The following is a 72,089-nucleotide window of genomic DNA, read 5'->3' on the forward strand; positions in this document are numbered from 1 at the left end:
GCTGGATTTGTTCGGCAGTGATAAGGGCCCCATTCCATGCAGTGCCTTAAACACGACACAGAGGGAGCCAATGAAGCTCCGCCAGGGCCTGGGAAGCAGAGGACTGGCGGGGTCTCATCAAGGCCAGCTTTGCTGCTGCATTCTGGATTCTTTGTAATCTCTAACCCTGGGCGTAGTTCGCGAAGTCTTTGATTTCACTTAGACTTCCAATAGGAGACAAGCTCTACATCAAGCCCTTGGGGATACTAAAGATGCAGAAAGCACAGTCTAGTCCTTTCCCTGCCCAAGACAGAAGCAGCAACTGCAGGCCAACCCAGCAAAGCACACAGAAAAGTAGTCTCTCCTCACAGCTTTTCCAGCTCTTTTACCTGGCAGGCTCCTTAGTCCAGCAGTAATCAAATGTTCTGAGTTCAGGGCCCCATTTTCTTTTGAAGTTGATACAAACAAAGTTCCTCTGGCATACATGAACCAGTTCAGCCTGGCTCAGGCCCGGATCACCACAGGAGATGGAGCCAGCTTTGTGAGAGGCAGCCACAATCCATTAAGGTGCCAGCAACACCTCATACCACTACTAAATGCAGCCAGGTCTATACCCTGTCTCTACGCACCCAGGAAAGGCAGGACACAACTCAACCCTCCCCCCTTGTGTCTGTCTAGTGTTAATGCACATCCCCTGCTCCTGCCACTCTAAACCCAGTCAGGGAATACACAAAAGGCAGAGGCAAAAAGGATGGTTAAGAAAATGCCCACTTTCTAAAAGTGGCATTTTCAAACACATAATATATAAATCATCTTTATTAAAATATGTATATTTAAATCCTGAGTTCAAGAAGCCTAAAATCCATTTCTCAATCTTGTCCCAATGAAAAGGTATGCTTGTAAGATGTCACAAAGCATCTCACATGTAAGCCTATGGGACAGATAGCCTTGCAATAGTGAAAAACGAAATACAAAGTCTTTCACTATCAGATCAGTAAAAGACCCCAGTACATGTCCTACCTTTCACATGCACTGCCCCCTGCTCATAGGAGATCCTTGAGTCTATCTGAGAAGTGCTGTTTATGTAAGAAAAGGGAAGGATTGAACCTGGGGGAACTAGGTAGCACATGAGCGGAATGGCCGACCTAACGTGAGGCTCCCGCCGCCTGGTGACGAAATGCTGCCCATGATCCTGCCCAGATGGCCACAAATGTGAAAAAACGGCCGATTTGAGATATCTGAGTACTGAGAAACAAGCCAGGCCAGTCTGCAGACAATCTGTCACTTTTTGGCGCTGCAATCGGCAGGTGCTAAATTTACCGCTGTGAGGCCCTGAGTGGCCTGGAACAGCTGCGCGGCACGGACTGTTAGGCAAGAGCCGTAGTTCTCACGTGGCATGTAGGCCGCCGGGCTGCTACTGCGATGAACACTGAGGAGCGGTGAGTGCTGTATTGCCGCAACGCTGCATGCCGCATATGGAGAATATCTGAAGCCGGGGGAGGCGGCTGTTTTATCCCCCAGAGGCAGCCACTCGGATAAGCTCCTTAGAAGTGATGCCACAACAGACAAGCAACACCGCGCGGGTGGCGGATCAGCCATAAGAGGGGATGCCCTCAATGCAAAGCCTGCGAGTTTGAATGTACATAACACACTGTAGATACAATGCTTATCAATGGGCCATCCTCACGTAAAATCAGCCAAGATCTAAGCACCGCAAAATGATTGCTCCCATCTGTAGCACCTGATGCGCATGCCGCCGGGAATAATCTACGCTATCAGGCTCCAAGAGTCAGTGGATACAAGGCCTCTAAAAATACTCAGGACGCACAGGAGTACGAGGGACTTCTACTATTAAAAATGAGAGTTCATTCATTGACAAAAAGTGCATGTAGGCACAAGCAGATCTCAGTGGGCAGTATCAGGAACTGAACTTGCAGCATCATTAAGGTGCACAATAATTGCTTCTGAGTTAAGTGCACTGCCATAACACAGTTTTTAAAAAGCTCTGGCAAAGACTGGCACGGAGAGGCGGACAACCAATAATGAGTTTAACGGTTACAAGCGCTTGAATACCCCCATATCAGAGTCCAGTGTCATGCACAAGTTGGCTTCAATAATGGGGAAACCAGAAGCGCGGCAGCCATGACTCAATTTTGATGCTATAAAAAAACGCTCATCTGCATCAGTCAGAAGTCGAAAGTGGTGCTGAAATGACAATGCAAGAACCCGTACTGTCACAGGGTGAGGACATGAAAGCAATTTTGCTTGAGGTCAGGTAGGGCCTCGCTGCCATCGCTGACAAAATGGACGCCATGAATACACGGATGGACACTATTGTCCACAAAATAGATGGCCACGAAGAGGGCTTAAAGGAGACTGAGTGCTGCATCTTGGATGCGGAAGATGCAACCTCACATATACAAAGCTCTGTAATGCAAATGGACAAGCTACTGAAAATCATTGCTGCACAGAATGAGGATATTGAAGCGAGAAGCTGCAGGAACAAAATTTGAGTACTAGGTATACCAGAAAGTACAAACACAGGCAAAATTGAGGACTATATAGAAAAATACTACTGACAGCATTGGGGGCAAAATCTCTCTCCCCTCACTTCATAGTCAAATTGGCTCATTGTTCCTTGGGCCTGAGACCTCCACCTGGAAGCACGCCTCATCCCATTATCGCACGCCACCTAAATTACAGGGACTGAGATGTCGCCCTTAGAGTGGAAAGGGAGAACAAACAACTGCATTCACCATATTTCCCGACTTCACGGCAACCATGCAAGAAGAGAGGCATATATTCCTTCCTGTTAAACTGAAGTTACGACAAGCCCAAATAGATTATGCCCTATTGTACCCAGCTCGCCTCCGAGTTACCTATCAAGGTAAACAGACATTTTATACGAAACCCCAACAAGTCGAAGAGTTTCAGAAACACCTTAAGCAACAGAAAGCTGCTACACATGCTCCAGAGGACTCGTCGAGACTGGTATCACCAAACTCGGACTGGCTGACTACACAAGAAGAGGCCATAAGTTCAACACGTGGGGACCAGAGTCGCTCCCTGATGGGAAGCAACGGACTCAAACCACACTCCTTTGTGAGACTAGACGTCTTCAGTTTTTTGATCCAATAATTTATAAGTAATCTAAATAAACAATTCAATACGATGTTTCACTTGATATCTCTTCTTTTTAATTTCAACATAATTATTTCATTTCTGTTGTTGCATCACATTTATAAACTGTTTCGATCGTTTTCGATCGAATAACACAGAGTGCCACACAGAAACAATTCATTGAAGCAACGGACTCAAACATACTTTGATCTCATTACCGTGAGACATCTGTACACTTCAGCAAGTTGAGCCACATGATGGGTAATATGAGACAAATGTCACCAGGCACCCTCATACCGTGACGGGAGTCGGAACATCTATATCGTTACCCCAGAAGGGCGAGGGTTACCTGTGCACTGGCCAGTAGAGTTGCCCTTACGGGAAATCCCCCTTGCAATTTTCTACACTTTGTATGACTTGAAAAGTAGAGCATTGTCTGATATTGTGGTTTAAGTTTGAGGGACTAGGGAGGGGGGAGGGACAGCAAATATCTGGCATGATTGGGATGCTTCGGTGGATGGGGGAAGTTGGTAGGCGTTTGTTACTGATTCTATCAATATGTGTACTTTACAACAAAACAGACAGAATTTTGATAATCTTCTTGTTCTCAATGTGACGAGCACTGGCATACGATGTAAATGTTATGGCACACATGGGGAGTACGGCTGATCCACCGATCAAATAACATCTGCGGATACTATCTTGGAACGTCCGGGGGTTGGGTGACCCGCGAAAGCGTAGACAGATACTAGCATACCTGGACCGTCACCAAATAAAGATCGCCATGCTCCAAGAAACCCACATTAATCCACAACATCCAACCATATTTGCCAGCAAATGGGTAGATCATAAGATATTCTCTTCATATTCCTCATATGCGAGAGGCACCGCAATTCTAATTAAAAAGCAGACACCTTTCACACCAGCTGGTACGATTATAGACCAACAGGGGAGATACACAATTGCAGGGTGGCTTGGCATGGATTTGGTCACATGAGTATGTTGCTATGGCACTAATATTGATACTCCTAACTTCTCTCTCAACCTTTGGGGAAAGATTGTGGGCATAGGTTCTACCCATGTAATTTGGGGGGAAGATTTTAATGTAGCCCGTAATCCAGCATCAGATAGATCCAATACCACACCACATCATTATAATAAAGCTCAGGCAATCATGCAGGGGATGTTAGAGGAAGGGGGTTTAATTGATAGTTGGCTCCATACCCACCCTACTGCACGAGAAGGTACACACTTCACAACACAGGCTGCAACATGGGCTCGGAGGACTATTGCCTACTCTCGCCGGGCCTAGGACAATCCATAAAGGACGTTACACATCTAGCTAGGACCTTCTCTAATCATTCACCTGTGAAACTCACACTTACACCACCAGGATATGACGTGCCCAGATGCAGTTGGAGACTGCAGCCTACGGCATTCTTAGATGCTGCATTTCATAGCGAGCTAGGTGAGGAAATCCAAGATTTCTTTCAGAGAAATAAGGGATCCGTGCATAATGTGTAAACAATCTGGGAGGCCTTTAAGGTCACGGTTAGAGGGTTTTGCATCTCCAAAAGCTTTGGGGTACTCAGAGATATACAGGGCACCTAGAAGAAATTGGAGAAAGACCGTATAAAGCTAGAGACACACATTGCCACAGGGGAAGTGGGACGGACGCAAACTGAATTTCGAGAAAAGCTGTTGGAGTATGTTGTGACTGCAGCACGAGAGACAAAATTCAGGGGGAAATATTGGGTGGCCCATAAATATGGAGAGGGCAAACGGCCAAGAAAAACTTTAGCTTAGGTGATAAGGCGGCCTCGGTTCTCCAACTATGTATTACAAATTACAGGGCCTGGGGTGGTGATATATCGAGATACAGCTGACATACTAGAAACATTCACCACACATTACTCCACGCTATATACCTCACAATGACAAGATAATTTTGAGCTAGACAGCTTCCTTGGGGATGTAGTGCTCAGATGGTTAGGAGACACACAGATGGAGTTTTTATGTGCTCCTTTTGAACTTGACAAAATTCGTGAGGCGGTAATGCAGCTGAAGTCTGGCAAGGCACCTGGTCTAGATGGCCTTCCAGCTGAAGTTTATAAAACATATATAGACATTATGGCCCCAATTCTGAAGGAGCTATATGAAGAATCCCTGGAACCTGGCATGCTTCCCTATCGATGAGAGAGGCACTGATCACTTCCCTACTGAAGCCTGGTAAATCTCCAGTCTCATGCGATTCATATAGATCGCTATCGCTCATAAATTGTGACACAAAAATGTTAGCCAAGGTCACCGCTAATCGCTTAGCGCTTTTAATGGACAAACTTGTACTCCCTGACCAGTCAGGCTTCGTCCCCGGTCAAGCCACCACACACAACCTTCGCACACTATTCTCAATTCTTCAAAACGTAGCTCCAGAATTGCCACTAGCCGCAGTGTTTTTAGATGCCACTAAGGCATTCAATTCAGTGGAATGGGACTACCTCCTTGGAGTAACACAACGCATGGGTATTCCCCCTCTTTTCACATCCTGGATACGGCTGCTGAATCAATGCACCATGGCTAAGGTGCTAATAAATGTCCATTTATTGGCTGCATTCCCCATCTCGAGAGGCACCCGGCAAGGATGCTGCAATCCCCCCTATTATTTGCCCTCGCGATCAAACCCTTGGCGTACAAACTGCGCCAACATCACCATGACAAGGTGCTTCAATGTAATCTATGCCAAATTCTGATTTCTCTTAATACAGATGATATTACCCTTTATCTAAGAGACCCTCAGAAAAATATCAATCCTCTGATGCGGGAATTCATTGCTTTTGGAAAACTTTCCGGAGTACATATTAACTCGGGGAAGTCACAAATATTCCCCTTAACTCCCGCGGTCACCAGATTTCCCCTGGACTACCCATTGGAATGATGATATACTGACCTGCGCTATCTAGAGATCCAAATCTCTGGTGACAGGGAAGAATTGATACGCCTCAATTACGGCATGACTATAGATCGCCTCACCAGCAATGTCACCCACTGGATCTCCCTACCTTTCTCGCTCACCGGTAGAGCTTCTTTGATAAAAATGGTGGTGCTCCCACAGGTTTTGTGTTTATTCATGAATATACCTTATAATCCGGTACGCTATATTTTCAAGGCACTCCGCACAGAAATGATGAGACTGTTCTGGAGTGGCAAACTGCCGCGAATACAATGGTCGACACTATTGCGCAGGGGGATTCAACATCCCAGATTTTGAACTATATTTCACATGCGCACAGGCTCACTATGCCTACTATTGGGTTAACGCCCCAAGATACATGTCACAGGTGGCGGATTAACACTGGCTAGTGGACCCTATCCCTCTGGATGAGATGATACACGCACCCCTTCGCACACACGACAAAGCACCCACTACTATCATGGGCACGGTTGATGCATTGCATTGCATTTTAGGTCTTCTTGAAGCCCCAATATTTTACTCACCGCTGCTGCCCCTGTCCTATCATCCCCATATGCCCTTACTTCAGGAAAAGGGCTTTCTCAAAGTTTGCGAACGCACCAACAATACTAAAAGGGGGGATCTCTTTCATAATGGCACATTTCGCTCCACTGACCAACTTTTCCATGAGACACAGCCCACTCCCCTTGGTCTCGTTTTATATGTACGGCTACGACAGGGAATGCGATCCATTGTACTGGACTTCCCTAAGGAGTCCACAAACCTTGCACCGCTACACAAGATGCTAAGTGCCACAAGCCCGGGGCATCTGGTATCTTCACTGTATAATAATATATGCATACAACAACCAGAGTCCCCTAACACATCTCACACACACTGTAAGGCGGAATTGGGGAAAGAAGTAACAGATGATCAGTGGAAATACTCCTGCCTACGCACTTCACATATCTCTGCAAGCTGTAGACTACGTATTATACATTATAAGTTCTTACAGCGCTTATACTACACCCCTTCCAAAATGGTTTGGTTTAAATTGAAGGAAACAGATCACTGTGAGATCTGTAATAGCAGAGGAACTGGGTTTCTGCACTTAGCCTGGGAATGTCCCAGGCTATTGGGTACAGTTCTTTGAAGCCCTAGAGAAGATGACATCTGTTTCACTGGAGTGGACTCCCCTAGGGCGCTCTTAGGTTATACCGAACAGGTCCCCAAGCCATATCGACAATAAATGACTATATTGCTGATGATAGCGAAGCGTAGAGTAGCTTGTAGGTGGGGTCGGTGATGTGCCCCAAAATTCAAGGAATGGCTTGATGACCTAACATACTGCCAGGAACTGCTGACTATTTATGCTGAAACGCTTGCACACGCGTCTAGGCCCAAGGATATATGGGACCCCCTCCAGAGTTTTCTCTTGGCGCGAGCTGTGGAGACTGCATCTGACACACTCTCGGATGCGGAATCTTAATGCTGACATTGTCTCCGCTTCCCCTCATCTTCCATAACAAATTTAGCACTACTGAGATGAAAATGCTCTGAAATTATGATGTAAGATTCTCTGATATCCCTCTTGTAAATACTACTGGTCTTTTCTACAATATACTTGGGGATGGATGCTATGTATAATATACTGCAGCCTATTATTTACTCGAAAATCAAATGTAATGCTTCATATGTTATGTGACTGTACTAAGAAGGAAATGATTTTTATAAACAGATATTGCAGTATCAATAATTCAATCCATACCTCTGCACCTGCTGCACATATGAGACAAGAATGATGAATATATAATTTTTTAATCATGTCTGTAACCATGAACCTTGAAGTCTGAAATGTACGATATATTGGATGAAAATCAATAAATAATGTTTAAAATTAAAAGGGTGTCATTTTAAGCAAGGCATACCAACTGACTTTGTCAAAGGGTCGAACAATTAAATATAAAAAGTGGGCCTATTGGCTTTATTATGTGGCCTATTGGCTTAATTATCATATCAACATTTATGAAAGATATCCATTCTCTTTGTCAAAAAGTTATTAATAATTAAAATCAAATGTAAATTCTATGAATTGACACATTGGAATGTTTAATAAAAGTGAATATTACATTTTTAAAAGACACCTTATTTAAAAATAAATCAATGTCTTAGTCTGCCGTTACAGGCACTATCATGATCCTAAAATATAAACAAAAAGTTCTTGCTGGGCATAAAGTGGTGCTCCTTATCTGGAGCTGTGAATATCAAATGATTGGCTCCTGCCACTCATTTATTGTTCATTTTATTTAGTTGGGGGGGCTCTGATACCCACCCATACCTTTTTAAAGGGATGGGGAACTCTCGGCTGGCTCTCCAACCACACCTTGGTGGGAGCCCAGTTTCGGATTACTACACAAGCCTAGGGGCCCCACTCCTTTTAGGGGCCCCACACAAAGGATCAAAATATTTTGATTTGATCTTTATAGAAATTACTATCAAGCTTTCTTAAATTGTTTCCAAAAGAAAGAAAACAATTAATCCACTGGGAGAAACGGAAAATTATATTAAAAACACTAGACAAAATACTGTATTAATTGAATGCACCCATTAAATATTTAAAGTTTTGTAGGTTTATTAAAATGTAAAAAATATTTTTTTTTGTTTAATAACATTAATAATTGTTAATGTTCAGTTTTGTGTAATACAATTATTTATTAAAAAGGTTTGGGCCTGGCAAGTGGGTGCACTCTCCAGGTCGCTATGGCAGTAACAATTATGTGCAGACATTGCAGTGGCAAGTCTGTGAAACCTTTGAAAGGCTGCCTGTGTGAGTGGCAAAACCAGTGCTGCAGACCCAATATCAGCATTTGATTTACGGGACCTGGGCACAAATGTGCACATAACTAGGGTCTTAGTAGTACATCAAACAAGCCAATCATGTAACCACCAATCCATGAACACACTTTACATGGAGAGCATATGCACTTTAGCACTGAATAGCAGAGGTAAAGTCCCCAGAGTCCTAAAACAAACAAAAACAAGGTCAAAAACAGGAGGTCAAAAAGCAAAAAGTCTGGGAGTAAACCCGCTGAAAAAGTCAAGTATAACAGTATTCTTGACATTTATATCTAAATGGTCAAGTTTAATAAGCAATCTGCCTACGCATTCCAAACATGTGCAAACCGCTCAGTATTCCTAGTCAACAAAAACAACTGCTGTAGCATTACAGGCGACTTTCCATGCTCAACCTCAGTCAGTGGATACAACCATCAGTATGATGGTCAAATAAGTATCCGGGTACTTACATCACTATAATGAAAACATTAATATGTAGTATTCCTCAAATTTATATCAACATGCTAAAATTAAATAATCAATAAGTTTAGGCATTCCAGTCATGTATAACTGCTTCTTAATCCTATTCAGCAAAGACAAAACCTGTAGTATGGCATGCAACTTGGAACACCCAGCCTTGACTTTGATTATTGGGGAGGTTCACATGATTTACTGTTACACTTTATGTGAAGGGAGTGCTTGACACAGTCTCTTATTACTGATATTCGGCTCTGCTGACTAAGATTAAAGATTAGTTACGCTTAATCGAAATGCCTACATTTATTTGAGAAAGTTGTTATAATTGATAAGGAACTTACTTGATCATCCTATTGATGGAGATTTCCACCGACTGAGGCTGGGTGGAATACCTTAGTGGGGCTGAAATTCCACTTGTTATGTTGGATTTGAATTTCCATAGCACTTGAGGATTAACCCAGTTATTAATATGAAGATATGTTCAATTTGTATAGACAAGATGGCTGCCACATTGACAGGGTTGTGGTTGTGGGTGGGCGGGCAGAAGGTCAGGGCTGCTCTTTGAGGAGGGAATGAGTGGTGTGCTCGGTCCTGAGGGTGCAATGACTGTTTGGTCGGCCCTGTGGGGCCACCCAAAAAAGCATGCACACTCTGCCCTTTCTCCATGCAGCCTGCAATGCAGCCTACATGCAGACAATGGCCTCCCAGTAAGCCATTTTTCTTTCTGCAGCACTAATCATACTTTCTATGGCAAAATATACCCCCTCATTTTGTTCCTTTTTAAATTAAATGTTTTAAGAGTTACCACTTTATTCCAATCAAGATGGCTTCAGGTGTGCCATACCTTTGTAATAAGTAGGACTGTTAGCACTCTAGTTGTTCTTTAGAACACTCTAGGAGGCTGCAGTAGAACACAAAGGAATCAACTGACAGTCTCTGTCCTTGTTGGATGTACTTGTTTTACTGAGAATGTCAGACTTCATTCTCACATGACTGAGAAAGATAATGTGAATTTACAGAAAATATGCTTTCAGTTTAGCTTATAGATCCCCTTCCAAACCACTGTGGGAAAAGCATGAGATAATAGTTTTTTTTCAAACATGATTCATGATATCCCAGCAGAAGGCTTTTTCACATGGTAAAATCACCTTAGAACACACCACAATTCCTAAAATGAGTATGGTACCATCAACAAATGATTTATAATTTAACTAAAGTCCTAAAACCCTCTATTAACTACAATGCTTTTTAATGAGGTGCTATCATGTATATTGGTCCCAATATGGCTGCCAACACTTCTTGGATGAAGTGCTGACAGCCAATCAGATCTCACGATTTAGATGTGTGGTTAGGCTCCGCCCAGATATATATGTGTTTTTGAAGTTAATTTTCATGAAAACCACTGGAACAATTTGCGCCAAATATAGCATAGGTACTTCTGCCTACCAGTCCCTACTATTTTGCCAAGTTTGGTGTAATTCCGTTCAGCAGTTCGGCCTGTAGCCTTGTCAGAACATCCTATGGAAATTAACACGGGGAAAACACGTTTTAGGACCCCCTTTTTTTCTCAGCCCCCACTTCACGAATCTCCCCGAACCTTTCAGGGAAGAAGCGCAGCGGAGCTGGCCAAAATTTTGGAAAATTACAGGCAAATTCCTCAACCGGCGCTAGGTCCTAACTATATATACCTACTGGCTATCGCCAGTACGTAATATATATATATTTATATATATATATATATATATATATATATATATATATATATATATATATATATATATATTCCCTGAAAGTTTGGGGGGGATTCGTCAAGCGGGGGCCGAGATAAAAGGGGGGGTCCCAAACGTGTTTTCCCCATGTTAATTTCCATAGGGCGGTTGGACTCACTTTTAGCCCGAACGGCTGAATGGATTTCCACCAAACTTGGCAAAATTGTAGGGACTGGTAGCCCGATGTGCCTTTGCTATGTCTCAAGATATGTGCTCCAGTGGATTTTGAGTAATTTAGGTTCCAAAAAATATATATATATCTTTAAGCGCGCCCCCGTACGCGCACCGGGGAGCGCACCCGGCGCGCTACGCGAGTACGCGAGCGGAAAGCTGATTGGCTCTCGGGTGTCTGTCAACATTCCAAACAGTCCGGAGTGGCCGCCATCTTGTGTCTCGGTAGGATCGAGACACAAGAGGTGGCAAAAACAAAGGGGGAAATAACCAAAAGGGGGCAGGGTAGACCCCCCCCTGACCCCCTAGGTTTGATGTGGGGGCCATAAAAGGGCCCCGCGGGCCAAAATAAAAAAATGATTTTTTTTTTCGATTTACGCGGGGGGAGCGCCCGGTACGCGCGAGTGATGTCATGAGTGATGTCACTGACCATGTCATGAGTGATGTAATATGTGACGTCATCAACAGTGCATTGCACGCGCAAGTTATAGTGAGTCCAACTAACTATAACGTGGGAATTTCATTGGTTTTATGCGAGTAAAATTTCCAGCTAACTATAACTGGTGTGAAACCTATGTTTTTTTCAGTGAATTTAATAGGTTTTTAAAATGCTAATTCCTAACTATAACTGGTGTGAAACCTATGGTTTTTTCAGTGAATATATATATATTACCTACTGGCGGTCGCCAGTAGGTATATATAGTTAGGATTTTTTCTCTATGGGATTTTTGAAAATTCTATGTCTAATAACTTTGGCGTTTGTGGACGGAATTGGCTGAAATTTTCAGGAAAATTGCACATTTTGTTTCTGAGCAGCCCTTGAAAATTTGGGGGGGGTTCGTCAAGGGGGGCCGAGAAAAAAGGGGGGTCCCAAAACGTGTTTTTAACATTGAGTTTTCCATAGGGCGGTTGGCCTCACTTTTAGCCCGAACGGCTGAATGGATTTGCACGAAACTTGGCAAAATTGTAGGGACTGGTAGCCCGATGTGCCTTTTGTAGGTCTCAATATATGTGCTACAGTGGATTTTGAGAAATTAACGTTTAAAAAAAGATATATATCTGTAAGCGCGCTCTGGGCAGCGCTCCAGGACGCGTACTTTTCGCGCAACGGAGCTTTGTGAAGCGAAGCTGATTGGTTCTCCGGCGTCTGTCAACATTCCAAACAGTCCGTAGCGGCCGCCATCTTGTCTCTCGGTAGGATCGAGAGACAAGAGGAGGCGAAAGCGAAGGGGCAAATGACCATAAGGGGGAATAGTAGATCCTCGCTGACCCCCTAGGTTTGATGTGGAGGTTTTAAAAGGGCCCCGCGGGGCAAAAAAAAAAAATAATAATAATAATCGAACGGCTGAATGGATTTGCACGAAACTTGGTAAAATATTAGGGACTGGTAGCCCGATGTGCCTTTGCTAGGTCTCAATATATGTGCTCCAGTGGATTTTGAGAAATTAACGTTCAAAAAAAGATATATATCTGTAACAGCGCTCCGCTTCGCGTAACGGAGGTTTGCGAAGCTGATTGGTCATTCTGTCACTGGGATATAGTTGGGCTACATCTGGCTGATATTTGGGCTACATTTGTTTTTTTTCGTCTCTGGCGGCCATCTTTGGGCTACATTGGGCTACATTGGGCTTCATTGGGCTACATTGGGCTACATTTGGGCTCCAACATATATATAGGCCAATGTAGCCCAATATATATTTTTCAAAGTTAATTTTCGTAAAAACCACTGGAGCATATATCTTGAGACATAGCAAAGGCACATCGGGCTACCAGTCCCTACAATTTTGCCAAGTTTCGTGGAAATCCATTCAGCCGTTCGAGCTAAAAGTGAGTCCAACCGCCCTATGGAAATGAAGGAAATGAATGGGTAATTTGTAATTAGCAAATAGCTCATCGCAAACTAGGAATGGTAAAGAATCGCTATTTATTCCTTAAAGTTTGCTATTTAGGAAATGCAAAAAACTTTGATGATACATATGGCGGTTCATCTCGAACAAGATAAGAAGCATAGGGATAGATTTATGATGACTGGCGCATCACCAGGGATGTGTTAGTCATTCTGTGCCGCTGTTCCGTCACCTATGGTGTGCTGCATTTACAATGTGGCGCATCATGGGGCAAAAACAGCACAGATGCGTGATGTATCTGTGCCGTAAAGGTGGCGCATTGCTGGAGTTGTATCGCAAGTGTGATGAAGCTCCAGCAAGGGTCGGGGGTGCCCCTGTCGCAGGGTTTCTGTTCTCACACAGAACTGTGGACAGAGGATTGGAACCTCGGCGAATTAGGGTGTCCCAAAACTCACCTTAGTAATCAAAAACCCCTTAGCAAGCTAGGTACAGTGTCACATTGGATATAACAAACTCTCAATGTTTAGACAATCCAGAATATGAACTTATAGTACCTCAGGATACGTGGAACTCATGAACAGTCGGTCGTTATATATTTCTTAGAAACCAGAACATGGAGTTAAGAAGAACACATGTGTATTTGAAATGTTTATTTACTAATGCCGTCTTCTCAGGCGTAGTATCTTAGATAATACAAGTACACATATTATCAGTAGCAAAACTACCAGCATAGTTACTAGTACATAAAAAGCGAATGGTGATAGTATGTTAACATGCTGTAAATGAATAAGAGTTAGCAACACTTATAAGCAGCCGCGGGCCGTGGAGGGAGTTACGGTGGGGCAGGGAGGCGGGGAGGGGGAGGGGCAGGGTGGAGAGGGCTCCACCCTGCTTCTCCCCCTCCCCGCCTCCCTGCCTCACCGTAACTCCCTCCACGGCCCGCGGCTGCTTATATCTCACCCTCCCTAATACACATATTATATTATTTGCTAAGAAGGTCTCTTTGTGTTGGTTTAGGGCGTGCCCATACTTTAGTGTCTTAGATTTGAAGGAATCACATCAGCATACACCAGCTCTCTCTTCATGTGAACCGCATCAAGTGTTGTGTATGTGTGTTCGGCAAAGCAATATAAAACCTGCCTCATGCCCAGAATTGGCAGAAGTTGCACTTATGTTATGAGTATGAAGTCGTGGAGATCAGACCTCATAACAATTCTGTATCGTGTTGTTCTTGAAACTTTAGCACTCGCTGTACAGATATAGTTTAACAAGCAAAGCAGATAGTAGAGCAATAACATATTATTCTCATGTAAACCACGATGAACTACTAGGTTGAAAGCTAAAGCAACAACTAAGTGTCGTGTGCAGAAGTTGCAAAAAAGGAAAAATGGCGTTTAAACCGGTAATGAGCCCATGCTAACTTAACACGGTGTAAAGATATCCAGGACCTAGATGACACCTCCCCATGATCCGGAAACGAACTGAATAAGATAATAGAAGTGCCATCTCATGAGAGCAGATTGCAAGTTTATATGTGGACGGTCCGCAAGGTAAAGCATTAAAAACTAGGAAAATTTAATGCTAAAGAAAAATAAAACAGCCAAGTACTTTATCGAGTCTTAAGCCAATAGGCAAGGTAAATAATAAAAACTTGACAAATAAGTCAATGAATTGTCAATGAAATGCTAGTACTCAGCATATCAAACATGAAAAAGGTCTATGACATAACTGTGTATGCAAAATAAGCTGCAACAGCCTCCAATAGGAAGTCACCGTCTTCATCCGAAAACAGTTCAGCCATCCAATTTAAAAGCGGAAAAGAACATACGTGCTCTCCCAGCACCGGATCCTCTATCACCATCAGAGGACAGCTCGGTGGGTTTTCAAGAAAGCTCTGTTCCAAGAAAGACTGTGTTGCCGCCAGTAAATTCCAGGGACCAATTAGTCCATGCATCAATGCCACAGCCATAATCCTTTCGCCAGGACAAACCAACTCGTGAGTAATGATAGGAGTCATCAGCTGATTAAAGTCGACGTCAGGAGAAACCGGTCCGCAGAGACACAAATCAATGGCCCAATCGAAATCACAGGTCAGGCAGTGAAATACAGGCTGGACACAGGTGAAGTAGGAGAATCGAAAAGATAATCCATATGCTGTGCTTAATATCGCCAACAGCATTGTGCCATAATATTCTAGCATGCGATTGCGGAACAGTGTCAGCAGCTGCAGGGCGGGAGGTTGCATAGGAGGGACATCCATATTTAAAAATGTAAAAAAGCACAAGAGCGTCCGCTGGTAATGCAAGTAAAAATGGCAATTCTCGAAGCAGAGTGGAAAAAATAGAATGAAAGAAAGCAGGGATGACTCCAAAGATTTTCTCAAATGAAGTCACGAGACCACTGGTAACAACTTTAAAAAAGTGCGCCAGGGCCTTTGTGGAGGATGCGTTAAAGATAGTCCGAACCATCTTGCTGAAATGGAAAGGCAAATCTGAATTGAAAAGGGTCTGCACCTCTGTACGGGTGTTCGCTATGTGAAGCACGAAAGTTTCACGGGCCGAACTCAAGGCCACCTCTCTCTGAGACAAAAGAGCTCTTATTCTTGCCATGCCGTTGAAATCTGCTCCCAAGGTTGGTATTTGTGGCGAGATTGAAAACTCCCTATGTTCATGTGTGGGAGGAAATAGAACATTTCTGCAGCAAATAACCCGTTCACTTACTGATACGATAAAAGGAATACTTTTAATTAACCCAGAACAATCTTCATTATTGAGCATCAAATAACTACCATTTTCCAACAACTTGAACGTGGGGATGATAGCAGGAACTGGCGTGCCTTGCAACACGCAAGCCATATTTGGTCGGTGTTTGTTGCATGAACCGTGTAACTGTATGTGCCTACACATTAGTGAATGATCTGGCGTCTCAGTGCATTCCTCTCCATTCAGATAAACTTCTTGATCATCTTTGAAACATCTGTATGTGTATGGAAGCGACCAGACCTCATGAAGAAAAGCACTACCTAAAGGTTCATAACGACCTATTGGTATATATTTCATACAATTTGAAAACTTATATAAAGCAAAAGGCAGCGTTATTAAACCGTGGATAAGGCACGTTGCCAAAAAACCCGCAATCCTCTGCTGATGATGTCACTGAGCATGTCATGAATGATGTAATATGTGACATCGTCAGCAGTGGATTACGGGTAATAGTATCTCTAGTTTACTCCCCTATAGCTGTCTTTCTTTTAACATAAGTGTCTGTTTCCTTCCCTTATACTTACTGTTTTTGGTTCGCTTCCGGTTCGCGTACCGGCGAGCGAACTGGGAAGCGAACTAAGAGAAATAGAGGTTGGCACAGTTCCAAATATTGTACCAATTTTTTAATAACGGGGAGGTAGTTCTGAAAAGAACTTTTTTTTTTATTGTTTTTGTTGTTTTATATTTTTTTTATTATTTTTCGGAACATTTTTTTACTTTTTTTGAATTTTTCTGAACAGTTTTATATTTTTTTGGGTTTTTCTTGGAGGGGGCAATGAAAACGATTCATTGTAAAGGGCTCAACAGGAGCAACAAAACAAAAAAAAGTATTTATTATTTTGGGCGTTTCGTACAAACTTGCATATGATAGTCAATAGCTCTGTTGATCAGAGTGATGCTTCTTTCTCCGTAGCAAATGAATCCATCGCAAAATACGCAGATGTGTTTTACTTCACCAAATCTCATTTGTATATTTGGCACCATCTCCCTGCCCTCTGGTCCCGTTACTTCCGGTACAACAGATCTTCTGGCCATAATAGGGAGATTATCTAGGTCGTTCCGAAACTGTGCAGCACTGTAGTTGTTAGGATGCCACCTAGTCATATGGCGATGCATTGTGTAGTTTCCGAAACTGTATTTTTTCTCGGTTCCTCTGGACAGTCTATCTTGACATATAAGGCAAGTTACGTATCTTGCATTTACTTTTTTCTGACCTTTGGGAATTTAAAAAAATTGCCAAATGAAGTTTCCTTTCCGGTGAGACGTCCTGGGCTCCTCAGGCAAAAACTGCCTCTCTTCGTGCTCGTCGTCCTGTTCCTCTTCTTCCTCTTCTTGCTGAAGTATAACTTGAGCAGGTGGTCCACTCTTCCTTGGAGGTGGTGGAGGTGGTGGGGAAGCACCAGCTGAAGCTACTAAAGAAGCCATTGCTCAGTGATCACAAAGGGTCTTTCTCTCACAATGATGAAAGTCAGAGTGAGGAAAGAAGGAGGGATTTTCATCATTTGGGAAAAACAAGAGTTCTCAACCAATGAAAAGTGTTCATTTTAGATTATATGACCTAGTCTTACATCATTAGGAAACCAAAAGTGAAATGAACCAATGAAAAGTGTTATTACCAAGTCACATGACCTGCTGTGTTTACGTTAAGCGCTTTGCAGGGCCTCCCGGTTTGCTTCTAGAAACCTGCGCTTTGCGACTCGCTTCGCGTACCAGTTCGCTAACGTAGCACGTCATATGACGTATCACGCGACAACGTGAAACGTCATGCGGACGGGAGGCGTCACGATGTTGTTTTCTAACGCGGCAGTTGCGGTAAAGAAACGTTTACCGGCTCGCGGTCTATTTCGCGGCATCAAGGTCAGCTAACGGGAAGCTTCCCGATTCGCGAAGCGGGAACGAAGAAAAAAAAATATTTAAAAAAAAAATTATTCATAAACATATAAAATATATTTTTGGATTTAAAGAAGAATACATTTTACAGCTACAGATATTAGCTGTTAAAAAACCAATGAAATTCACTGAAACAACCATAGGTTATAGACGATATATAGTTAGGAATTAGCATTTACAAAACCTTGAAAATTCACTGAAAAAACCATAGGTTATAGACCATATATAGTTAGGAATTAGCATTTACAAAACCTTATTTTACTCACACAAAACCATTGAAATTCTATATATAGTTAGTTGCACTAACTATATATCGCGCACCCGCAATCCACTGCTGATGATGTCACATATTACATCATTCATGACATGGTCAGTGACATCACTGATGACATCACTGATGACATCTCAAATGACATCACTGATGACATCACTGATGACATCTCAAATGACATCACTGATGACATCATGACACACCAATACCAGTTACTACATACGCACTCACTGATTCCTACGTCTACACACACATTCACTCATTCACCCATACAATCACTCATACATACAGTCACTCATTATTACAACACTATCATATGCACTCATACACCTATGCAGACACTCACACACTGCCACTCATCCATGGAGTTACTCACACACCTAGTCAGTCCTGTAAAGAATCAATCACACTTCCATTTCCTCATCTATACAGTTAAACACAGAACACCATACTTCAGTGACATCACTGATGACATCACTGATGACACCTCAAATGACATCACTGATGACATCTCAAATGACATCACTGATGACATCATGACACACCAATACCAGTTACTACATACGCACTCACTGATTCCTACGTCTACACACACATTCACTCATTCACCCATACAATCACTCATACATACAGTCACTCATTATTACAACACTATCATATGCACTCATACACCTAGTCAGTCCTGTGAAGAATCAATCACACTTCGATTTCCTCATCTATACAGTTAAACACAGAACACCATACTTTTTCACACATATACTAACACATACTTACTCTCTTATACAATCACTGATACAAGTACACATTGATATGCACAGAGTCACACACCTCCCAGCCAGCCACACACACACTCAGTCTTCCATACATCCACTCATTCTTCAATATGTAAAACATATTTAAACTTTAGAAAAACACACAGACACTAGATGATGTCATTTGAGATGTCATCAGTGATGTCATCAGTGATGTCATTTGAGATGTCATCAGTGATGTCATCAGTGATGTCACTGACCATGTCATGAATGATGTAATATGTGACATCATCAGCAGTGGATTGCGGGTGCGCGATATATAGTTAGTGCAACTAACTATATATGGAATTTCAATGGTTTTGTGTGAGTAAAATAAGGTTTTGTAAATGCTAATTCCTAACTATATATGGTCTATAACCTATGGTTTTTTCAGTGAATTTTCAAGGTTTTGTAAATGCTAGTTCCTAACTATATATGGTCTATAACCTATGGTTTTTTCAGTGAATATATATATATATATATATATATATATTTTTTTTTTTTTTCAAACTTGAATCCACAATTAAGATAAATGAATGGAATGTCCAGGCCAACTTCGTGCAGAATTACGAGCTTTTATTTCAGCTCCACTCGACGCGTTTCGAGAAAAACTTTCTCTTGGTCACGAGCGTGAGTGTCAGTGTGCTGGTGCTTTAAATACGGTCACATGTGTGTAAACATAATAAACAGACTCCCAGGTATGCTGGAATGAGCTACCTTGCACATTTGAGATTTACAAAATAAATATCAAACAAATGAATATAGACACGAATGAAAGGCAGTGATCAAATGTTGCACATTTTGCCATAAATGTCAAACAATACATCCCAACATTAAAGAAATAGACCAGCTTGAAAAGCGATTTGGCCTGGAACCAAACAGGCGGTGTGCCTTGAAAAAAGCTTGACGGTTAAAAATAATGCCCAAGTGGGCTGCCCCGTGCTGATGCCAAACAATGATGAAATTAAATAAAATCCACCAGTGTGGATTCTTAAGTAAAAAACAAACACGCCCCAGTGGGCACAAAGTATCAGTTCTCAGAGTTTAGCCCCAGTGGGCTTGATCAAGAAGCATACTTAATCAGGCATAGTCGTCGCAACAGGGTGATAAACCGCCAATGTCCCAATTCATACGTGCTCAACTGCCATACGTGTCGAAAAATTAGAAGCTGGTGCAGTGAATTCTCTTGTGCATCCTTTCAGAGATCTGGTAAAATAAAAAACAAAATAATGTGATCCAATGGAAAATCAAAAACAAGTGTATATCAGTCAATTACACAAACGACAAACATCTCACATACTATAAAATCTAAAAAGCTTGATGGACATAATGTGATACCATGTTGCAGACACAAATAAAGCAGTTTAACCCAGGTGCACTTCTAACTCTTCATCCAAGTTGTGTCCGCCTGGCTGCATTGTATGGTATTTAATAATTAATCTTGACTCAAGTCTGCGTAATTCTTGGAGTCTGTCACCTCCCCTCTCTCGTTGAGGGACTGACACCAAGACACAAAAGGACAACAGATTGGCATTACTCTTGTGATGTTCCTCAAAATGTCTGGCTATGGGGTAACTCTTGTCTTTTTTCGTGATTGCCCTCATGTGCTGTAATACCCTATCTTTGGCTTGAAGTTTCGTGCTGCCGATGTAATTGAGTTTACATGGGCATGTGAGGGCATAGACAGCATAATCAGTGTGGCAAGAGGTGTGTGACATGATTTTAAAAGCCTCCAATGTTCTAGAAAGTTTGATAGATTTGGTGCTAGAACTGTGTCTCCAGGCCTTGCATTTACCACAGACAAAAAATCCTTTTACAGGATTGCGTGTGATTTTCCCAGGAATGGTACTGGTGCAGACCATGTCTTTGAGAGATTTGGCTCTCCTAAAAGTGATCTGTGGGTGGGAACTGATACCTGTGGCAAGGTCTTTGTCCAATTTGAGGACATTCCAATATTTATCGAAGGCTTTTCTCACCTCTCTGGTCTGACCATGATAGTCAGTGATGAATCTGGTGGTATTGGTGACCTTGTCGTCCGTCACTCTCTTATCTTGAAGAGTGTTTTCTCTCTCTATTGTCTTAACTTTAGCAATAGCTGACCTTATGCATTTCTCGCTGTATCCCCTGGCCTTGAATCTGTCTGTCATGGTCTTAACTTCCTTGGTGAAGTCATCTTCATTAGAGCAATTTCTTTTAGCCCTGAGAAATTCACCTAGCGGTATTGAGTTGACCAAGTTTTTGGGGTGACAGCTTTGAGCATGAAGGAGACTGTTCCCTGCAGCCTCCTTCCTGAACAAAACAGTAGTAAGTGCATTATCAATCACCTTGATTTTAAGGTCAAGAAAATCTATCTCCTGACTGTTGGCATGGCACGTGAAGGAAAGGTTGAATTCATTGGTGTTGAGCATTTCAACAAAGTCTAGAGCTTCTTCTCTAGTAACATTCCAAATGACGAAAATATCGTCAATATATCTAAGCCAGGTTATGACTTTAGTTTGAAAATCATGGGATTGTTGGACCACCTGTTCTTCCCACCAGCCCAAATATAGTCCAGCAAAGCTGGGAGCAAAGCAGGATCCCATCGCGGTCCCGAGGAGTTGATGATAGATCTCTCCATTGAAAATGAAATAATTTTGGGTAAGGCATGATAATGCCATGTCCAAAATCATTTCAGTGTGCATCAGGTATGAAATGGATCTCTCTCTCAGAAAGTGTCTACAAGCCTGTATCCCTAAGTGATGAGGGATGCAGGTGTAAAGACTGTTTACGTCTAAAGTCACCAGTTGCCACCCTGGTGCCCATTTGATGCCATTAATTCTTCTGAGGAAATCACCTGAATCTTTAAGGTATGATGGAAGGTTTTGTACGAGTGGTTGAAGGAAGAAGTCCACGTATCGTGAAGTGTTCTCCCAACAACTACCCCTGGATGATACGATGGGTCTACCCGGGGGTTTGGTAAGACACTTGTGCACTTTGGGTAGTAGGTACAGCGCTGGTAACTTAGGATTTTTGCACTGTAAAAACTTCAATTCCTCTTTCTAGATCAACCCTTTGTCATGCCAATCAATCAATTGGTTTTGGTATTTTTCACAACATGTCTTATACACCACTCTGTAGCTTTTTTCATACTTGAGCCTGTCATTAAGTTGGGCAAGACCTTCATCAATATACATTTGTAATGGCATAATGACAATATTCCCACCTTTATCAGATTTCTTGATAACAATGCTGCTGTCTTTGCTCAATCGGTCAATTGCATCAAATTGTATTCTAGTAAGATTCTTTCTACCACAATTCATGCTTTTGGATAGTTTCTCAAATTCACTGATGACACCTCTTTCGAATACATCAATAGAGTCATTAATTATCTGGGGAAGAAATACCGATTTTGGTCTAAAACCACTTCTTACACTCTTATCAATGTCAGTGTCATCAGAGATAAATTCTAAAATCGGGTTGATAACTGGGTTCCTGTTGTCACCCAGTTCATACATCATTTTGAGAAAATCCAAATCGTCTACTGCAATGTTACTTAGTTCTTTGTCACAGCCCCCCTTCTCATTAGATACTTTGGTGCTAAACCATTTTCTTAGTCTTAATTTGCGGGTAAAGTGGAACAGATCAACTCTACTTTTAGCATAATCAAAGGTGGATGAGGGGCAAAAGGAAAGACCCAAGGACAGTACCTCTTTTTCAACTCCACTCAGCTCTCGCTCGGATAAATTGATCACTGTCATTGTCTCCATCATTTTGCCTTCTGTTGGCCCCTCGTTCTTGATCCCACTGGGCTCGAAATGTTGCTCTTGTCCATTGCGCCGAATTTTGTTCTTGCGGCGCCTCTCCCTCCTCGACCACGTCCTCTTTGAGCGTTGGCATTGCCTTTCCCTTGGGCCTCTAATCTTCCTTGGGCTACCATGGCAAACTCTCTATATATATATGTGTATAGTAGTTATAGTTAGGACCTAGTTTCCATAGGAATGGTGTTTTTTGTTTTCTCAATATCTTTGGCGCCGGTTGACGAATCTTCGCAACATTTTCAAAACTAGTGGTCTGCTCCTGTCAGCTTGTGCCTTGAAAGTTTCAGGGTGATTCAACAAGCGGGGTCTTAGGAAAAAGGGGGTCTTAAAACATGTTTTCCCCATGTAATTTTCCATAGGAAACATTAGACACAGCTACAGCCTGAACTGCTGAACAGAAGTACACCACAATTGGCGAAAAGGTAGCCCTTGGTTCAGAAAGAGACCTTTTGTTTAAGTGGTATAAATCCGTTTAGTAGTTCCTGAGAAATTTGAAAAAGAAAATGTTTCAATATCTACGGACGTGGTGGCGTTGCAATCCCTCACGAGCATGAGCTTCACTGTGATTGGCTGCCAACACTCCAAACCAGGAAGGGTTGGCAGCCATCTAGTGACTCAGTAAAACCGAGTCACAAGAAAACAGTGAAAAAAATGTTTAAAACAAGAAAAGGGAGCAGGGTAGAAACACCGTGGTCACGAAGGCCTGCTCAGGGGGTCCACAAGGACCCCCCGGGCCCAGAAAAGCATGTTTTAATAAAGAATTTGGGGTAATTCGCCCTGGGGTCGCGAATCCTGCCGCCATTATTTTTTTTAATGAAGCGTGGGCTCCCGCGCCACATTTAATTGAGGCCCCCGGGTGGGCCAGGTCCCGGGGGCATAGACATTAAATATTAGCGCAACCCCGGTGACCGCCACCTCCCCAGGGCTATCTTTTTAATGTGCGCAAGGGCACGCGGCCCTCCAGCAGCCCCGGGGACCGCCACCCCGTGGCTTTTTTTATTTGTAGGGGGGCCTCCAAGGCCCCGCAAAGCCCTGGGGACTGCCCCATCGGGCTTTTTTGAAATATTGATGGGGACACACAGCCCCCCCTGCAGCCCCAGCGACCGCCACCCCCCCGGGGCTTCAAGTTTTATAAATTATGTGGCGGTCCCTACAAGTCCCGGGGACCACCACCGTCCCAGGGCCCTAAAAATGTAAAATGACCACCATCTCCCCGGGGCTGTTTTCATGAAGGGAGGAGGCCTCGATGGCCCTGGAGATCGCTACCCACCAAGGCCGGCTCCTGCAGAGTTCCGTGGTGCCCACTCCTGGGACACTGCTGGTTGCTATGGCAGGGTGGGAGCCGTGCGGTTCCCGCCCTGTTATAGCAAACACTGCTTTGGATTTTGGAAGTGAGAGCAGCGAAATCTGCTCTCTCTTCCAAAATCCAAAGCAGATTGCTTTTCCACACGGGGAGCTGCATATCAGCAACTCCCCGTGTGGAAAAGCAATGTCGGCTCCTGCAGGACGATGGGATCCAGCAGGACCGTGGGGGCATTGGGGCTCCCACCATGATCCCCACAGATAGGACCAGCCCCGGGGGATAGGATCCCCGGAGCAAGAAGTAGCCCGGGAGCGGGGGCATGTGGCCCCCCTCCCCCCAAAAAATGTGAAACAGAAATTCCGGCCTAAGGGGAAGGGGTCCCCAGGGACAATAGAGGCCTCAGGAGGGGGGGTCACACAGCCCCCTCACTAAAAAAAATATATATGTGTCCATGCCCCGGGGTACGGGGTCTCCAGGGACAGAATTGACCACGGAAGGGGGGCCCACGTGGCCCCTTCCCATTCTGATATATATATTTTTTTAAGGGTGTCAGGCCCTGGGTGATGGGTTCCCCAGGGCCAGAAACAAGGAAAAAGAAGGGGGGCCACACAGTTCCCTTCTAACAAAATAAAAATATAAACAGCATTGTGCCTAAGGCCCCAGCCCCTCGCAGAAACACTTTGCAAATGCGCCCTGTGAAACGTTTTAAGTTGGGGAATTAATTCCCCTTCAATACTGGGGGTCCCTGGGGGCCAACTAGCCCACTAGGTACCTCCAGTATGCGCCACAGGGCTGCCTTGCAGAAAGGTAGTTCAAGGCTAGTCCCCTTTTTACACCTCCCTGCAAGGCAGCTCTGTGGAGATTACTGGAGGTTCCTGGTGGGCTAGTTGGACCCCAGGGACCCTAAGGATTCAAGGGGAATTAATCCCCAACTTAAAACATTCCAGGGGGCGCGTTTGCACAGTGGTGAAGGGAGGGGGTGGGACTGATGTGGCATGTGTACTTATCCAATCACTCTGCCAAAACCCAAGCACTTATAAAATTCACCATGCACTCTCCTTGCAGTACTCTAATCATCCAGTCAGTACCCGTGCACTCATGCAATGACCCATGCACTAACTCATGCACTGCTACAATACTCTGAGCACTACCCATGCTGTCCTGCCATCGCCCTTTCAGTACCCATGCACTAATTCATTCACCCAGCCAGCACCATGTACTTATCCAATCACTCCACAAAAACCCAAGCACTTATAAATTCACCATGCACTCTCCTTGCAGTACTCTAATCTTCCAGTCAGTACCCATGTACTCATGGAATGGCCCAGGCACTAATACATGCACTGCTTCCAATCCCCTAAGCACTTCCCACGCAGACCTCTAACCACCTACACACCACTGAGTATCCATGCACTCCAAAAATCCCTCTGTCACTACCTATGCGCTCCTCCAATCACCCAGCCAGCACTATGTACTTATCCAATCACTCCGCCAAAACCCAAGCAGTTATAAAATCACCATGCACCGTCCCTGCGGCACTCTAATCATCCAGTCACTACCAATGTACTCATGCAATGACCCAGTCCCTAACACATGCACTGCTGCAATCCATTGAGGACTACCTATGCAGTCCAGTAATCTCCCTGGTACTATATACGTAGTCCTCCAATAACCCAGCCAGTCCTTTGTTCTCACCATTCACTGCGCCAAAACCCAAGCATTTATAAATTCACCATGCAATCTCCTCGCAGTGCTCTAACCATCCAGTCACTACCCATGTAGTCATGCAATGACCCAGGCACTAACACATGCACTGCTACAATCCCTCTGTACTACCCATGCAGTCCTCTAACCACCTACACATTTCTCATTCGCTTCTTCAATTCCCCTAGTACTACCCATGCAGTCCAGCAATGACCCAGTCACTCCCAGTGCAGTCCTCCAGTCACCCAGCCACTACATGTACTAATCCAAACACTCCGCCAATACTAAAACACTTATAAATTCACTCAGGCACTCTCCTTGCAGTGTTCTAATCTTTCAGTCAGTAGCCATGTACTCATGCAATGATCCAGGCACTAACTGATCACTGTTACAATCCCAAATGCCCTACCCATACAGTCCTGTACCCACTTACACACTTCTCATTTGCTCCTTTAATTCCCCAGGTAGTACCCATGCAGTCCCGCAATCACACTGTCACTCCCTGTGCACTCTTCCAATCACCCAGCCACTAGCATGTACTAATCCAAACACTCCTCCAATACTCAAGCACTTATAAATGCACTACACACTCTCCTTGCAGTACTCTAATTATCCACTCAGTACCCATCTACTCATGCAATGACACAGTCACTGACACATGCAATACCTTGAGGACTACCTATGCAGTCCAGTAATCTCCCTGGTACTACCTATGCAGTCCTGCAATCACAAAGCCAATCCTATGTGCTTATCCGATCACTGCGCCAAACCCAAGCACTTATTAAATCACCATGCACTCTCCTTGTAGCACTCTAATCATCCAGTCACTACTCATGTACTCATGCAATGACCCAGGCTTTAACTCATGGCAAATACAGAGGAGGTCATGCTAATCACAGGAGTACCCCAACACATAGTGTTCCCTAGTGTATGTAGGTGTTTTCACTGTATTCTAAGTGTCTTTTAGCAAAGCAAACACTGGCTCAAGGCCTGGTTAGTCAGAGTCAGTTGCCACCAGCACCCATCAGCAAAAAAGTTGGGGGCACAGGAGAACGTTCTGCTACTCTGTTGGTTCTTTCTGTACATCTCTTCTACTTCCTGCACTTTTCTTTGTCTTTTTGGACTTCTGTTGCCTCTTTCTGAATTTGTCTTGCTTCTTTCTGTGCTTTTATTCCTCTTTCTTCACATGTCCTACCTTTGCTGGCATAGTAAGAAATTAGCATTTAAAAAACCTTTGAAATTCACTGAAAAAAATAGGTTTCTGGTACATTATAGTTAGAAATTAACATTTAAAAAATCTTTGAAATTCAATGAAAAAAGCATAGGTTTCAGGGATGTTACAGTTAGAAATTAGCATTTAAAAAACCTTAGAAATTCACTGAAAAAAACATAGGTTTCAGGGACTTTATAGTTAGTTGGAGATTTCACTCATACAAAACCATAGAAATTTGGCCGTTATATTTAGTAGAGCTAACTATAACTCGCGCCGCCACAATGCACTGCTTATGACGTCACATATTACATCACTCATGACATGCTCACTGACATCATTTATGACATCTCAAATGACATCACTACAGACCACCAACATCGACAACTAGACAGACCAATAGCAGTTAGAACATACCTGCTCAGTGATTCATTCATTCTACACACACATCCATCCACTAACCCATACTGTCACTCATACACACAGTCATTCATCTATACAACCACTGATATATGCATTCATGTACCCATATAGACACTCACACACTGCCACTCACCCAAAGAGTTATTCATACACCTGGTCAGTCATGCAAAGAAACTATCACACACCCATTTCCTTGCATATAGAGTCATACACACACCACCACACTTATTTATACAGATACTAACTAACTTACTCCCTTAAACAATCACTCATAGAAACACGCACTCATCCATACCGATACTCTTGCAATCACTCACTCTCACATATAGTCATTTATATACTCCAACACTCACATATATTGCTTTAAAACATATGTAGTTACTCATACATGCATCACAGAGACATCCATTCACTCACTAACACACCCATAGACACACTCACCCAACTATACAGCTGTTTCCATATGCACTCTTGAACCCATACACCTCGTAAATCAACCACTCACATATCTATGTACAGAGTCACACCCCCCACCCACCCACAAAGACACTCAGGCACCCATTCAGATACTCAGACAACCAATAAATAACTCATACAGACACTCATGTAGCTACTCACCAAACCCTGCAGCCGCTTACACACCAACTAAGAGACTAATAAAGACATTCACACAGTTTAGTCTCTAACCCATGCATTCAGTAAAACACATTCAATCACTTACTTATACAGTCAGTCACACACCTACTAAATCATTCATTCAGACAATCATACACCCACTCATGCTTTAATATACCATGTCATATATATATATGTATATTACCTACTGGCGGTCGCCAGTAGGTAGTTATAGTTAGGACCTAGTTTCCATAGGAAATCCGCAACATTCTATTGGGAATAACTTTGGCATTGATGGACGGAATTGGCTGAATTTCTCCAAGAAAATGGCCAGCTCCGCTCCTTCCCTGAAAGTTTGGGGGGATTTGTCAAGCGGGGGCCGAGATAAAAGGGGGGTCCAAAAACGTGTTTTCCCCATGTTAATTTCCATAGGGTGGTTGGACTCACTTTTAGCCCAAACGGCTGAATGGATTTCCACCAAACTTGGCAAAATTGTAGGGACTGGTGGCCCGATGTGCCTTTGCTATGTCTCAAGATATGTGCTCCAGTGGATTTTGAGTAATTTAGGTTAAAAAAAATATATATATCTATAAGCGCGCCCCGGTACGAGCACCGGGGCGCGCACCAGCGCGCTATGCGAGTACGCGAGCGGAAAGCTGATTGGCTCTCGGATGTCTGTCAACATTCCAAACAGTCCGGAGCGGCCGCCATCTTGTGTCTCGGTAGGATGGAGACACAAGAGGTGGCAAAAACAAAGGGGGAAATGACCAAAAAGGGGCAGGGTAGACCCCCCCTGACCCCCCTAGGTCTGATCACCCTTTTAGGACCTCCTATTCAGTCTGTGATAAACATCTCACTGAGAGAAGGACAGGTCCCTATGAAATGGAAGAAAGCGGTGGTGAACACAATAAGGAAAAAAGCGGCGCTCCCATGGACAGATCTTTCGAATCTTCGGCCCATCTCCCTCCTGCCATACATCGGTAAAATGAGCGAGAAGCACGTGAACACCCACCTATCCAAACATATCGAAGCAACGGGGGGCCTGGACTATTCACATTCTGGGTTTAGGCCCAATCACAGCACCGAATCAGCCCTCCTAACAGTGATCGACGACATCAGGATGACGCTGGATGGAGGGGGGTCTATGATTCTGGTGCTGTTGGATCTATCCGCTGCCTTCGATACGGTGTCACACGAGGTGCTTCTCGGTCGTCTGAGGGAGGTGGGACTGGGGGGTGTGGCCCTGTCCTGGATGCAGAGTTTTCTCTCAGGCCGCTCTCAAGAAGTCAGGTTGGACTCCCATAAATCCACCTCCAGGGAGCTCACCAAGGGAGTGCCAGAGGGCTCATGCCTAAGCCCCACATTATTTAATGTATATGTGGCCCCCTTGGCTGACCTAGTAAGATCTTTTGTGTTTACCCCGGTGTCGTATGCTGACGACACACAACTCCTGTTCCCTTTTAAAACCTTCACGCCTGCACTAAAAAAATCGTTTGCAGATGGAATGAGGGCAGTATCAGAATGGATGGCTAAGAACTGCCTACAATGTAATGTAGGAAAAACTGAAGTTATGTTGTTTGGGGAAGCAACGATATTGTGGTCCCCCGAGTGGTGGCCTTTGGAACTGGGACCTGTCCCCAGCCCTAAACAGACCGTTAAAAACTTGGGGGGTGCTACTAGATCAAGCACTAACACTTAAAGATCATGTGGACCAAGTGGCCGGTACCTGTTTTCGTGTCATTGGTCTGCTGAGAAGGGTCTTTCCATACTTACCTGACAGTCATAGGAAGACACTGGTCCAGGCGTTAGTCATCAGTAGATTGGACTATTGCAACGGTCTTCTCTTGTCAGCGAATGAAGAACATCTTAACAAATTGCAGATAGTCCAAAATACTGCGGCGAGGCTTGTCCTGAATGCTCCACCTAGGACTCCCTCCCGCCCTTTGCTGACTAGACTTCACTGGCTTCCAGTGCGGCAACGCATTAAGTTTAAAATCCTATGTACAATTCAGAAATGTCTGACAGGTACTGGCCCCAAGTATCTGACAAAAAATTTCTTATCCTATGTTCCTGGACGTTCCTTACGTTCCAGCAATTTGCAGTTAATACAGGTACCCAGAATTAAAAGATCTAGACAGGGAGGCTGTGCCCTCGCCCACATGGGACCTGTCCTCTGGAACTCACTGCCTCATATGCTGAGACAAATCACCAACCATTTAATCTTCCGAAAGTCTCTTAAAACTCATTGTGATCGTGGGCGGTCAGCGGACTGGTAAAGCAGGCGAGGAGGCCGGATATAGTGGGCGATAGTGGTTTATTGGGGTTTGTTTGTACAAGGTTTTTCGGGGACAGTAGGAGAGTCCGGTCCAAATCCCGGGAAGAGGTGTCCGTCTTCTTCTTTCTTGTCTGGGCGGGATGAGGGTCCACGGAAAGGCTGGGTCTTTGGTGTAGCTGCCTCGTTCTGGTCGGAGAACACCTCGGAGGGCAAACAAGAGAAAAGAGGGAGCCGTTAGCTGTGCTTGGACTCGAGATCCGGTACCTTCACCGTTAACCCGGGAGTGTGTGGATACGAAGGGGAAGTGAGGGCGGTACGGGTATGGATCAAGGAAAGGAAAGGAATGGAAGTGCTCAGGGATGTGGGGAGAGGGGTGCTCTTTATACAGTGTGAAGTGCGTATTTACAACTTGCTTAGTGCTTACTTGTGACGTGCCTAGGATAGCGGGAACAATTTACACTGGGAGGGGTTTCTAACTATATACACGGGCACCTAGCGTGCTCAAGGGAGTAAGTGGTACTCACGCGCTCCGCCGTAACTCTCCTCCGAGTTACGGCCGCTCTCCAGCCACCTCCGTGGGACTCCACCACTCTTCGGACCACTCCTCGCGTTCTCCGTTCCCGTCTTCTCCGTCCGTCACCGGTCCAGCCGAAATCTCCTGCCACAATCCTTCGACCCCGCTCGTGTCTTCTCTTCCGGCTTTTCTGTATCCGACAGTCGGTGGAGAGGCGGGACTTCCGGGGTCACGGTGTATCCCTTCCGGTCCTTCGGCACCTCTGATTGGTTCCTGCACAGGAGAGAGGGGCGGGATGCCTGTCGTCAGGGACGCTGTTGTTGGGGGCTCTACACGTCTGCCTGGACGGGCTATGGTGCGAGGCGGTAATAGAGGGGTTAGATAGTCTCGGATATGGGGATCTCGGGATCCGAGATCACATTCCCTTCCCCTAGCTGTCTTTCTTGTACCCTCTGTGGACACAGGGTAACGAGAAAGGTAGTCTGCGTTACCTTGTTCTAAGCCCTTCCTGTGTACAGTGGTGAAGTGATACGGTTGGAGGGATAGGAACCAGCGGAGGATTCTATCGTTGTGGCCCTTGTTCCGCGCCATCCACTCCAGGGGAGCATGGTCAGTGTAGATGGTGAATTGTCTCCCCTCCAGATAATACCGTAGGCTGTCTACTGCCCACTTAATGGCCAGGGCTTCCTTCTCCACCACGGCGTAGTTTTTCTCTCGGGGAAACAGTTTTCTGCTAAGAAAGAGGATAGGTTTCTCGTTCCCTTGGGGGTCTTTCTGGGAGAGGACCGCCCGAGTCCCTGTTCGGAGGCGTCAGTTTGTAAAATAAACGGCCGTGTATAGTCTGGGCTTACTAACACGGGATGGGAGGTCAGGGCATTCTTTAGATCCGTGAATGCCTGCATCAGTTCAACCGTAGGGGATTTGAGGAGGGTGTCTGTTCTCATAGATTTTTTTAGGAGGTCAGTGAGGGGGGCTGCTCTTTGTGAGAAGTTGGGGACGAACCGTCGGTAGTAACCCAGGAGCCCCAGGAAAGCACGAAGGTCTCTTTTGCTCTGGGGGAAGGGGAGGGACTGTATGGCTTCGATTTTGCTCTCCTGGGGTCTGATTAAGCCTTCCCCTAGGAGATAACCTAGGTACTTCACGGTCTGTGCTGCTAGGGTAGTTTTGGAGGGATTAATGGTAAAACCATATGCCCCTATGGAGGAGATGACCTGGTACAGGTGTTCTAAATGCTGGGTCCAGTTGTCACTATAAATCACGATATCATCAAGATATGCACCAGCATAGAGAGAGTGAGGTTGCAGGATGTTATTCATGGCCCGTTGGAACGTGGCTGGGGCGCCATGAAGCCCAAAAGGAAGGACCAGGAATTGGTATAACCCGTCAGGTGTGGAGAAGGCCGTCTTTTTTCTATCTTCTTCCCGTAGGGGAATCTGCCAATACCCCTTACAGAGGTCTAGCGTGGAGATGTATTGGGCCTTCCCTATGCGTTCGACCATCTCGTCGACGCGGGGTAAGGGGTATGTATCAAAGGAGGATATCTTATTTACCCCCCGGAAATCAATACAAAACCGGACAGACCCGTCCGGTTTGGGTACGAGTACTATCGGGGAATTCCACTCGCTTACCGAGGGCTCGATGATACCCATCTGTAGCATCTGTTCCGTTTCGCGTCGGATTACTTCCCTGCGGGCCTCGGGGACTCTGTACGGCCTTTGTCGCACTACCTGCCCGGGAATGGTTTGTATCGTGTGCTCAGTGATAGAGGTGTGTCCCGGGGAGGAGGAGAACACCTGTCGCAATGGAAATAGTACTGTTTCGAGTTCCTGTCTCTGTCGTGGGGTGATATCGGGATCGATACAAGGGCTGAAGGAGAGGGGTTCTATGTGTGCTGACCCACTTAAGACGGGGCGGGGGCCTTCCCATTTTTTTAGAAGATTAACGTGGTAGATCTGAGTGACTCCACGACCGGGATCTATGTCTAGCTCGTATGTGACTGTGGTCACCTGACGTAGGATGCTATATGGACCTTGCCACTGTCCCAGGAGTTTTTGATCGGAGGATGGCAGCATAAGTAACACAAGATCCCCTGCCAGGAAGGTTCTGGGTTTGGTGCCTTTATCGTATTGTCCTTTTTGTCTGTTCTGGGCACTCTCGAGGTTCTGGCTTACTATATCTCTCATAAGGGATAGGTGGGTTTTCAGGTTCTCCATGTATTCGGGAAGGGGCCGGGTACGGTCTGGTTCTGCTTCCCATGCTTCTTGGGCCATATCAAGAAAGGTGCGGGGGGGTCGGCCGTATAACAATTCATAGGGGGAATACCCGGTGCTACTTTGGGTGGCACAACGGATAGCAAACAGGGCAAGGGGTAGCATATCTTCCCACCTCTTGGCTTCTAAGCCTAGCAGTTTCTTAAGGGTCTGTTTTAGGGTGGCATTATACCGCTCGACTAAACCGTCGGTTTGCGGGTGGTATGCCGAGGTTCTGATTTGTTTGATCCCCAGGCTGGCGCATACCTGTTTCATCAGAGAGGAGACAAAAGGAGTACCCTGATCGGTTAGTATTTCCCTGGGAAAACCCACCCGAGTGAATACAGTAATGAGGGCCTTCGCAATGTTCTGGGTGGTGGGTTGTCTCAGGGGCAGGGCTTCAGGGAAGCGGGTGGCATAGTCCACAATTACCAGGGCGTAACGACACCCACTCCGGGACGGTAATAGGGGTCCGATTATGTCCATCCCTACTCTGCTGAATGGGACGTCTATGATGGGAAGGGGTTGCAGCGGGGCCCTAGGGGGTCGGTATCTACTATGCTTTTGGCAGACCGGACATTCCTTGCAAAACTTTTTGATATGCTGGTGAATTCCAGGCCAATAAAACTTGTCCAGGATTGTTTGGCTGGTCTTTTCTTCACCGAAATGCCCTCCCAGAAGATGACTATGTGCTAGGAAGAGTACTTTCTCCTGAAAGGGGCCGGGGACCAGGAGTTGGGGTTTCTGTTGGATCCCCCCTTTTCGGTATAAAAGGCCGTTTTTCTTAAAGAAGTAGGGACCTACGTTAAGGGGCTCCTCTTGATCCACTGCCCTTCCCCAGGCTTCCTGTAACAGAGGGTCTTCCTGCTGTGCGGCCCGGAATTCACGGTCCGTTTGCCAGGGGTGTTCATCCGGAAGTACTGGATAGGCGCCCGTATATTCCCTTTTTTCCTTTTTCTTCTGTGCTTTGGTTTTAGCTGGTTTACGGGTTTGCAGGGGGGAGGACAATCCCTTAGGGAAGGGAGCTTCTTCCCACCAGTGTGTCAGGGACTCTGTGGTGTCATGCAACATTCCGGGCAATCCGGGGTAATCACTTCCTAGGATCGCCTGTTCTGGTAGGGCGGGGATCAGTCCCATTGTAAGAGCCGTGCCGGGATCCTTTTCATGCTGCACCAGTACTTGGGCGGTGGGGTAACTCTTCGTGTCCCCGTGCACACATTGAATGGCAACCATGCCGGACGAAGGTTGCACCGGGTAGGATAGGTCTTGAGGCCTGATAACACTCTGTCGACACCCTGTGTCCGTAAGGGCCATGAGGGGTTGTCCATCAAAGTTCACTGGACATCGGAAAGGGGGCGGAGGGGCCCCTGGTACGGAGCACACATAGTTCCGTGCCAGACCCACTTCCATCGGCTCTTCCTTGTGTGGACAGTTCCTGGCAATGTGACCGAATCCGCCACAGCTATAGCATTGTGGTCCGGGATTAACAGGACGATGCATCACCGGTGTGGGGAAAAAGATAGGAGGATCAGGTCTTCTTGGTACTGGGGGTCGTGGAGGTCGTAGTCCTGTGGGGGGATGAGGTTTGTGGGGGTGATCGTCCTTTCCCCTCTGGACCTCCTGGGCCCTGCTATAAGCGCTTGCAATTTCTATTGCTGTGTCCAGGGTCAGGTGAGCATGCTGGGGTACCCATCTTTGCGTGCCTGGATGCAAAGACGATAGGAATTGTTCCAGGTAATTTTTTTCCAGGATATTCTCTTTAGTGGAGTTGTCGGGTTTCAGCCAGCGGTTGGCGAGGTCTTTGATTCGGAAGGAGAGGGCCCTGGGAGTCTCTTGGGGTCCTTCTTTTACTTGGCGCAGACGTACGCGGTAGGTTTCCTCATCTATACCTAGCCGCTCAAGAATGCATTTCTTTACGTCGTCATAGGGGGTATTGCCTTGTATATTCGCTTGCTGGTAGGCAGCTTGTAGATCCCCCGTTAGCAGGGGCCCTAGATAGTGAGCCCATCGGTCTAACGGCCAGGCGGCGGCCTGGGCCAGCCGTTCAAAGTTGGTAAAGAAAAAGTCAGGGTCCTCCCCCGGTAGGTATTTCTGCAGTACCACTGACGGGAGGGAGGACATCGGGCGCGGTTGACCCAGGACATCGGTCAGTTTCCCCATAGCCTGGTCGTGGGAGGATCCTTGTCCCTTCAAGACATCATGGAGCTGCCCCCGATCGTCCTCGGCAGTTTTGAGGAACTGCTCCATTAACTTTCCCAGTTGTTCTTGAGATTCCGCCATCCTTTTCATCACGGCCTCCATTCCTCCAGTTAATCCCACTTCTGACACCAGATGTGATCGTGGGCGGTCAGCGGACTGGTAAAGCAGGCGAGGAGGCCGGATATAGTGGGCGATAGTGGTTTATTGGGGTTTGTTTGTACAAGGTTTTTCGGGGACAGTAGGAGAGTCCGGTCCAAATCCCGGGAAGAGGTGTCCGTCTTCTTCTTTCTTGTCTGGGCGGAATGAGGGTCCAAGGAAAGGCTGGGTCTTTGGTGTAGCTGCCTCGTTCTGGTCGGAGAACACCTCGGAGGGCAAACAAGAGAAAAGAGGGAGCCGTTAGCTGTGCTTGGACTCGAGATCCGGTACCTTCACCGTTAACCCGGGAGTGTGTGGATACGAAGGGGAAGTGAGGGCGGTACGGGTATGGATCAAGGAAAGGAAAGGAATGGAAGTGCTCAGGGATGTGGGGAGAGGGGTGCTCTTTATACAGTGTGAAGTGCGTATTTACAACTTGCTTAGTGCTTACTTGTGACGTGCCTAGGATAGCGGGAACAATTTACACTGGGAGGGGTTTCTAACTATATACACGGGCACCTAGCGTGCTCAAGGGAGTAACTGGTACTCACGCGCTCCGCCGTAACTCTCCTCCGAGTTACGGCCGCTCTCCAGCCACCTCCGTGGGACTCCACCACTCTTCGGACCACTCCTCGCGTTCTCCGTTCCCGTCTTCTCCGTCCGTCACCGGTCCAGCCGAAATCTCCTGCCACAATCCTTCGACCCCGCTCGTGTCTTCTCTTCCGGCTTTTCTGTATCCGACAGTCGGTGGAGAGGCGGGACTTCCGGGGTCACGGTGTATCCCTTCCGGTCCTTCGGCACCTCTGATTGGTTCCTGCACAGGAGAGAGGGGCGGGATGCCTGTCGTCAGGGACGCTGTTGTTGGGGGCTCTACGCGTCTGCCTGGACGGGCTATGGTGCGAGGCGGTAATAGAGGGGTTAGATAGTCTCGGATATGGGGATCTCGGGATCCGAGATCACACTCATCTCTTCAAAAAATGTAACTAACTTAAATCAGAAGTCTAATGAATCCCTCTGACCATGGACAAATGTAACTAACTTAAATCAGAAGTCTAATGAATCCCTCTGACCATGGACTAGCATAAGTTATATTCTTCTAGAGGCACAAGCGCGGAGATACCCCTTAGGGGGTCGAGTCAGGCGCTATATAGGAATATAAATAAATAAATAAATGTGGGGGCCATGAAAGGGCCATTTTTTGTTTCGATTTTCGCGGGGGGAGCGCCCGCCACGCGCACCGCAGAGCGTACCGGGGAGCGTACCCTGGAGAAAAAAAAAGACAGAGTTTTTAAAAAATGTAGCATTTTTTTATAAATTGGAGGTAGTTCTAAAAAGAACTTTTTTTTATTCTTTTTGTTGTTTTATATTTTTTTTATTGTTTTTTGAAAATTTTTTACTTTTTTGGGCTTTTATGAACAATTTTATATTTTTTTGTAATTTTATGGGGACGAACAAAAAACAGGGAATTGTAAACGGCTCAACTGGAGCAAAAAAAATCAGGAAAAAATTAAGGTTTCTTTCTTCAGTTGTGGTTGTCTCCAGCACGGTTGATTAGTTTAATACTTTGCTCTCCATAGGAAATTGTAGTCCCGCAAAATTTACAAACTATTTTATAGTCTCCAAACTATATATATATAAAACATGTTTTGATACATAATACATAATGGGCGTGACCCCACCTTGGATGACCCCAGCACTGTGTTTCAATGCTCTTGCTGCGGCGCCAAACGACGTCGTGGGTTACAAGGCCAGGTGCTGGTTTATTGAAAGTAAGAGTGCCAGCGGGGACTTGATCATCGGCACTACTACCCACTGGGGTTTTGATAGCGAACATTGGAAGTTTGACCACGGCGACTCACTGAAGTATCAATCGGCACTACATGTACCAGCATGCCAAGGTGGGGTCACGCCCATTGTGGCGGGGTACATTAATTGGATAAACGTGGATGCTGATAAACTGCCGTGTGCGACACTTCGCATCCGCTGCCTGTGAAGAAGTTTTATACGAAACGCGTCGGCTTTTGCGGACTGAATGCAAGTACTGCAATGAACTTTCCTCGCTGTGCCTTCAATAAAGAATGGTGGCTAAAGACTTACCTGGTTTGGGTCTCTCTACAACAGGCGCTTTGTTTGATGGATATATATATATATCTATATATATATTTTGTCAAACCTTTGAAATTAACTGAAAAAAATATAGTTTCCGGCTGGTTATATTTAGGAATTAGCATGTTAAAAACTTTAGAAATTCACTGAAAAAAACCATAGGTTTTAGGGGTGTTATAGTTAGCTGGACATTTCACTCATACAAAACCATTGAAATTCCTCTGTTTTAGTAAGTTGTACTAACTGTAACTCTTGCGCCCGCAATACACTGGTGATGATGTCACATTTTACATCATTCATGACATTGTCAGCGACATCACTGATGACCTCACTGATGACATCTCAAATGATATCTTTGATGACATCACTGATGACATCATCCAGGGAATGTGGTTTAGTTCCAATATGTCAATTTGTATTATATATATAGCAATCTGCCACTGGAGTCAAGCTATCCTAGCTGATGAAGGCTGATAGCCAGAAACCGGTTCTAAGATGCTTGATTCTGGTCCAGGGAAGACATGGCTTGGCAGTTCGGTCTGGACTGTTCCCATGAGGCACAGGGTCAAGACGGATTTGCATATGGCCATGTCTGAACTGGGATGGCTTGGTGAGCAAAATAATGATCGATTAAACCCAGATCTGTGACTGGGGGTGAATGTTTTGCCATTGTGCAACAATCCGTCCATCATCTTGTGTGTTTTGCTGCTCACCCTATGTGGGAAGGGTATGCCCAGACGTGGGTCCCGTGCTCACTAAGCCACTGGAGTCAAGCTATCCTTGCTGAAGACGGCTGATAGCCAGAAACCGGTCCTAGAATGCTTGATTCCGGAACAGGGAAGACATGGCTTCGCAGTTTGGGCTGGACTGTTCCCATGAGGCACAGGGTCAAGACTGATTTGCATATGCCCATGTCTGAAATGGGGTGGTTTGGTGAGCAAAATAACGATGGATTAAACCCAGATCTGTGACTGGGGTGAATGTTTTGCCATTTTGCAACATTCCGTCCATCATCTTGTGTGTTTATATTTATTTAAAGCAGAGAAAAAAACAGTGCTGTTGCACTGCTAGTATGCGCAAGCACCTTCAATCGTTGCATTCTGTGAACTATGGTAACAAAGAATGTAGAAAATTGCTCCTAAATGTACCTCCACCACCGGCAATACCAAGTACCTCTGGGATATCACCGTCAACATCGTCACCAGATATACGTCCCCATTTTGGGAAAGTTAGAATGACCTACGTAAATGCAATTGTTTAATTTGTTATGGGGGCAATCAGTAAACCTAGTTTGCAGAGCAATTGATAACCATTGATGCTAGGTTTCCCCCCCCCTCAAAGTTCATAGAGTCCAGTATGCAACAGTGAATGATTTCAGTGCAGCCCGATCAGACCACGCATCATCGCAGGGTGAGCACACGATAAACGACCACTAACTCAGTACACCGTAAATAATCGCCACGTGCCCTTGTTAAGGCAAAATTCAATAGTCAAAACACATTTTTACTAGTGTAGTCTGCCTGAACCACGCATCATCACCAGGCTCCACACAAACCACCCCTACGTCAGTCCACCACAACTCTTGAACTCTTTACGATAGAATCTTCTGTGTATTATTTCACATACAATGCTCCTACCTTTGTACAGCAGAAGTCATAAACCATTTATGAATAAATATCTGTATATGATATCATGATTACTATTCTACTTGTTACCAACAACGTAAAAAAACTAGAGTCGAGCACACGTGCCCGTACCCACTTCAACTATCTATCTGTGTCTGTGTATTTGTGTTTGTTAAATGCTGCTACTCTGCCCTACCACATTATATTGTGCTATAAGTAGCGTATGCAACCATCTTACCTGTGTGGGCTATTCCTCCTTTTTTTTTAAACAAAGCATATTTATATAGCGCAAAATCAACCCAAAACTTTATCAGCTATTTACATGAGCACCGTATTTACAATACATTTTCAGGCACGCGTACATAACGTCATTACTCTACAATAACAGGATGTGGACGCAACTCTGAGACTCGAACACAGATTTCCAGCATCAAGTTCTACAGTCTACCCGAATGACCAAATATGTATATATATTAGCTGCCCTTCCTGTGCCAAAAACTACAACTTAAACCTTTCACAGCCCAGTATTACTACAGCTACAACACTCCACTGAATGTACAATAAACATTCACAAATGCAGAAATACATCATGTCCACCATATTTTATGTATGCAACGATGAACGAATATAGAGTCAGTGATACCCCGTACCTTACATGTTGGCCAAGTTGTGGAACTTTATGAATATATTGACACATTTGCTTTTAAGACCCGGTGACGTCAGCATTACAAAACAGACACCCGAGTCACTTGATTTCTCACATAACTCACGATGGGACCACGCCCTTAGCTCCGTAATCATGGTTGAGAGCCTCGCGCAGCAATGCCATATGCCAGACCAGCCCACTCCACTTACGCTGCCAGGAAAAATCAAAAATGAAACATTGCCTAGAATTCCATTGTAGTGATTTCTTAGTTCCAGGTCTAGTTGTCAGAATGACACGCACACACTCCCTCATGGCTGGTATACACCCACACCATACCCATCCAGCGCATGCGTCACTACACACGTGACCGTACCTATAAAAAATATGGGGCGCACGTGCTGTACGCCATTTTAGAGTTGCTTCCACCGCAAGGGCTGTGATGGCCAGTCCTGGTGGTTCGGACACCTCATGTAGGCCCGAACCACAAAACAGGAGGCCCACCACCACGTGCGTGGCCTCTTTGGTTACTGAGTTAGTGTTACCACAAGGCCTGAGCGGGTGAAGAACCTGCGGTGGTGATGATGGGAGCACAAGTATGTCCTTAGCCGTAATGATATCAAGACTCAGCAACAAATGTGAGACTTCTTAGTGGCTGCATGATGTAGAAGGTGTCCTGTCCACAAAAAGGTGAGCAATGAGGCCTAGGTGCTCATCGGAGGGAGACTGGATACAAAAAAGCGACGCAGTGATTTAGGCGTACGCAGTCCCATATAGCGTATCTTATTGCATGTATATATTTTTTTCCAATAGCAGGAACGTTTTTAAAATGGGTCAAACATACGGAATATAAACTATACAAATAGTTGTTTTTAAATGACAGAAGGAAGATGTGCGAAAGGGCAATGTTATTCAACTCCAAATTAAGATAGTAACAAATTCATAAAATCTTTCTTTTACTATCTTTTATATGTAGCGCTTCAGGGTGCATTATGTCCCGGCAAGTGGTGAAAAACACACCGGTGACAGAAAGGTGAGCTGCGAATATTCTTTTCAGTCACTCACACTTCCTCTCTCCTTTGATAAAAAAATGACACACAATGTTAACTTCCTTTTTCTCTTACAGGTTGTGTTTCATAAATTGGCGTCCCCCCAACACCTCTGAAGCTCAACGTTCGAGGATTCTGCAATGATGCGGGGCCATCGTAACAACTTCTGAGAAGGCTGCTTCGACACATAGTGCACCCTCTTTGAATCAGGCCAATGGCACAAGGTGAGCAAAGAAGCTTGTTTCCGAAACAATGACAAGTCATCAGTGAAAGAAGAGAGTGGGTAGTGTGCAGCAGCTTCACTGCATAGGAATGTACAATTACCTCTGGGCAGTGAGAATAGATATGTTACAACAGTTTGAGGGGAAGATGTACGAGCTCCTTGCGCTACTTTTGTGTCACTTTTAACATGGGAAAAGTGGCGCAAGGAGCTTCTAAATCTGCCTCTGACTTCCCAAGAAAAACACTCACCTCCGGACTCTGCGAGTCAATGGGGTGCAACAGTCTAGATACCCAATATTGAGAACTCACCGCTATGTAGTGTGAATGCATGGGATATACTGCTTTGGAAAAAAAACAGCACACAGACACCTCCTTACAATGGAACTTGTTGTAATATAGTATTCTGAGTGTACAAATAAATAAACCAAAATATACGTGTGCAGTTGTATGTACTATGCTATTACTAACTCTATATACTATCTTTCAGATCACTAAACTGGAGGGTGCACTATGAACCAGCACGTGTTTGAACACACAATGGAGGCAAAAGGTGATCTACGAGTATTTTCTCCAGTATCAACTGCTCCATCTATAACTTTCTCATTTAAATTTATGGACACTGCTGTCCACTCTGCATGTAGAACCAAAGCTGCGTTCATGTTGTGTTTGGTCACAGTGTTTACACAAGGTAAGCAGAGCGGCCTAGATATACAATCCCTCCGATTAAATGCATTAGAAGTAAATGAGCTTATTTACAAGCCCCTTGTGCCACTTTTGCGTCACTTTCAACATGGGAAAAGTAACACAAAAGTGGCGCAACAGTCTTGTAAATAAACCCTAAAGAATATTGTCCTGCATAAAGACTTGATCTCTCACCTAATTCTGTCTCATCTCTGAATCATTTTAAAGACCTGTTGATCCATAGTGTAAATCTGACACAGTAGGCACTTCTATACAGACACCTCTTGAACGTGGGCCTATAAGACAAGTGAAATGTATCAGGCACACTGCAGATGTAAAAATAAGGAAATATTACCAAGTGTTACCTTGACTTGTAATATTTGACCTCATTCAGTCACATCAATCTAATTTTAAACACTAATTTTCATTTTTCTTTTGCAGATTACCTACCGTACTTCTATTGGATTCCATATCACATTTTGTTTATTATATTGTTTTGTTAAAGTTATGTTTCTAATTATTTATTATATTGTTATCTTTAAGTTATGTTTCCAGTTATTTATTGTTGTTTTAATAAAAGTTATTAAAAAAAAGTACATGCATCTTCTTTTTTGGTGGTGGCGGTCCCCAATAGAAATGAGATTTATAATTTGAAGTATAATTCTGATGCTAACTCTTTACCAGATCTTTACCAATAGCTTCGACTAACGGTTCCTATGAAAAAGTTTTAAGACTCCAGCACGGTAACTTTTTCCATTAGCAACATAGTGTGGTGAACTTCTAACCTCTGTGCTCACGTAAGTGTTCCATGAACTGTTACTATGATAACTGGCAGAAAAGCATTTGGGGGTAGGGTTGAAAGGTACAAGCTGGACAGAAACTGTTATATTTACCCTGGATCCTCTACATTACAGAAAGGAAAGCAAAGTAAAACATAACACTGTGTACCAGATTTACAACCCCCTTGTGCCACTTTCGCATCCAAGGCCCCCCCTGCAAAATTAGAAGTGTGTGGACCTCAACGACCCCCCTCAAGCCCCGGGAACCACCATCCCCGGGTATTTGTGTATTGTGGGAAGCAGACTGCATGGCCCTCCGCCTGGACCGCTCATGGCAGGGACCAAGGGGACATGTTGATCCCCCCACGGTCCCCAACATTTTTTATAAGACCCCGGGGTCAGGGTCCCTGGGAAATATTAGAAATTACTGATAGGGGCTATTTTTTTGCGGTAAAATTAAAAGTCGCGCACCCTGCGCAGCACTCAGTGTGGCCCCCTGGTGTGCACGTGCTGGATGCACAACTCATAATCTGTAGGGTGCGCGACTCCACCGCCTTTGGTGCACAACTTCTACGCGTTTGGGAGCCGGCAATGCTTTTCCACATGGGGACCTACTAACATGCAGCTCCCCATGTGCAAAAGCAATCTGATTTATATTCTGAAAGAGAGAACAGATTTCCTTGCTATGGGAGAGCGGGATGGACATCCCGGGACACTGCAGGAAATGGCCCCTCCATAATACATAAAGCCTCAGGGAGTGGTGGTCCCCGGGGCTTTGGAGACCTTGAAGCCCCCCCAACCATTTTGTTCGTAGCCCTGGGGGGTAACTGGCCCTCCAGTGCTCCATGAGGGGGGCCGTGCAGTTCCCCTCCCCCAAACACATAAAGCCCCATGGCGTGGAGGTCCCCGTGGTTGGGGGGCCTAGGACCCCTCCCCACACCATTTTGTCTTTGTAGCCCAAGGGGGTGACAACCCCGACGATTCCTGAGGCTGGGGGTTCCCCTCTGGGCCCCAGATAAAATTTGATAATTTTGCCCCCGGTATTTACGACCCCCCCCGGGGACTGCCGGGTATTAAAAGAAAAAAAATTGTGGGCCCTGGGGCGCCTTCTGGGACCCCATAAACAGGTCTAGAGGGTAAAATTATTTCTAGCGTGCCCCCTTTCTCCGTTTTACACACATATTTCACTGACTTCCACAGCCTCGCTTCTACTGAGGCATAAAATGGCTGCCAACAGTTCCTGGTTTCGAATGTTGACAACCACTTGACAGCCAATTAGCATTCAGCGCGTGATCGGAAGGGTGCGTTTATGGTACGGTGACAATCCTCGTACACTCCACGGATCCACAGCGCCCATAGATATATAAATGACTTTAACTGTAATTTTCTCAGGAACTACTGAACAGATTGACACCATATAAGCAAAAGACACAAGTCTGAACTGACGACTACCTCTTTGCCAAATTTGACATAATTACATTCAGCCGTTCGGGCTGTAGCTGTGGCTAAAGGTCCTAGGCGAAATTGCATGGGGAAAACATTTTTTGGGACCCCCCTTTTTTCTCTGCCCCCACTTAACGAATCAGCCCGAAACTTTCAGGATACGGGCAGACCAGAGCTGATCAAAAGTCTGGAAAATTTCACAAAGATTCATCAACCGGTGGCAAAGATATTGGGTATATGACTACCTACTGGTGACCGCCAGAAGGAAATAAATAAATAAATAAATAAATAAATAAATAAATAAATAAATAAATATATATATATATATATATATATATATATATATATATATATATATATATATATATATATATATATATATATGTGACCCTTGATTACGAATCCCACGGAGTCGGTGCCTGCTTTTGGAAAAATTTGAACACAGGATTTGTCCTATAATTTAAAATAAAACTTTACTCTGCTACCTATTGAGGATCTGCATCTTCTTTTGGATGATTTATTCGCTACAGTGACGAGGTTGGTTTGGAGGGCCGCAGCTGGTGTGCTTCCGTCTTCCATTGGCGGAACAGGAACATTTCTTTCATATATATATATATATATAGCCCACTTGGGCACAATTACATTATAGTAGCTTAAGGTCATTTATGAACTGCGAGCACAGGGAGTGATACTAGATGGGTCTCTACGTCTAGTAAATAACAAAGGATAAGCTAGGAGAAGAATCGTGTTATTTTGCAATAGTACAAAACATTTACTTTTTAGATACTGCATAATCTTTTAACAAATATTTATTGATAGTATTTGTACAATATGTTTATTGCATTATTTGCACATTGCATTATTTACACAACTTTGTCCTTTTTCCCAAAACTTTCCCTTTAGGTTTGCTGCTTCTTGTTGTATATATATTGTGAGAAGTTTGCCTGGTATATGATGCTCACTAGTTCTAGTGATCACCTTGTACCATGCCAAGCAACCCTTATGGTGCAGGTTGTAAAGTCAACCTTATAGACAAGCTATCCTAGGGGTAGCATGGACTAAGCAGTCTTAGGCTAAACTCTGTAAAGGCATGTGAAGCAAGCTGTTTTACCATACACAATCCCCTTGAATACCAAATGAAAGGACACCACACAGATATATATTGAAAATATATATAGATTTATTTCTACAAATATCCCTGATACTCTTTATGAGCACAGAAGCAAATGCGTTAAAACAAAACACAGTTTAAATATACAAAAGTTGCACGAATATGGATGAGCCCTAGGGGCCACCTAAACCATATACAAAAATAGTGGTATAAGCACCACTATGGGGAAAGTGAAGAGGCCTAGGGCCTGGGGAATCGCTGGAGCTGTTCGGGACTAGCAGTGAAGAAGTCGGGAAAGGCCCGCGGGACTCGGGTGCAGTGCGGAAAGTGCACGCAATACCAATGCAATGTCAATGGTGCGTAAAAGTTACAAAGTTAGTTATTAAGGAACCTTCCGAGTGACCTAGAAGGATGAAACTTTAGACACAGACACTAGAGGTGTGTACCAGTGTGGGAACACCGGCGTTGCTGAGTTACCTCACCCACAGGAAGCGGGTGCACAGGGTCGAAGTAGTGTCGGGTTTCGTCACGCAGGTCGATGGTGCTTGGAGCTGAAGATGCTGCAGGCGGCTCGATGTGAAGAGTTCCGGTGGATCCAAGGGTGGATCTGAAGAGGTGAAGACCTGAAAGCAGAGGGTACAATGTTCAAAGTCACTTGCCAGTGACTACCGTGGAACCAGGAAGGAACCAGGCGATGTCGGGTGCAAACAGGTGATGTTGTGAAGATTGTCTCTGCAGCCACGTGGACACGAAGAGGTCAAGGACGTCCAGGAGTCGGTCACGATCTGTCCCACGTAGGCTCTCGCTGATGGCGGTGTCGGCATCTTGATTGGAGCAAACAGGCCTTGGCTAAAGCAAGCCACGCAGGAAGTGATTCAAGCTTCTCACTCGGACCAGCAAGGTCAGAGCGGCTGCTCCTTTTCAGGGGAGCAAGGGCCAGTCTGGAGCAACCAGACCAGTGGTGTAGTTCTTCGGTTTTATCGCCAAGATGGCCGCTAGCCACGTGGCAAGTGACCGGGATGGCGCATCAAGTGGCACAGTGCAAAAGGGCCCCACGCAGATTGTGGAGATGCTGGGGAGCTGATCTTCGGTGCAAGGGCTGCTCTAGGTTGGGGCTTCTCAAACCCCAAAGCACAGCGTCGAGGGTGCCTCGGGTGCTGCGCAGTCAGCTTCTCAGGGGTATTTCAATAGGTCCGGTCCCACGTCTCTCGGTGCCTCCACGGGTCCCTTCTTTGCAGGGACTGTGGATCGGGCTGTGAGAAGTCTTGGGGTCTGGGTCTTGTCAGGCTCTGGGCTCGGGCTCCGGCGGGAGGCGGCGGCAAATCAGACGTCGAGTTGCTGGATGGTGCCTGTGTTCACAGGGTGGCCACTCCTAGGCCACAAGGGAGATGCTCTTCAGTCTTCTGTGCAGCAGAATGTCGAAGTCCAGTCGTCTTCTTAGTTTCAAGTTGATTCAGGATGATCTGAAGTCTCAGGACACAGCTCCCACTCTTATTCGAATCTGGGGGGCCGGATCACCTACTAGGTTCCTCCTCTGGGTGGAACCAGGAAGGGGGGTGACTACACCCCCTTTCCTTTGTCCAGTTTCGCACCAGGACTGGGGCTGGAAGGCCCCAGCACCGGTTTGAACTGGCCTATGCACAGGGACACCTTGTGTGCCCCAGGCATGTCTGATTCTATTCAGCCCTGTCCTACCCAATACACAAAATCCTGTCTGGGGTGGTGCTAGCACCTCCCAAGGCAGGAAACCCTTTGTCCAAGCTGCCCTCGCTGGAAGGACTCCCAGCAGCAGGAGGTCAGACTTGTGTCTGTGGTGGCAGCATCCATTTTGTGATGCGGAGGCTCTGTTTAACTTTAACCGGGGTTCAGGTTAGGTACATGTCGTGTCCCTCTAGAAGGGTGGAATGCTACCCCCGTCGCCAGAACTGGCGAGGGGGTAGTATTCCAATTCGTATGACACCTTACTCGACATGTTTTGATAAAGCCAAACCCAAGATAGCATTTAACTGCGAGGTTCATAATGCACTTAAGAGTATATGGTATGGCAGTATCATGAAACAGCTAAAGGACATGGTTCCGAAAGCTGCAGACAGGCTCAGCTCATGTCAGAGCACTATCTCACATATTTCCAAGCACTCTGCCTCCAGGATTGATGAGGCCTTCCATAGGAGTGACTGATAGGAACATATGTGTCCATTTTAGGTTAGGTATAGGCATACTACACCTAAGTAAGGGGTGGTTACACCGACTTACCCCAGCTGAGTGATCAGCCAGTTGTGTCAAATATGGAGGCCAGGCCAGGGGTGGCATAATACATGCTGCAGCCCCTGGTAGGCCTTGGAAGCACCTATGCCCTGGGTACCTGGGTACACTGTTACAGGGGCCAATAAGGTGAACCAGTTCCAATGTCGTTATGCACCTAAAGTACATGGGTAACAATTTAGAGAGAGAACAGCAGGCTGTGGGTCTGATTAGCAGGCCCACAGCCACATTAAGTCATAAACCTGTGAAGCAAAAAGCAAAAATTTGGGGTGACCATAGGATAGCAGACCCTACTCTCCTACACAACCCCCCCCCCAAACGCAGGGACATTATACTAACCTTGACCAGTTGTGTCTTCATGTTCTAAGTGGAAGTACCTGGAGAGACCATCTGCATTACCATGGTCAGTCCCTGGGCGGTGCTCCACTGTAAAGTCCATCCCCTGTAGGGAAATGGACCACCTGAGTAGTTTGGGGTTTTCACCCTTCATCTGATTAAGCCATAAGAGGGGCTTATGGTCGGTCTGAATCTTGAAGTGAGTGCCAAACAAGTATGGTCTCAACTTCTTCAGGGCCCACACCACAGCAAAGGCCTCCCTCTCAATGGCTGACCAACGTTTCTCTCTGGGGGTCAGCCTTCTGCTAATAAAAGCAATGGGCTGGTCTTGACCATCTACATTAAGTTGTGAAAGCACAGCTCCCACTCCCAACTCAGAAGCATCTGTTTGGACAATAAACTCTCTTGAGTAGTCAGGACTCTTCAGGATATGTGCAGAGCACATGGCCTTCTTCAGGTTGTCAAATGCCTTTTGACAGTACTCTGTCCACTGAACCTTTTTGGGCATCTTCTTGGATGTCAGATCATTAGGAGGAGTCACAATGGACCCATAGTTCTTAACAAACTTCCTGTAGTACCCAGTCAGGCCCAAGAAAGCTCTGACCTGAGTCTGGGTAGTTGGAGTAGTCCAGCCCTTTATGGTCTGAATCTTACTCTCCAGAGGTTGAACTTGGCCTCCACCCACAAGGTGGCCCAAGTACACAATCTTACTCTGCCCTATCTGGCACTTGGTTGCCTTGATAGTGAGGCCTGCCTTTTGCAGAGCCTCTAGCACTTCCTTCAGGTGGACCAGGTGATCCTCCCAGGTGGAGCTAAAGACAGCAATATCGTCCAGATATGCTGCACAAAAGTCATCCAACCCAGTAAGGACTTGATTCACCAACCTTTGGAAGGTGGCAGGTGCATTTTTCAAACCAAAGGGCATCACCACAAACTGGTAATGCCCACTGGGGGTAGAAAATGCTGTCTTGGCCTTAGACTCCTCAGCTAACCTGATTTGCCAGTAGCCAGCTGTCAAGTCAAATGTGCTCAAATACTTGGCAGAAGCCAATTGGTCTATGAGCTCATCTGCCCTTGGAATTGGGTGTGCATCTGTCCTGGTGACAGCATTGAGTCCTCTGTAATCCACACAGAATCTCATCTCTCTCTTTCCGTCTCTGGTGTGAGGTTTGGGGACCAGAACCACTGGGCTAGCCCAGGGGCTCTCTGAAGGCTCAATGACACCTAACTCCAGCATCTTTTTTACCTCAGCCTTGATACAGTCTCTGACATGGTCAGGCTGCCTGTAAATGTTGTTCTTTACAGGAAGACTATCACCAGTGTCCACCACATGGGTACACCAGTTAGTCTGACTGGGTGTCAGGGAGAACATATGTCGATATGACTGCAAAACCTGTCTACAGTCATGTTGCTGATGTTCAGTGAGGCTGCCATCTAAGGCCACACCATCAACTGAGCCATCCTCAGGATTCTGAGTCAGCAGGTCTTGGAGAGGGTCACTCTCTTCCTCCTGCCCCTCATCTGTAGCCATGAGCAAGCCCATGTCTTTCCTGTCAACATATGCTTTCAGCCTGTTAACATGGAACAACCTGTGGGGGCTCCTGGGAGTTCCAAGGTCCACCAAGTAGGTAACCTCTCCCTTTTTCTCAAGGATTGTATGGGGTCCAGACCATTTGTCTTGGAGTGCTGCTGGGGCCACTGGCTCCAACACCCATACCTTCTGTCCAGGCTGGTACTCAGTCAGGACAGCCTTTTGGTCATGCCAGGCTTTCTGTAATTCCTGGATAGCCTCAAGGTTTTTGGATGCCTTCTCCATATACTCAGCCATCCTTGAGCGGAGACCAAGTACATAGTCCACTATGTCTTGCTTGGGCTTTTTGAGAGGTAACTGCCATCCTTCCCTCACCAGACATAGGGGTCCTCTTACAGGGTGCCCAAACAACAATTCAAAGGGGCTGAAGCCAACACCTTTTTGTGGGACCTCTCTGTAAGCAAACAGAAGGCAGGGCAGAAGGATATCCCATCTTCGCCTGAGCTTCTCAGGTAATCCTTTGATCATGCCCTTTAGGGTCTTGTTGAATCTCTCAACAAGCCCATTGCATTGTGGATGATAGGGAGTGGTGAACTTATAGTTGACACCACATTCCTTCCACATAGCTGTCAAGTATCCTGACATGAAGTTTGCACCTCTATCAGATACTACCTCCTTAGGAAACCCCACTCTGGAGAAAACTCCAAGTAAGGCCCTGGCCACAACAGGAGCTGTTATGGTCCTAAGTGGAATTGCCTCTGGGTACCTGGTGGCATGGTCCACCACCACCAGTATGAATCTGTGCCCAGATGCTGTAGGGGGATCCATTGATCCAACAATGTCAATCCCTACCCTTTCAAAGGGCACCCCCACCACAGGTAGTGGTATCAGGGGGGCCTTTGTGGTACCACCTGCTTTGCCACTTGCTTGGCAGGTTACACAGGAGCGACAAAACTCTTTTGTATCTTCTGACATGTGAGGCCAGTGAAAGTGACAGACAAGTCTGTCCCATGTTTTGTTCTGGCCTAGGTGTCCTGCTAAGGGAATATCGTGTGCCAAGGTAAGAAGGAAGCCCCTAAATTGCAGAGGTATGACCAACCTCCTGGTTGTACCAGGCTTGGGGTCTCTACCCTCTGAATAAAGGAGCCCATCATCCCAATAAACCTTATGGGTACCTTGAGCATTCCCAGCAGCCTCAGCAGCAGCCTGCTGTCTGAGGGGTTCAAGAGAAGGACAGGATAACTGAGCCTGCCCCAAGTCTGCCCTAGAAGGTCCCCCTGTCCCCAGAAACTCAACCTGATCAGGTTCAAGCTCTATAGGGACAGTTCCTTCAGGGGTCTCAGAATCATCTTCCTGTGAAGGCTGATCCTCACTTGTAGGCATTTGGGAAGGCACAGCCTTTACCCTCCTGTTCCTTGTCTTGGAAGGTACTTGGTCCATTGTTCCAGGATCCAAGACCTGTGGTTCAGAGAGGCACTTTTTGGCCTGTGACCTGTTCACAGCAAGGACATGTGATGATATCCCTAACATCTCTGCATGAGTCCTGTACTCAACTTCTGACCATAGAGAACTCTCCAGGTCATTGCCCAACAAACATTCTACTGGGAGATAAGCACTAACCACAACTCTTTTTAGGCCAGTTACCCCTTCCCAGGAAAAGTTAACAATTGCCACACTATGTGTAGTAGTGACATTGCTGGCATTGGACACCAGGTAATTGTCACCTGGTATGTACTGTCCAGGGTCCACAAAGCTAGGCGTCACCATAGTGACACTGGCACATGTGTCCCTGTATGCTTGAGCCACTTTTTCATTAATTAAAGGTGTCTGTCTGTACTTGCCCAAATTATTGGGACTGACAGTAGGGGAAAAATCAATCTCCCCATCACAAATCAGAACAGCCTGTGTGGGGACTCTGACTAGGTCAGAATCTCCATCAGTTCCCAAGGTGATACCCACTACCCCCTTAGTCTGTGGACCAACACTGCCAATTGTACTAGTGGGTGCAGGTGCCTTAGGGGCTGCAGTGTTGGGGGCTCCACCCTTTTTACAATCACTTGTCCAGTGAGTGGTGTTTTTGCAAAAGCTACACCAGGGTTTTCTCTGACCTTCTTTCTTCTTCTTCTTGGAAGTTTGGGACCCACCCTCAGGATTAGTTTGGGGCCCTGTTGAAGACTTCTGGTCTTTAGCTTTCTGCTCCCCACCCTTCTGGTCTGTTTTCTTTTGGTCACCACCCTGGTTCTGGTTCTGGTTCTGGTTCTTTTGCTTAACTCTGGTTCTAACCCATTTGTCTGCCCTCTTTCCCAATTCTTGGGGAGAGGTTAGATCTGAGTCAACCAAATGTTGATGCAACTGCTGGTTCTGACATTTATTTAAAATCTGTTCTCTCATAAGCAAATTGTACATTCCTTCATAGTCTGTAACCTTACTTCCCAGCAACCAGCCCTCCAGAGCCTTAGTGGCACATTCAACAAATTCAGACCAGTCCTGAGTCTGTGTCTTCTGGGTATCTCTGAACATTAACCTGTACTGTTCAGTGGTTAAGCCTAACCCTTCAATCAGAGCACTCTTCAGGACCAGGTAGTTTCTAGAATCCCCATCACTAACTGTGAGGAGTCTGTCTCGGCCTCTACCTTCAAAGGAGAGCCACAAGATTGCTGCCCACTGCTCCTGAGGGACCTGCTGTACTTTGCTAGCTCTCTCAAGTGCAGTCATCCATTTATGGATATCATCCCCAACTTTGTAGGGGCGCACAATCTTACTCAGGTTTCTATTGTCATAGGACCTGTCTTTATCCTTAGGGATAGTGCTGCCACCAGTGGAACCTAATCCACTCTCTCTAGGCTGCCTTGCTCTAGCAAGTTTCTCTTTGGCCAGGGCAACTTCTAATTCTTGCTTCTGGATCCTAAGTTCAGCCTCTCTCCTTTTGGCCTCATGTTCCCTTCTCTGAGGGCTAGTCAACTCCCTTCTGGAGTTGCCATGAGAACCTCTAGAAACATGGGAAGTATTGGATTCACCTGAGTGATTCCTCCTCCTCCTATGCTCCTGGTTAAGTCCATTTGGGGGTCTGAATGGGTTGGACCCACCTTCAGTCCCAAATAAGCTTAAGTTAGCCTGGTTAAGCCTGCTGACTAACACCTGGCTATTTCTACCATCATCAGAATCACTTTCTTCCTCCTCCTCCTCCTCTTCCTCTTCCTCAGGCTGAGTATTCCCAAGGGTCTGGTCTTCCTCATCTATCTGGATGACAGGGGCAGGGGCATCAGGGTTATCATCTTCAGAAGGGGAAACTTCCTCACCAGTCCCTGAGGGGCCTGGTTTGGAGTTCTTTAGAGCTTCAGACTGGTCTAACAGCTCTCTGAGGTGTCCTGCTGTAGGAGTAGGACCTGTTTTGATTCTTCTCATGGAACACAGTTGCCTCAGTTCCTTAAATGGAAAGATAGCAAATTTGGATGGTGCCCTTGGAGGGTCACTCTCAACAGAGTTGGGTCCAGTGGATCCCTCTGCTCCAGACATTGCTCTAGTGTGGTGGATGTGTTGCAATCTACCTACACTTGTGTTTTCCTAATAAACCTATCTAGTAGTTGTAGTCAGGGTGTGCTACTCCCTATCCTCTACAACAACTAAGTTCAGTTGAACTTCAGTATATCTAGTCTTGTTTTAGTGTACCTATCAGGTACCTGTATGATCTTTCAAATGATATTTTCAAAGATTGTAATGGTAAAACAACAGCAAGCTCAAATCCCAATCCGCTGCTCACCAATGTGAGAAGTTGGCCTGGTATATGATGCTCACTAGTTCTAGTGATCACCTTGTACCATGCCAAGCAACCCTTATGGTGCAGGTTGTAAAGTCAACCTTATAGACAAGATATCCTAGGGGTAGCATGGACTAAGCAGTCTTAGGCTAAACTCTGTAAAGGCATGTGAAGCAAGCTGTTTTACCATACACAATCCCCTTGAATACCAAATGAAAGGACACCACACAGATATATATTGAAAATATATATAGATTTATTTCTATAAATATCCCTGATACTCTTTATGAGCACAGAAGCAAATGCGTTAAAACAAAACACAGTTTAAATATACAAAAGTTGCACGAATATGGATGAGCCCTAGGGGCCACCTAAACCATATACAAAAATAGTGGTATAAGCACCACTATGGGGAAAGTGAAGAGGCCTAGGGCCTGGGGAATCGCTGGAGCTGTTCGGGACTAGCAGTGAAGAAGTCGGGAAAGGCCCGCGGGACTCGGGTGCAGTGCGGAAAGTGCACGCAATACCAATGCAATGTCAATGGTGCGTAAAAGTTACAAAGTTAGTTATTAAGGAACCTTCCGAGTGACCTAGAAGGATGAAACTTTAGACACAGACACTAGAGATGTGTACCAGTGTGGGAACACCGGCGTTGCTGAGTTACCTCACCCACAGGAAGCGGGTGCACAGGGTCGAAGTAGTGTCGGGTTTCGTCACGCAGGTCGATGGTGCTTGGAGCTGAAGATGCTGCAGGCGGCTCGATGTGAAGAGTTCTGGTGGATCCAAGGGTGGATCTGAAGAGGTGAAGACCTGAAAGCAGAGGGGACAATGTTCAAAGTCACTAGCCAGTGACTACCGTGGAACCAGGAAGGAACCAGGCGATGTTGGGTGCAAACAGGTGATGTTGTTAAGATTGTCTCTGCAGCCACGTGGACACGAAGAGGTCAAGGACGTCCAGGAGTCGGTCACGACCTGTCCCACGTAGGCTCTCGCTGATGGCGGTGTCGGCAACTTGATTGGAGCAAACAGGCCTTGGCTAAAGCAAGCCACGCAGGAAGTGATTCAAGCTTCTCACTCGGACCAGCAAGGTCAGAGCGGCTGCTCCTTTTCAGGGGAGCAAGGGCCAGTCTGGAGCAACCAGACCAGTGGTGTAGTTCTTCGGTTTCGTCGCCAAGATGGCCGCTAGCCACGTGGCAAGTGACCGGGATGGCGCGTCGAGTGGCACGGTGCAAAAGGGCCCCACGCAGATCGTGGAGATGCCGGGGGGATGATCTTCGGTGCAACGGCTGCTCGAGGTTGGGGCTTCTCAAACCCCAAAGCACAGCCTCGAGGGTGCCTCGGGTGCTGCGCAGTCAGCTTCTCGGGGGTCTTTCAAGAGGTCTGGTCCCACGTCTCTCGGTGCCTCCACGGGTCCCTTCTTTGCAGGGACTGTGGATCGGGCTGTGGGAAGTCTGGGAGTCTGGGTCTTGTCAGGCTCTGGGCTCGGGCTCCGGCGGGAGGCGGTGGCAAAGCAGACGTTGAGTTGCTGGATGGTGCCTGTGTTCACAGGGTGGCCACTCCTAGGCCACAAGGGAGATGCTCTTCAGTCTTCTGTGCAGCAGAATGTCGAAGTCCAGTCATCTTCTTAGTTTCAAGTTGATTCAGGATGATCTGAAGTCTCTGGACACAGCTCCCACTCTTATTCGAATCTGGGGGGCAGGATCACCTACTAGGTTCCTCCTCTGGGTGGAACCAGGAAGGGGGGTGGTTACACCCCCTTTCCTTTGTCCAGTTTCGCGCCAGGACTGGGGCTGGAAGGCCCCAGCACCGGTTTGAACTGGCCTATGCACAGGGACACCTTGTGTGCCCCAGGCATGTCTGATTCTATTCAGCCCTGTCCTACCCAATACACAAAATCCTGTCTGGGGTGGTGCTAGCACCTCCCAAGGCAGGAAACCCTTTGTCCAAGCTGCCCTCGCTGGAAGGACTCCCAGCAGCAGGAGGTCAGACTTGTGTCTGTGGTGGCAGCATCCATTTTGTGATGCGGAGGCTCTGTTTAACTTTAACCGGGGTTCAGGTTAGGTACATGTCGTGTCCCTCTAGAAGGGTGGAATGCTACCCCCGTCGCCAGAACTGGCGAGGGGGTAGTATTCCAATTCGTATGACACCTTACTCAACATGTTTTGATAAAGCCAAACCCAAGATAGCATTTAACCGCGAGGTTCATAATGCACTTAAGAGTATATGGTATGGCAGTATCATGAAACAGCTAAAGGACATGGTTCCGAAAGCTGCAGACAGGCTCAGCTCATGCCAGAGCACTATCTCACATATTTCCAAGCACTCTGCCTCCAGGATTGATGAGGCCTTCCATAGGAGTGACTGATAGGAACATATGTGTCCATTTTAGGTTAGGTATAGGCATACTACACCTAAGTAAGGGGTGGTTACACCGACTTACCCCAGCTGAGTGATCAGCCAGTTGTGTCAAATATGGAGGCCAGGCCAGGGGTGGCATAATACATGCTGCAGCCCCTGGTAGGCCTTGGAAGCACCTATGCCCTGGGTACCTGGGTACACTGTTACAGGGGCCAATAAGGTGAACCAGTTCCAATGTCGTTATGCACCTAAAGTACATGGGTAACAATTTAGAGAGAGAACAGCAGGCTGTGGGTCTGATTAGCAGGCCCACAGCCACATTAAGTCATAAACCAGTGAAGCAAAAAGCAAAAATTTGGGGTGACCATAGGATAGCAGACCCTACTCTCCTACATATATGAATTTAACTAAATGAAATGTGTGTTGATATTTATAAATTTATGTTCATTTTAATACATGAACTAATGCTTAATGTATAGTATGATTTAGTTTATCAAATATCCCTTTACGCAGTTAGCCAGTAATATCACTACTATTTTAGAACGTAACTATGAATTTGCATTTAAGCAGTTAGCAAACAATCATAGTATATCATTTATATCTATGATGATGTTGGCACGCATCTATTGGTTACTAGCACTTTAAATTGAGCACATCCGCCCTGTCATGTGATCAAGGTGCTTCGGGCACCGAAACGCGTCGTGGTGGAGTGGTGGTGAGCAATTAAATCACTATAGCACTATACCTGGGTTTGCTTCGTCCCTTTTTTGCTGCCAGACCGCTGCAGGACGTCTTTATGCAGAATATATATATATATATATATATATATATATATATATATATATATATATATATATATATATATATATATATATATATATATATATATATATATATATATATATATGTATATATATATATTCAGCTCCAACAACCCCCTCCCCAGCCAGGGAAGGAAGCGGCCGCACTCGCGTGGATGATTCAAAAAGTTATTTTATTGCACAAACAACAGGACGCGTTTCGGCAGACGTGCCTTTTTCCTCTGTGTCAACCTGTGCAACAAGCGAAACCGCCATTTAAACTCAAAATTGATTGCATACATTTTTTTCATGTAGATACATTAACATGAAAGACGGACAAATTTTAGAATACGACTGTGGCGGCCATTTTCGAGTGGTATGCATAATGCTTAATACCTTAATAACCATTATTACACTCATGGTATTTTCTTGCCATATTTACAAGTCGTACGTTCAGTCAATCATGAAACCACAATTCAAAGAAAAAGTTAAATAACTAAACAATTAAGCCCTGTACGGGCAAGGACACTTAATTCACAAAATTGAGCCCTGTATGGGCTTAGGGACAATGTGACAAATTCATTAAAGCAGCTCTGCGAGATGATATTTCTCACAATCAATTATTCTGGATATATGCAACACTCTTAAATATCAAGATCATGGGAAATCATAAAATTATTGACAGTTCATTATAGCAAAAACCATTATTTACACACAGTTATGTCATCAGAAATGTCTAGGAATAAGAATATATTATTATCCTAGATGAATGGACAGTTCTTCTTCAGAATTGAGACCAAATGGGATGACAGTGTGTAAGTCAATAATGTACCTTGACTCCAACCTGCGTAATTTCTGCAGTCTATCACCACCTCGTTCACTCAATGGAATGTGGTCTATGCAAAAATACTTCAATTGTGTTCGATCACTGTTGTGGGCTTCAGAAAAATTTCTCGCCACTGGATAGGTGGGATCTCTGTTTTCGATAGCTCTGGCATGCTCTAAAATTCTTTTTTTGGCAGGATGTTTAGTACTGCCAACATACATTTTCAAGCATGGGCAAATGAGGCAGTAAACGCAAAAAGGTGTAGTGCAAGTTAGAAAGTACTTTATCTTTTTGGTCACCTTCGTGCCTGGTAATTGAAAGGTTTTAACCTTGGTGCTACTCTTACAAGCCTTACACTTGGAACATGGAAAGAATCCTGTCATGGTGTCTAATCTTGAAGTAAAGGGGACAGACTGGTAATGACTTTTGACTATTGCGCCGGAAAGTTATTTGAGGATATTCTGGTAAATCTTTACCGATCACCAGTTCTGATTTGATGATATGCCAGTTCCGGTTCAGAATCTGTCTGAGTCTCTCTGTTTCTCCAGAAAATGTAGTGATAAATCTACTAAATTCTGTATCTTTTTGTGTAAGTTGTCTACGTTCTTTAAACAGGCAGCTGCGTTTAATTTTCTTTACTTTTTCCAAAGTCTGATTCAATAGTCCTCTGGCCTTAAAACGATCAATGGCTTCATTTGCAAATTGTTCAAAGTCTTTATCGTCAGAACAATTCCTTTTAATGCGAAGTAACTCCCCATATGGAATACTTTTTATCAAGGATGTCTGATGACTACTATTTGCCTCGAGTGTGGAATAACCGGCTGTTGATTTCCTAAACAGCTTAGTGCAAATGTTATCGTCTTGGACAAAGACTAGGAGGTCCAGAAAGGATACAGAGGTTTGGCTCATATGTCCACTGAAGTGGAGGTTCAATGAGTTATTGTTAAGTGAGTCAAGGTATGATTCTGCTTGTGGTTTGGGACCCTTCCAAAGGATGAACAAGTCATCGATATATCGATGCCAGGCTACAGTGCAGTTTACATGTTCAGAAAAGGGCTCCGCCCAGGCCACCTGCTTCTCCCACCAGCCCACGAATAAATTCGCGTAGCTGGGGGCGAAGCAGGTGCCCATCGCGGTCCCTCTCATTTGACGGTAATGTTGTTTGTCAAAAAGGAAAATGTTATTACAAAGAACAAATTTAGCAAATTCCAATAACATTTCGTTGTGTTCAGAATATTCTAAAGATCTTCCTTTTAGAAAATACCGTACAGCCTGTAAACCTTTTGTATGATCAATAACCGTAAATAAGTTGGTTATGTCCAATGTGATCATCCACATGTCACTTTCCCAAGGAATATCCATGATACACTTGATAAAATCAGTAGAGTCTTGGATATATGAAGGCAATGTCTTGACAAAGTCTGCAAGGAAAAAGTCAATATATTGGGACATTCGATCTGTTAGACAGTCAATAGAGGAGACGATAGGTCTGCCAGGTGGTTGTTTAATGTCTTTATGGACTTTCGGTAAATGATAGAAAGTCGAGGTCACTGGGTGCGGACAGGATACAAATTTTATGTTCTTTGTCATTTATCATCCCTCTATATATATATATATACATGCCTCATCAACTCCCGACTCCACCGCCACCAGGACGACCAGAAATCAGGACACGGACCACACGGCAGGTAAGAATAAAGTGCTTCTTTTTATTTTTCTTATGCAGACATGACGAGTTTCGTCCGGTGCTCCCGGACTTGATCACATGACATGTCGTGACCACCAAAGTGCTTAAGTACCATTCCACAACATAGCATGCTTCTCCCCTTCTCTTTCAAGGGTATGGAAAACAGACTTCCCTATTCACATTCTACTGCATAGTGCAAAGATATTGTGAAAAAACATATATGTATAATCTTATATTGAATTATATGTGAGATGGTATGCAAGAACACATAGGCCAGTGCCTCTATATCCTATATGCAACAAACTATCACAAATATATGTAAGAACCATAAAACAATGCACAAAAAGGAGGGCTAGTGCCCAAATTGTCCCTATTATACTCTATTTCACATGAGCATAATTGAAAATGTGATTGCCATGTTTTCCCCTGATTTTGTGCGTGGAACAGAAATAATAACATTTTAGTTCTAAACCAGAAAACAGCGAGAATTAAAAACCAAATAAAATAAACTTAAATGATAAGGTACCAACCATGAGCATTGTTATGAAATCACATGACAACCAAAGAGAAAATTTATTATTTATTTTTCTTCACATCCCTTTTGGCTCATATTGTATTATTGATTTAAGGAATTCATAACAATAATTATATACCTAGAATAGGAAAGTGCTCTAAAGTGCCAAGTGCAAGACGCAAGGAAATACAGAATAAAGGAATCAATATGTAATGAAAAATTCAATAATTCATCTATCTATGATGCCGAAAATATATATCCATCTTATCGTTACCACACGTGCAAACTACAAATCAGTAAACCTCCCACTCATATATACCGAATAAAAACCAGTAAAACTAATGAGTAAAACTAGTTAAAATCCAGTAAAAAAAGGTTTAAAGCTCAACCGACATGACATCAACACGTGTAAAAACAACAAGATAAAAACAGATATCAAATAACACATAAAAACTCACACATTAGGATAAGAAAATTCATTGTGCATCCACTGGTCCCAGTGGACACTGCTAGTTAATATGTAACAGAATATGACTTGCTAACAATAAACAGCTCAGATGGTTATAAAAAGGTGTACAAATCTTCCCCTGTATTCAAACCGTTAGGCATTTTAGTGTCAAACTGCATAATGTATCGGCTTTCCAGCTGACGCAACTTTTTGTCCCTGTTACCACCCCTAATCTCTTTTGGCACCGCATATAAAACAAAATAAGTTAGGTACTTAAGATCATTATTATGTACAAGTTTAAAATGGCGGGCCACAGGGTAGCTGGCGTCCGAATTAACAATGGCACGCAAGTGCTGTAAAATGCGTGTAGACACAGGTAACTTTGTGCTGCCTATATATTTTAGTTTGCAGTTACATTCTAAAACGTAGACCGCAAACTCCGTTTTACAGTTGAAGAGACTGTTTAATTGATATAAATCAGTTGAAAACGCATCCTGGACCTCCCTTGTATTTATCCCAAATTTACATGCTCGACATGAGCTGCATTTCACAAATCCTTTTCTCTTGGTCAACCAATCACTTTTAGTTATGTTTTTGGTCTGGGTCTCAGGCATGGCTCTTTCCAAAGAATCCCTCATTGATGGGGCTCTCCAATAGGTGATACTAGGAGAGTCACCTATTTCAGTAGATAAAATCATATATGATTTCAGAATTGGCCAACTTTTGGTTATAATTTGTCTAACACGTTTGTGTTGACAATTGTATGTCGTTATTAACCTAATGGGTGCTTTTTGGTAAAGACCTGTCTTGTTGAGACCTCTGGAGGCATCAGATTGGACCTCATTAGGATTTTGACCAGTCCCTATGGTATCAAGTTTAGATAAGGATTTCTTGAGGTCCTCTATCTAATAACCTCTGGCTTAAAATCTTTGCACAGATTCATTTAGACATATTTTTAAATCATTACTGTTACTGCAGATACGCTTAATTCTTAAAAATTCCCCGTAGGGTATGCTTTTTATTAGATGTTTAGGTGGGTGCTACTGGCATGGAGGATGGAATTTTCAGCCGTGGCTTTCTGTGGAGTTTCGTATTGATCTTGTTGTCTTTAATATAAACTCCACATCCAGAAATTCCACTCACTCCCTGTTATTGTTAGCTGAGAAACTGAGATTCATGTCATTTGTAATGATTGTATCCACAAATGCCTGTGCTGATTCAACAGAGCCCTGCCAAACTACACAGACATTGTCTATAAAAGCCACCAGGCAATACCCTGATCAGGAAAGGACTCCAACAAGATGCGCCTCAGGACATGCTCCTCCCACCAGCCCACATGCAAGCATGCGAAACTGGGGGAGAAGCATGCCCCCATGGCCACACCCCGGAGCTGTTTGTGTACAGATGTATTGAATAGGAAAAAATTGTTGTATACGCATAACCTGATCATGTACAGTATCATTTTGTTGTGTTCATAGTATTTAATATTGCGCTTGGATAAACAATATTGTACTCCTGTCAGGCCTTTTTCATGATATATGCTTGTATATAGAGCACAAATATCCATCACAATAAAACAATAAGAATCACACCAGACTAGTTCATTCAGCTTTGTCAAGAAATGTCCTGTGTCCTTTATGTATGATTCCAAATCTTCCACATAGTCTCTAATAAAAAAGTCAGCGTATTTGGAAATTGGTTCCATTAGACCCCCTTGCGCTGATCTAATCGGTCTTCCGGGTACTGGATTTACTTGTTTGTGCACCTTAGGTATAAAATATAGCGTGGGGGTGATAGGGTGGTCTATTTTCAAAAAGTTATATTCTTCCTTGTTTATGAGGCCCATGCGTTTCCATTGGGCTAACTCTTTGAATACCAATTCCTTAACTTTATTCAAATCATTAAACGTGAACTTTTTGTAACACAATGCATCATCCAAGTGTTTATTTGCTTCTTCTATGTAGAGATCTCACGGCCACAAGACAATATTTCCGCCTTTTTCTGCGTTTTTGACAATGATACTGTTGTTATCCTTAATTTTCTTCATCAATTTAGTATATTGTCTTTCCTTGTAGCTCCTGTTAGGTTTTTTGTTTGTCATTTCTCTGTTCAGTTTCTTCAAATCTTCTACAACAACATCACTGAAAATGTCAATTGCATCACGTGGCATGACCGGCATGAACGTTGAAGTGGGCTTGAATGGAATCAAGGCAAAGCTACTGCATTCAATGCCCGTGCTCCCCAATTCCTGTTGTGTATTTTCATATTCAGTCTCTTTATCATCACATGCCAGAGATTGTGCAACTCTTAATCCCGGGATATCAGAAACCTGTAAAGTCTTGCTGGGTGCACTTTTATCGATGATATTAGTTGCTAGTTCATTGGCTTTTTTTAATTTGTGGAATTTGATCAGCTTCAGTTTCCGGATGAATTTAAAAACATCTATTCTAGTCTGGGTGTATTTGAAGCCGGTTTTGGGGCAGAAGGAGAGACCTAGCGACAGTAATTCTGCAGTGTCCAAATCCCGATTACTGAGGTTTATTACTGTATTGCTGTTCTCAACATCTTCCGCTCTTACTGCGTTTTCCCTCTCCCTCCTTTGCCTCTCCAATTCCCTCTTGCGTTTCCACCTTTTGTTGCGGTATTGGGCACGTTTGGACCTTGTATTTTTTGTTGTTGCTGTTGTGGTATCCGGGCTCGCAGTGTTTGCCTGCGATCCTCTACGATAAACCCCAGTTCCTCAGACGGAGGGAAACTGGCTTGTCCCAAGTTTGCTGTCACGTCGTCCTCTGATTCCACATTGCTGCTGAATGAATTTGTGGAATTAGTTTCCTCTTGAGATGACAACTCATTATTTGTAGCTTCCATTGGTGTTGCAGTCGACTTTGATGTCACTGTAGCTGTTAGTGCCTTTCTCTTGACATTATCGAATTTCCTGGAGAAGGTGAATATTTTTCCAGTCTCATAGTCCTTTCTGTCTCTGGCAAACTTGTAGACTTTTCTTTCTTTGATTATCTCCTGATGTTTGTCCCAACGTTTTTTTATTATTTCTTTTTCCTTTTTGATCATTTCTTTTTTTTCGAAGGTACCCAACTCCAATAATAGAGCATCAATCTCCCTAACTATTTCTGCTCTATCTATCTTGGCGTACTTAATGAGCATGCAAACCATGTTCATGGATGCATCTAAGCTATTAGTTGCCCATTCTTGTAGCATTAGGGGGTTGGGTTTTTCAAAAGATGGCGCTATCAATACCCTCAGCCCCCTAGGTATTCTTCCGGCTTCTTTATACTTTTGGAGAGACTTGCTCTCCCACCACTTGGTTAATTCATTTTTTTGTAGTTTTTCCAGTTTTTTTAAGGCTGTCTTAACATTGGTTTCTTTCCTTTTTTCCTGCGCATTGGCACTTTGTTTGTCCTTATCAATATTGGGTATGTTAGAGAAAAAGGCTTCTGCCATTGCTTCTCGGTCACGAAGCTCGTCAGCTTCTTCAGCCATATTAGATTGTATGAAAGATTGCTTTGATATGCACTGCAGCTTTAAATGGGCTCGTTCGCAAACGCCTTCACTACTGCGTTATCAGTTGTTCTCCCGTATCCCCTCTCCCGGTATTAAGTCAACAATGTTTGGCGCTCAATGCAAAACGAGCACGCTCACCTCGGATGTCTGAAGACAAACCGCTCTGGTTTGGGTGATCAGCCGATCCTCCCCGTTTGCGCGGGTTCGTTTTACATAGGCACACCTCCGGCTTCAGCGTTCCAGACAATACACGTCTCAGCTTAACACTTCCGGGGGGCTGGCTCGCTTTTTACTCCTTGCAGAGCTATGCACACGATGCCGCAAAACGGCTTCTGCTGTTTCTATGAGCCAACCTGCTCACGAGGGTGGGTCCGTCCAAATCGGCTGCAGCAGACAACCAGGAAATTGTAATGCCTCACGAACTCCCGACTCCACCGCCACCAGGACGACCAGAAATCAGGACACGGACCACATGGCAGGTAAGAATAAAGTGCTTCTTTTTATTTTTCTTATGCAGACATGACGCGTTTCGTCCGGTGCTCCCGGACTTGATCACATGACATGTCGTGACCACCTAAGTGCTTGAGTACCATTCCACAACATAGCATGCTCCTCCCCCTCTCTTTCATTGGTATGGAAAACAGACTTCGCTATTCACATTCTACTGCATAGTGCAAAGATATTGTGAAAACACATATATATATATATATAATCTTATATTGAATTATATGTGAGATGTTATGCAAGAAAACATAGGCCAGTGCCTCTATATCCTATATGCAACAAACTATCACAAATATATGTAAGAACCATAAAACAATGCACAAAAAGGAGGGCTAGTGCATAAATTTTCCCTATTATACTCTATTTCACATGAGCATAATTGAAAATGTGATTGCCATGTTTCCCCCTGATTTTGTGCATGGAACAGAAATAATAACGTTTTAGTGCTAAACCAGAAACCAGTGAGAATTAAAAAACAAATAAAATAAACTTAAATGATAAGGTACCAATCATGAGCATTGTTATGAAATTACATGACAAACAAAGAGAAAATTTATTATTTCTTTTTCTTCACATCCCTTTTGGCTCATATTGTATTATTGATTTAAGGAATTTCATAACAATAATTCTATACCTAGAATAGGAAAGTGCTCTAAAGTGCCAAGTGCAAGACGCAAGGAAATACAGAATAAAGGAATCAATATGTAATGAAAAATTCAATAATTCATCTATCTATGAAGCCGATACTATATATCCATCTTATCGTTACCACACGTGCAAACTACAAATCAGTAAACCTCCCACTCATATACACCGAATAAAAACCAGTAAAACTAATGAGTAAAACTAGTTAAAATCCAGTAAAAACAAGTCGAAAGCTCACCGACATGACATCAACACGTGTAAAAACAACAAGATAAAAACAGATATCAAATAACACATAAAAACTCACACATTAGGATAAGAAAATTCATTGTGCATCCACTGGTCCCAGTGGACGCTGCTAGTTAATATGTAACAGAATATGACCTGCTAACAATAAACAGCTCAGATGGTTATAAAAAGGTGTACAAATCTTCCCCTGTATTCAAACCGTTAGGCATTTTAGTGTCAAACTGCATAATGTATCGGCTTTCCCGCTGACGCAACTTTTTGTCCCTGTTACCACCCCTAATCTCTTTTGGCACCGCATCTAAAACAAAATAAGTTAGGTCTTTAAGATCATTATTATGTACAAGTTTAAAATGGCGGGCCACAGGGTAGCTGGCGTCCGAATCAACAATGGCACGCAAGTGCTGTAAAATGCGTGTAGACACAGGTAACTTTGTGCTGCCAATATATTTTAGTTTGCAGGTACATTCTAAAATGTGGACCGCAAACTCCGTTTTACAGTTGAAGAGACTGTTCAATTGATATAAATCAGTTGAAAACGCATTCTGGACCTCCCTTGTATTTATCCCAAATTTACATGCTCCACATGAGCTTAATTTCACAAATCCTTTTCTCTTGGTCAATCAATCACTTTTAGTTATGGTTTTGGTCTGGGTCTCAGGCATGGCTCTGTCCAAAGAATCCCTCATTGATGGGGTTCTCCTATAGGTGATACTAGGAGAGTCACCTATTTCAGTAGATAAAATCATATATGATTTCAGAATTGGCCAACTTTTAGTTATAATTTGTCTAACACGTTTTTGTTGACAATTGTATGTCGTTATTATCCGAATGGGTGCTTTTTGGTAAAGACCTGTCTTGTTGATACCTCTGGAGGCATCTGATTGGACCTCATTAGGATTTTGACCAGTCCCTATGGTATCAAGTTTAGATAAGGATTTCTTGAGGTCCTCTATCTTATAACCTCTGGCTAAAAATCTTTGCACAGATTCATCTAGACATATTTTTAAATCATTACTGTTACTGCAGATACGCTTAATTCTTAAAAATTCCCCGTAGGGTATGCTTTTTATTAGATGTTTTGGGTGGGTGCTACTGGCATGGAGGATGGAATTTCCAGCTGTGGCTTTTCTGTGGAGTTTTATTGATCTTGTTGTCTTTAATATTAATCTCCACATCCATAAATTCCACTCTCTCCCTGTTAATGTTAGCCGTGAAACTGAGATTCATATCATTGGTATTGATTGTATCCACAAATGCCTGTGCTGATTCAACAGAGCCCTTCCAAACTACACAGACATCGTCTATAAAACGCCACCAGGCAATAACCTAATCAGGAAAGGACTCCAACAAGATGCGCCTCAGGACATGCTCCTCCCACCAGCCCACATGCAAGCATGCAAAACTGGGGGAGAAGGATGCCCCCAAGGCCACACCCCGGAGCTGTTGGTATACAGATGTATTGAATAGGAAAAAATTGTTATATAAGCATAACCTGATCATGTACAGTATCATTTTGTCGTGTTCATAGTATTTAATATTGCGCTTGGATAAATAATATTGTACTCCTGTCAGACCTTTTTCATGATCTATGCTTGTATATAAAGCACAAATATCCATCACAATAAAACAATAAGAATCACACCAGACTAGTTCATTCAGCTTTGTCAAGAAATGTCCTGTGTCCTTTATGTATGATTCCAGATTTTCCACATAGTCTCTCATATAAAAGTCACCATATTTAGAAATTGGTTCCGTTAGACCCCCTTGCACTGATATAATCGGTCGTCTGGGTACTGGATTTACTTGTTTGTGCACCTTAGGTATAAAATATAGCGTGGGGGTGATAGGGTGGTCTATTTTCAAAAAGTTATATTCTTCCTTGTTTATGAGGCCCATCCGTTTCCATTGGGCTAACTCTTTGAATACCAATTCCTTAACTTTATTCAATTCATTAAAAGTGACCTTTTTGTAAAACAATGCATCATCTAAGTGTTTATTTGCTTCTTCTATATAGAGATCTCTCGGCCACAAGACAATATTTCCACCTTTGTCTGCGTTTTCGACAATGATACTGTTGTTATCCTTAATTTTCTTCATCAATTTAGTATATTGTCTTTCCTTGTAGCTCCTGTTAGGTTTTTTGTTTGTCATTTCTCTGTTCAGTTTCTTCAAATCCTCTACAACAACATCACTGAAAATGTCAATTGCATCACGTGGCATGACCAGCATGAATTTTGAAGTGGGCTTGAATGGACTCAAGGCAGAGCTACTGCATGCAATGCCCATGCTCCACAATTCCTGTTGTGTATTTTCATATTCAGTCTCTTCATCATCACATGCCGGAGATTGTGCAACTCTTAATCCCGGGATATCAGAAACCTGTAAAGTCTTGCTGGGTGCACTTTCATCAATGATATTAGTTGCTCGTTCATTGGCTTTTTTTAATTTGTGGAATTTGATCAGCTTCAGTTTCCGGATGAATTTAAAAACATCTATTCTAGTCTGGGTGTATTTGAAGCCGGTTTTGGGGCAGAAGGAGAGACCTAGCGACAGTAATTGTAATTCTGCAGTGTCCAAATCCAGATTAACTGAGGTTTATCACTGTATTGCTGTTCTCAACATCTTCCGCTCTTACTGGGTTTTCCCTCTCCCTCCTTTGCCTCTCCAATTCCCTCTTGCGTTTCCGCCTTTTGTTGCGGTATTGGGCACGTTTGGACCTTGTATTTGTTGTTGTTGCTGTTGTGGTATCCGGGCTCGCAGTGTTTGCCTGCGATCCTCTACGATAAACCCCAGTTCCTCAGACGGAGTGAAACTGGCTTGTCCCAAGTTTGCTGTCACGTCGTCCTCTGATTCCACATTGCTGCTGAATGAATTTGTGGAATTAGTTTCCTCTTGAGATGACAACTCATTATTTGTAGCTTCCATTGGTGTTGCAGTCGACTTTGATGTCACTGTAGCTGTTAGTGCCTTACTCTTGACATTATCGAATTTCCTGGAGAAGGTGAATATTTTTCCAGTCTCATAGTCCTTTCTGTCTCTGGCAAACTTGTAGACTTTTCTTTCTTTGATTATCTCCTGATGTTTGTCCAAACATTTTTTTATTATTTCTTTTTCCTTTTTGATCATTTCTTGATTTTTGAAGGTACCCAACTCCAATAATAGACCATCAATCTCCTTAACTATTTCTGCTCTATCTATCTCGGCGTACTTAATGAGCATGCAAACCATGTTCATGGATGCATCTAAGTTATTAGTTGCCCATTCTTGTAGCATTAGGGGGTTGGTTTTTTCAAAAGATGGCGCTATCAATACCCTCAACCCCCTAGGTATTCTCCCGGCTTCTTTATACTTTTGGAGAGACTTGCTCTACCACCACTTGGTTAATTCATTTTTTTGTAGTTTTTCCAGTTTTTTTAAGGCTGTCTTAACATTGGTTTCTTTCCTGTTTTCCTGCGCATTGGCACTTTGTTTGTCCTTATCAATATTGGGTATGTTAGAGAACAAGGCTTCTGCCATTGCTTCTCGGTCACGAAGCTCGTCAGCTGCTTCAGCCATATTAGCTTGTATGAAAGATTGCTTTGATATGCACTGCAGCTTTTAATGGGCTCGTTCCCAAACGCCTCCACTACTGCATTATCAGTCGTTCTCCTGTATCCCCTCTCCCGGTATTAAGTCAAATATATTTGGCGCTCTATGCAAAACGAGCACGCTCACCTCGGATGCCTGAAGACAAGCCGCTCTGGTTCGGGTGATCAACCGATCCTCCCCGTTTGCGCGGGTTCGTTTTACTTAGGCACACCTCCGGCTTCAGCGTTCCCGACAATGCACGTCTCAGCTTAACACTTCCAGGGGGCTGGCTCGCTTTTTACTCCTTGCAGAGTTATGCACACGATGCCGCAAAACGGCTTCTGCTGTTTCTATGAGCCAACCTGCTCACGAGGGTGGGTCCGTCCAAATCGGCTGCAGCAGACAACCAGGAAATTGTAATGCCTCACGAACTCCCGACTCCACCACGACCAGGACGACCAGAAATCAGGACACGGACCACACGGTAGGTAAGAATAAAGTGCTACTTTTTATTTTTCTTATGCAGACATGACGCGTTTTGTCCGGTGCTCCCGGACTTGATCACATGACATGTCGTGACCACCAAAGTGCTTAAGTACCATTCAACAACATAGCATGCTCCTCCCCCTCTCTTTCATGGGTATGGAAAACAGACTTCGCTATTCACATTCTACTGCATAGTGCAAATATATTGTGAATAAACATATATATATATAATCTAATATTGAATTATATGTGAGATGTTATGCAAGAAAACATAGGCCAGTGCCTTTATATCCTATATGCAACAAACTATCACAAATATATGTACGAACCATAAAACAATGCACAAAAAGGAGGGCTAGCACCCAAATTCTCCCTATTATACTCTATTTCACATGAGCATAATTGAAAATGTGATTGCCATGTTTTCCCCTGATTTTGTGCGTGGAACAGAAATAATAACGTTTTAGTGCTAAACCAGAAACCAGTGAGAATTAAAAACCAAATAAAATAAACTTAAATGATAAGGTACCAATCATGAGCATTGTTATGAAATCACATGACAACCAAGAGAAAACGTGTTATTTTTTTTTCTTCACATCCCTTTTGGCTCATATTGTATTATTGTTTTAAGGAATTCATAACAATAATTCTATACCTAGAATAGGAAAGTGCTCTAAAGTGCCAAGTGCAAGACGCAAGGAAATACAGAATAAAGGAATCAGTATGTAATGAAAAATTCAATAATTCATCTATCTATGAAGCCAATACTATATATCCATTGTATCATTAACACACGTGCAAACTACAAATCAGTAAACCTCCCACTCATATACACCGAATAAAAACCAGTAAAACGAATGAGTAAAAGTAGTTAAAATCCAGTAAAAACAAATCGAAAGCTCAACCGACATGACATCAACATGTGTAAAAACAACAAGATAAAAACAGATATCAAATAACACATAAAAACTCACACATTAGGATAAGAAAATTCATTGTGCATCCACTGGTCCCAGTGGCCGCTGCTAGTTATTATGTAACAGAATATGACTTGCTAACAATAAACAGCTCAGATGGTTATAAAAAGGTGTACAAATCCTCCCCTGTATTCAAACCGTTAGGCATTTTAGTGTCAAACTGCATAATGTATCGGCTTTCCAGCTGACGCAACTTTTTGTCCCTGTTACCACCCCTAATCTCTTTTGGCACCGCATCTAAAACAAAATAAGTTAGGTCTTTAAGATCATTATTATGTACAAGTTTAAAATGGCGGGCCACAGGGTAGCTGGTGTCCGAATTAACAATGGCACTCAAGTGCTGTAAAATGCGTGTAGACACAGGTAACTTTGTGCTGCCTATATATTTTAGTTTGCAGGTACATTCTAAAACGTAGACCACAAACTCCGTTTTACAGTTGAAGAGACTGTTCAATTGATATAAATCAGTTGAAAACGCATCCTGGACCTCCCTTGTATTTATCCCAAATTTACATGCTCGACATGAGCTGCATTTCACAAATCCTTTTCTCTTGATCAACAATCACTTTTAGTTATGGTTTTGGTCTGGGTCTCAGGCATGGCTCTGTCCAAAGAATCCCTCATTGATGGGGCTCTCCTATAGGTGATACTAGGAGAGTCACCTATTTCAGTAGATAAAATCATATCTGATTTCAGAATTAGCCAACGTTTGGTTATAATTTGTCTAACACGTTTGTGTTGAAAATTGTATGTCGTTATTAACCTAACGGGTGCTTTTTGGTAAAGACCTGTCTTGTTGAGACCTCTGGAGGCATCTGATTGGACCTCATTAGGATTTTGACCAGTCCCTATGGTATCAAGTTTAGATAAGGATTTAATGAGGTCCTCTATCTTATAATCTCTGGCTAAAAATCTTTGCACAGATTCATCTAGACATATTTTTAAATCATTACTGTTACTGCAGATACGCTTAATTCTTAAAAATTCCCCGTAGGGTATGCTTTTTATTAGATGTTTTGGGTGGGTGCTACTGGCATGAAGGATGGAATTTCCAGCCGTGGCTTTTCTGTGGAGTTTCGTATTGATCTTGCTGTCTTTAATATAAATCTCCACATCCAGAAATTCCACTCTCTCCCTGTAAATGTTAGCCGTGAAACTGAGATTCATATAATTGGTATTGATTGTATCCACAAATGCCTATATATTAAACGGGAACATAAAAACAATCTTGAAATTTTCCAGTTCTTTGTGATCAAAACTGTCCCTAGCAATAAGAGAGGGGGGAACCGAGAGAAATAACTGAGGCAACTTGAATGAAGATATATATTTGAGCTTGATCTCATGTACCCCCAGGGTCTAAATGTAGGGGAAGATTTACATAATTACCTGTACATTTTCAAACACAGTAGGCAGCTTGAACTCACCTTAGACTTGATCGAACAATGGCATTGACTTTAATGGACGTTTTAAACAGCGGTTTCTCACTAATGAAAATGTTAAGTAACCCATTGTAATCTCACTATGAATCTCTACTAATGAACTGTGTCAGCATCTTGATGCCATGGCATGTGTTTTTTTAACTTTGCACCTTTGACACTTTTTTGCACTAAATATTGGCAGTATAGAAGATATTTGTAAAACATTCTAACAATACCAGCATATTACCATAATGCACTTTACATTGCAGTATTTGTACAGTTCTATTGTTAATACTTGAGAATTGTGAAAAAACTTATATTTTAAGTATAACACTTTTTTAATATGCCAATTTTTGAAAGTTCCCAAAGGTTGTTTAATATTTTGATATACTAAATTTTAGAATTATATCACACGCTGATCATTTCAATACCAATACGTCTCCTTGAAATTCGGAACATTACTGTGCCGTTCAATTGTTAATCTAGTGAAATGTGTTACCATACCGAGAAAAACGTAGTATTTTGTTTATATCTATGCCATTAGTGCTGGTGGCCGGAAATCATGTGATCATGCGTTACCCAAGAAATGTATCATGTTCACGTAACACAGACATGTGACCAAGGCCACTGCATTGGCCAAAAGGCGTCTGTCTGACTTGCACCGAACTGGAAAAATGTTATTGCTGTTTTGCACTTTTTAAAACTGTTTTGTTTGTTTTGCAATTAGCTACCCACCTTACCTGATTTTCGTTTTCCTGGCTCAGCCGAGTAGGCGCTGATGCTCGGCATAGGCAAGGGGGCCCACATCTTGGGGGAAGCAGAGCGAGGCTACGCTCTAGTTTCTTCGCCCCTCCCGCCCTCACCTGCATTTAAAAGCTGCATTTTCCTTGCGCGCTACAGATTTAGTTAGCACACCTCCTGAGGCAGTAGCCGGGAGAGAGAGGTAGCGAAAACCGTATTTTATTGCTGTTTTGCACTTTTTAAAACTGTTTTGTTTGTTTTCGTATTAGCTACGCACCTTACATGATTTTCGTTTTCCTGGCTAAGCCGAGTAGGCGCTGGTGCTCGGAATAGGCAAGGGGACAACATCTTGGGGGAAGCAGAGCGAGGCTACGCTGTAGTTTCTTCGCCCCTCCCACATTTACCTGTATAATATGGCCATCTATTCCCGGCCGCGCAGTGGGCACGCCGGCGGCGCATCAAAGGCAAGCCCGTCTGCGCCCGTCTGTGCCCGTCTGCGCCCGTCCGCGCCTGGCAGGG

The sequence above is a fragment of the Lissotriton helveticus genome, chromosome 7, assembly GCF_964261635.1.
Source record: "Lissotriton helveticus chromosome 7, aLisHel1.1, whole genome shotgun sequence".
NCBI lineage: Eukaryota > Metazoa > Chordata > Amphibia > Caudata > Salamandridae > Lissotriton > Lissotriton helveticus.